This window comes from Glycine soja, chromosome 11 (assembly GCF_004193775.1).
Source record: "Glycine soja cultivar W05 chromosome 11, ASM419377v2, whole genome shotgun sequence".
Taxonomy (NCBI): domain Eukaryota; kingdom Viridiplantae; phylum Streptophyta; class Magnoliopsida; order Fabales; family Fabaceae; genus Glycine; species Glycine soja.
In genome coordinates, this window is record NC_041012.1 from 21,263,263 (window position 1) to 21,335,351 (window position 72,089).

The following is a 72,089-nucleotide window of genomic DNA, read 5'->3' on the forward strand; positions in this document are numbered from 1 at the left end:
AATGCCAATTCCTTCCTCCATTCCCTCTGGATCATTGTTTTCATCAGAGGAACAGCGTATACGGTACACAACCTCTTTTCCTCTCGTTCCATTATAGACCCAAAATTCATAGATATGGATTTGTTCTTAAATGAGAGTTTTGAATGCTCAAGCATTTGAAAACTCCAATCTTATTCCATTCATGTCTCTGAAATTACCTGTTTATTCTTATCTAGTCAAAGCTTTTTATTCTAATTTAGAAATCCATGAAGGTACCCTAATGTCTAAGGTTTATGGGATTAAGATGGTCATTGACCAGTCCTTATTATATAATTTAACCTAATTGCCAAGCGAAGGTGTATCATTTGAAGGTGCACTGATTGACGATTGGAAGTTTGATTTCTCTGTACATGATGCCCGCCGGTTGGTTTGCACCAACCAAGCGGATATGATCGGAAGGCTTCTTGCCGGTTCATTGGCTTTTGAAAGCCGCATCCTCCATTACCTTATTGTTCGCATCTTGCTTCCGAGATCTTCAAACCTTGCTCAGGTTTCTGAAGAAGATCTCATTGTTATGTGGGCCTTTCATAAAGGTTTACAAATTGATTGGGCACATCTTGTTAGATATCGCATGCATAAGGCATTGCGATTGAATGCTCCATTACCTTACCCTCATCTTGTTACCCTTTTTCTTCAACACTTCAACATCCCTCTTGATTCTGAACCCTATGTTCCAATCAAGAGATCTTTCCTTATAGGCGCTTCAATCATAGCATCTTTTGGTTATCAAAAAGAGCATGATGGCTCTTGGGTGAAGAAGGGTGTTCGAAATGTTGGTGAAGAAGGACATGATGGAGAAGATTCATCTCTTCTTTCAAAGATTTTAGACAGGTTTGATGGTCTTCAAACCTTTGTTGGTGAAAGGTTTGACAATTTGGAATTACAAGTGGATATGTGCTTCAATGAAATGGAGTCAAGAATCACAAAGGTTGAAGAAGATGTGTCTTACATTCGTTCAAGCTTTGATCTTCCACCACCGCCGCCACCATCATCTTAGATTTCTATTTTGATATTATTAGTACTTTGATTTTCAGCCTTGTATTTTGGCTATATTATTATGATATTTGAACAATTTACTATTTCTTTATTTGCATGGTGTTTGAACAAATATTAAGTATGTTATTTGACTATGTGAATTTTATAATTAATCTATTTATGAGTGTTGCTTCATGGTTCTTGCTTCATGATTTGGTTGATATTTTTCCATGAATATTGTATGGATGTTTAGTTATATTTGAATACTTCAAATTTGATACGCACTTTGGCTTTTTGTTGATACCAAAGGGGGAGAGAAATAGGGATTAAATCAAGAACTCACATGAGTAATCAACTTAAGTTTAAGATAAGCATAAATTCAAAAACAAAGGAGGAGAATAGAAATTTATGTGAGTGATCGACTAGGAAAAAGTGTGTGTGTGTGTGTGTGTGTGTGTTTCTTGATTTCAGAAGTTGTCATCATCAAAAAGGGGAAGATTGTAGAAGCAAAGCTTCATGATGAATCAAGATTGATTCAAAGATGTTTTGATGATAACAAAGATGATGACAAAGGTGATGACAAAAAGCTCAAAGGTCAATCAAAGAATGAGTTCAAGATGTTCAAGATAGAATCAAGAACACTTCAAGACTCAAGAGGAAAGTTGAAGAACACTTCAAGATTCAAGAGGAAAGTTGAATTCAAGAATCAAGTTTCAAGGATCAAGAATCAAGATTCAAGGATCAAGCTTCCAAGAATCAAGATCAAGATTCAAGACTTAAGATTCAAGAATCAAGAGAAGACTTAATCAAGATAAGTATGAAAAGGTTTTTTCAAAAACTGAGTAGCACATAGATTTTTCTCAAAACATGTTTACCAAAGAGTTTTTACCCTCTGGTAATCGATTACCAAATTGTTGTAATCGATTACCAGTAGCAAAATGGATTTGAAAAAGTTTTCAAATGAATTTACAACGTTCCAATTGATTTCAAAAAGCTGTAATCGATTACAATGTTTTGGTAATCGATTACCAGTGTCTTTCACATAAAAGCTTTGTGTAATCGATTACACTGATTTGGTAATCGATTACCAGTGATTGTTTCTGAATAAATCAAAAGATGTAATTCTTCAAATGATTTTTTACTTTTTCAAATTGGTTTTAAGTTTTTCTAAAAGTCATAACTCTTCTAAATGGTTCTCTTGACCAGACATGAAGAGTCTATAAAAACAAGGCTTTGTTTTGCATTTTCAATCAATCTTTTCTAACAATCCAATCAATTCATTACAATCTTTTACAAGCCTTGAATCTCTTTGAACTTCTTCTTCTTCTTTGTGCCAAAAGCTTTCCAAAGTTTTCTGGTTTTTTAAACCTTGAAAACTTGTGCTATTCATTCTTTTCATCTCTTCTCCCTTTGTCAAAAAGAATTCGCCAAAGACTAACCGCCTGAATTTTTTTTGTGTCTCTCTTCTCCTTTTTCCAAAAGAACAAAGGACTAACCGCCTGAATTCTTTTGTGTCTCCCTTCTCCCTTGTCAAAGAATTCAAAACGACACAGTCTGAGAATTCTTTTGATTCTTCCCTTTCCCTTATACAAAAGTTTTCAAAGGACTAACCGCCTGAGAATTCTTTTGTATCCTCATTCACAAAGTATCAAAGGTTTAACCGCCTGAGATCTTTGTCTTAACACATTGGAGGATGCATCCTTTGTGGTACAAGTAGAGGGTACATCTACTTGGGTTGGTGACTGAGAACAAGAGAAGGTACATCTCTTGTGGATCAGTTCTAGTGGAGGGTACATCCACTAGGTTCAAAGAGAACAAGGGAGGGTACATCCCTTGTGGATTTTTGCTTGTAAAAAAATTTTTACAAGGTTGAAAGAAATCTCAAGGACCGCAGGTCACTTGGGGACTGGATGTAGGCATGGGTTGTTGCCGAACCAGTATAAAAACTCTTGTGTGTTTGTTTCCTTCTTCCCTACTCTTTTACTTTCCGCTGTGCACTTTAATTTCCGCTTTTACTTTTGGTTAAGTTTCTCTTCTACTCCTTATTCTCTTAACAACATAAGTAAAAGCCTTAGAAGAGTAAATTTTTAATTAGTAAAAATTTAGGAATAATTAATTCAACCCCCCTTCTTAATTATTCTGAGACCACTCGATCCAACAAACACAATAACAAACTCTATAACAGAGTAATAAGCATCGAAAATAAATTTTCTCAAACTTGCAAGAACCTGTGAGGAGCACCAATAAAATATAAAGCGCAAAATAGAAATTAAGAAAAACCATAGGCAAGAGACACAATAAGTTTAACGTGGAAAACCCCTCAATGTAATGGTAAAAACCACGGGTCGTCCAAATCAAAGAAATAACTCAACTATAATCAATAAAAATATAAAAGAGTCTCCAACAAATGCACTAAAATGTGCTACAAACAGTCAAATCAAAACAGACCCTCAATTGGTACAATAGAGACAAAAAGATAAAACGTCAAAATATAGAACAAAGAATGCGAAACACTTATCTCTCTTCAGATATCTTTTTGACGATCCAACCAGACAATTTGAATCATCACGTGCGTAGAACCTGCTGTCCAAAAATCAATTCAATCCAACGGTGAACAAATCCGCAGTTGCAATATGAAAAACATTCTCTCGTGGGTGTGCGAAAATCACAATGATTTTCTCTCCTTCTTCTCTTAATGTTTTGTAGTTGGTTTTTCCCTCTCAAATGAGTCTCTCTCTCATCTTAATCTTACCCCTCTCCACTTAAATAAGTAAGACAAAATAGATCTTCTTATTTAAACATTTACTCCACATAGGAAGGAAACCCAAAAAAGCTCAATAAAATCCACGTGGGTATCACCAGCCAAACACGAGTATACTTGTCATAGTGGGGATGGCATATGAAACAAAATTTGAAGAGGAGCTTGCAATCTGCACTATAGGCTTCAACTGGTCACACAAAAAATGTAAGTTTATTAGGTAAAAGAAATTCAGATTTGCAAATTAAATAGCTGCGCTCGGACGGTATATAATCATATAGTACTGCACTATTGCCTTTGTTAACTTGCCAAATATTATATGGCGTAAACAACTTGCTCTTTCAATGTGTAAAAACTAAAAACACCAGAAACTAATAATGAATTAGTTCACTGAAAAGAAGTCACAATTAAATTGATCATTTAACCTCAAATTTGGATATCGTCCATCTAATTCACTGCTGATCTGTTGTTGGAGAGTTTGGTGTTCACGTAACTTTCGCATGTTCTGTCTCTTAATTCCATTTCTGAAAGAAGTGCTTGCTAGACATCGTTTTTCTGTGTAGATTAAGTTCGGTTTTTGCCGCTCTGTAATTTTCCTTTTTAGGTACTCTGCCGTCTGCACCTGAACTGATATGAGGAAACAGCATTAGCAGTAACTAATCACAACTCCGTAAAGCACAAAAATACATTAGTTTCTTAAAAGTATATAAAATCTAGTTTAAATATCAATGTCCGTGCGACTAGCCACTGAGGGAGAATGAATGACAAGTAAAATATCCCCCATATGCCCATCCATAGAAGTGTATAACTTTATACATAGAAGAGGAAGAATAAAAGATAGAAGCACCAATTTCTAATTATCAACAGACTACAAACAGGTAAATAACAACAGAGAAACCAAAAATTAAGTTAAATCATGAACGAGAAAAGTGGAGAAATTTGGGAAAAAGAATAAAACATATCCTACACACCATATCCTACACACGATGGAAACACTCTAGGGACAGTTATATGTAATGTACAAGAGAGAACCTAAATACACATTCCTATCACAAATCGAATCTCGGGCAAAAAGATGCCTAGGCATTTTTCTCTAACCAAATACAACAGCAAAGAACAGCATAAGCTGCACACTTCTACACAATTTTTAGTCAAATCATGATAAACTCTGCCAAAGAGGCAGAGTTGAAAATGAGAGATGGACGCAGCAATAGGACCAAACAATTTTGCTGCTATCACTCTGAATCACAATCTGAAAATGATTCGTAACTCAAATCTGCTTTAAAGATTGACATATTCAGAAGAACATTAATCGCATGAATCTTCAATGCAATTAATGGATGAGTAAAGAGATACCAGATCGTTAAGCAACAGATGCCATTGCACAGTTCCTGAACCTTGTAATCTCAATGATAATAGCCTTCAAGTTTTCAGAAACTGTGTCTCTTCCAGGCTTGAGATCATCATTATTCCCAAGGCACGACAAGGCAATTTCAGACGCCTGATGGCCAAGCAGAAATTAAGCATACAGACACAACTAAACTCTACTAACATTATGTTTAAATAAACCTCTCCATACATACTACTAGAAGAAGAAAATAAAAAGTAAAATAAATCAAGTTTCTTTGATAAACTTATGCACCACAGTGTTTAGAGAAGTTAAATCAGAGAGTTAAAAGAGTTAAAGTGATCGAATAAGTTGATTTTAACTTTTTATAGAAGTTTAATTTAATTATTTTACCTTCTTATTCTCTTCTCTTGTAACTTAAAGTCCTAGTATAGAATTTATACAGAGACAGTTTTATATCATGAATTTAAAACTCTTCTAAGTCTGTTCTTCTAAACAAAATTTGCTAGGTTTCATAACGCAGATTATAATTTGCGCTATATATCGTACCTTTTCGGCAACGCGTGAAAGCCGTTGTGCACAGCGTTCTCCACAAAACTTAACCATACTGCAGGCGAAACTAGCAGCCATTGACAACTAGCGGATTTATGTTCTCTCATTACTAAAGTCTCGTATTTCAACGCCAAACAACTCTTGCAAAAAAGGAATTCGAAAACGCAAAAGAGAAAGAGAAAAAAAAATAGCACAACGGCGTTTCTTAGCAACTAATTATCAAATCAGCACATACACGTCGCTGCTAAGTATGTATATATTGTTTGATATTTTGAGATTTCAATAGGAAAGTTGTTGAGCTAGTAAAATGCACGAGAAATGGAACGAGACAACGTTTTTCTTTTTTTCCGAGAAGAAGATTGTGAAGCTGAGAGGCGGTACAAGTACAAGTACCTGTTGATCTCCGACGAGAGCTAAAACGCGGACGAAGAAATCGAGAACGAGAAGCTTGTCGTGGACGGTTTTTGCGGAGATGGAGAGAATAACGGACTTCAGATCTGAGGAGTTGCGTCAAGCTGGATCGAACTTCGATCAACGATTTCACGTCCTTGGAGACCAAAAGCGATTCGAGAAATCGGAGGGTTGAGTCGCAGAAACTGCAAGAAATGAAATCGAAATGTTATAGAAGGATACAGAGAGAGAGAGAGTTGGCGGTTAAGATAACGTCTTTGAGAACTCCAACTTTGAAATTTTAAAACGGTCTGAGTTTAAATATAAAACAAAAAATAGTGTAAAAATATGAAGAAGAAAAAATAGCTTTTTTTTAAAGGATGACTAATTTACATTAAAGATCATGAAGGCATGTCGAGCTTAGATATTCTCTTTTCAATAAGATTTATTCCATTTTCATCTCTCAAAAAGAAAAAATAGTTTAAAACTATTTTAATTATTGGTGCATAATTATTAAACCTTTAGTTTTGTTTAAAAATATATATTTTTTTTCATTTTTAAAATAATACTAATAATAAGTGACTGGTGAATGCAAAACTAAAAGGAAGAAATGAAATAAATAGACAAAGCGATTCCTTAAAAAAATTTACCAAGTCTAAAAGTGAGACGTACATTATTAATGTATTAATGTACGAGGAGTTGCAACACTCTTTTAACACACTTTTTAAATATATTTTTTTTAATTAAAAATTATTAAAGTAGGACTCGTATATGTTACTGGATTAAAAAAATATTTATGAATATAATTGTTAAAAAATAATATGTATTTTTAAAGGCTTGACAACCGGGAAATTTGAGGTGTCCTTGTGCTCAATGTCTCAAAAATGTCCTCACGAGCCCCGTGGGTTTGAGCAAACAATAAAAATATAAAATCATGCAGCTCTGTCTTGCGCCTATAATTCTTTCGTAAGTTAAATTTATATCAATGGTATAATTACGATCTTAAAAATCAACTATAACCTCGTAATAAAAAAAATATAAGAATACATCCACTTCTTTTCTTCTTCTTCTTTTTTTATATAAGAATACATCCACTTCTTTTCTTCTTTTTTTTATACCAAAATTCATCAACTATTTGTATATTTATAACAATAGAATTGTCATAGTTAATATTGAAAATCAACTATGACAATACTAATTTTGAATTTTTTATGTATATGACGCAGAGCATGCTTAATTTAGACACTTGCGAATAGAGGTTATTTTTCAACCATAAAACGAACAAATTATCAAATTACATGTGCTTTTAACTTCAATACTTTATAGGTATCAAATGAAACAATGTTTAGTAAGTTATAAAGCTAGCAATGATCCTTTCAAAAAAAAAAAAAAAAACCAAGAAGCTAGCGATGATCCTTTCAAAAAAGGTTTCAAATTTCCTTTCATTATTTGACTTCAAAAAATTTATACTTTTTAAAGTTTTCATTTGACTTGAAACTTTTTTAGTATTAGTTGAAAACACCACCTTATTTTAAACTTGCTGTTCTTTTATCATTACCAAGATTAGTGCACTATTGCTTTTTAGAAATGACTACAAAGTTATATGTGAAATTGGATCTAACATTTACATATCAACTAACTGAACATGGAATATCAATTGAACTAATAGGTTAATTATATTATAAAATAAATAATGTTATTATATATAATATTAAAATTTTTAATGTATATTTAATAACATGTAAATTTAAATAACAAATTTTGTGACAATTAATTTTAATATAATTCATACTGATTAGTTCATTTATATTTTTTTAAATAAAAAATATTTATTATTAAAAAAATAATTTATTAATAAATTTAAAAAAAACATATGGATTAACTAATCATGAGTTATTTGATTTTCACAAACTTATTTTCTTTTGGTTAATGTAATTTGTAAATCAACCAAATTTTGGTGCAAATGTAATAAAACTTTTGTTCACTTCTAAAGTTTTATCTTCATAGCTCTTTTAAGCATTTTTAATAAAATTAAGAAGAAAAAACTATAGCATTTATAATGAAATTAAGGGGATATTTAATTAGGATTTGAAAGAATTTCAAAACACTTTTTTTTTAAAAAGTCTTGAAATATTCCGTGAAGATTTTTAAATAATAAAAATAAGTTTTAAGGTATTTAATTTAAATTATTAAAATTTTTTAAGAAATTCTATAAAATTTGTTGATATTTAATTAGAATTGTTTAAAACTTAAAAAAGTCTTCTAATATTTAAAAGTATGCAAATTTTAATAATTTCTTTTTCGAGATGAATTTTAATGGATTTCATGAAACTTTTAAATAGAAAATACACATTAAATCATTTCATTCAAATATTTGAGATTTCAAGAGGTTTTTTTTATCCATTGACATTTTTTTTACCCATTGTATATAATTTTTTATCTCTTCGATAGACATTAATTTTTTTTTTCTCTTTTGACCTATGAACAACATAATCTCCATAATTTTTTGAATTTGAAACATCTTATTACATGTTTATTTCTAATGAACATGAAAAATTGAATCATAATAAATAATTTCTACTTTTATAAATTGAATTTGTTGAACATATATTTTATTTGATGTTATCATTGTTTTGAGAACTACAATTATTCTTGCTACGAATCGACATTGCATTATATAAATTTTATACAATTAACATAATCAATGATTAAAAAAATGAATCTTTTATGCTTATAAATAGGTTAAAAAAATTGATTTATTACATAACATGATAAAAAAAATTAAAATGTTAGATGAGAAAATTCCATGAATCTTTATTAATAATTTCAAATATTTTTAAAAAATTCAAAAAATCCTTTAAAATATTAAAAATCCATAATGTCATTTTAAATATTCTAAATTCATATTTTATAAATCCATTAAAATTCAAACTACAAAAACTCTTAAAGGACATAGGATTTTATATTAAAATAATCTTTCTAAATCCCAATATATTACACCCAAAAAAAACTTAAATTTGATTTCATAATACTTTCAAGTACAATTCAGAAGTATATCTTTCTATTTAAAACTAAGAAATATAATTTAAAAATAAAAAACAACTAAGTGCACTCGTTACCTCACCCTCTTATCCAATACTTGATCACAACACGCTCAATCGAGTTTCTTTTTTTAACTCAGTCGTGTTGAATTTGCTATATTATTGCCGAATATGTTTTAATCCAAGGATTTAACAAAACCCCAAGACATTTTGCACAACAAAGTTGCTGAAATAATTAAATGAATATTACAACGCACGGTAAAGTTCAAACAAAATAGAAAAAATCCAAGAATAAAAGGTCAAAGGCACTAGGGAAATTTTTTTTTTATCTATAGGAATCCAACACAGTATCAAGGAGTTTACAACACATTCTACTCAACCAACCGAATTAGATTCCTTTATAAATTTAGATTCATCCTATTAAACCATCTGGAAGATTGACGATTGACCAGGGGATTAAACAAGACACTAACCTGTAAGGGTGATATAAAGAAATCCTTTAACAGGCTACATAATTAGAATTCGAAAGTACATTTGAATTATATACCCCTCCAAAACACTTCTGTGGACAAGGCCGGTAAGAGGCTACCATATTTTTCACACCTAAAATAGCCAAAGAAAGTTCTGCTCGCAAGTGATACCGAATATGCAAAAGGCACGGGGGACTAGATGTGTGAAGCGTGAAATGAGAACCGTAAAACAAACTGGAAATGCAACTATACTCGTTTGAGAAACAAACTTGCATTGCAGAGAATAAGCACAGGAATGCTACAGTGAAGTGCGAACTCCAATAGCTAGCTAGCTAAAAACAACACATGCGTATAAAAGTTAAAAAGTTACTTAACTTCCCTATTAGCTATATAAATAAGAAAACAAACCAATAGGAAAGCTAAAGAGTGTTAAGACTAAACAAGAATTGTTTCTGCATTACATGCATCAAGTAAAGTTTATGTAATAACAGTAGTTTTCCCATCTAGAAGCTTGTTGGGCATTATGTACTACTTGAACTAATTAATCATGAAATGAAAAACCTGATTGAAGCTTGGTGGGCATTATGTACTACTTGAACTGCAATGATATTTGGAACTACTTTAATTAATCTCCAAAAAAGATAAATAGTAGAATATTGCAATGTTTTCACTTATTCAGCTCTGTCCCTAAGCATCAGCTTTGCTACTCAAAAGTCATGAAACAAAGAAATGTCATCAAAGTATGAAACTTCAATTATGAAGCTAACATATAGCATTCTTGTTGCTATATGCATAATCCTAGGTTCTGCCTCAAAATGAAGTTGGATTTCAAAACTTCAAACAACAATGATAAAGTAAATTGCATTCTTTTCAGTGTTAAATTAGCTCACAAGCTTAGCTCTACCTTGAGCTGCTTAGATTCCAATTTAAACAGTTAAATCAAAACTTATCAAAGTGTAGAGTAAATAAGAAATACAAAAGACTTCATGGGGTCTCACTTTCAAACAGACAACGATAGTATCACTCTTAATATTGATTCTAAAGGCTTTAATTTAAAGCAAATAGCAACTAGCATTACTACTTTCCTGACAAAAATAGATTTCACTTGAAATATTGTAACCAAGATTTATTGATTTATGGAACTATGACTGACATAAAGCATTCTATTAATTAATGTCATCACCCGCTTGAACCAGATGCCACATGGGATGAGCTAGGAATGCAAGCATTTATCCACATAATGACACATGGTTTAATTTCCAAGCAAGTATTAGGCACATTTTCTTGAAAGCAGCACTCACCTGAAATATTCAACACCTACCTTAGCAGCAAGCAATTGGGAGACTATCCACTTGCCTCTAAAAAAACATTCACATGATTAAATTAATCCCTGGTTTCAATTCAAAACCCACCAGCTAGAAACAAAAAGGAGCGGAAGAGGTATTGCTCAAAGTGAGTGAACAACCTACCTCTTTGCTTCCAGTTTAAGAAACCAGCCAACTGAAATAATTAAACCCTCAGCCCACAATTCATAGTACATAAAACGTTCAATGTCCAAGCTCTCAGTATGGACGAGAACGATTTCCATAATGATCACGCCTATCAGGCCCAGAACCACCTCCATCTCTATAATTGTCTCTGCGTCTATCTCCACCATAGCCACCCCTATTGCCCCTATAGAACAAGAAAAATAAAATTTAGACAAGGAAACATTCATACACAACGATCAGTTGTGTAATAAATCATTTCATTGATAAATAATTGCTAAATGCAAAGAACCAACCCCAATGTAATTGATTAACCAAACAACTAAATTTTAAAACCAGCAATTCAGTGTCTTTCATTTTTTACCATAGGTAATAAGTTTAATACTTTCATCTTTGACATATTCTTATGAAGTGAGAAATATAACATAAGTTTTATATCCCAATACACAGGATTAGCAAACAACAGTGCTACAGCTAAATATTTCAATGGCATTGACCTTCAAAGTTTGTTATGAAATAATGAAAACAGTCAATATTAATTGAGTGTGTAATAGATACCCTTGGTTATATGCAGGTGGAGCTCTTGGTGCAGATTTTTCTGCCATTGCAACACTGATTTTGTAACCCCTCAAATCATAATCTGAAATTCAATATTCATTATTAATGTCCCTTTATGAGAAACACTAAATATACAGATAGATAGATAGATAGATAGATAGATAGATAGAAATGAGGAAATTGTTCGATGAAGTACTATTGTAAAAACCGCCAGCAGAATGTGCTGCAGAAGGGTCTTCATAAGCAAGGCATGCATCACCCTTGTTGTTTCCACTCTCATCAGTGTAAATCTTTATGTTCCAAGGCCACTGATCTTTATAGCCCCTCTTCTGTTTTATTCTTCCAACCTAAACAGTTAAAAAATATACAACAAAATCACAAGAATGTTCGGTCTACTTCAAGTAAGAGAAGGGGGGAAAATCATATTTCCCCAGCACAAGAAAGTAAAGTATTTCTTATATTAAACACAACCAGTGATATAACCCATAAAAATGTAGATACTCATAAAAAAAACATGTGAAAATACTCAAGACATTCCATTCATATATATTTAACAAAATTAACAAAATGACCCTCTACTACTTGTGCAAAACTCTAATGTAAAAAGATCAGAGTATTACTTGTCCAATGCCTCCAAAAAGTTCCCTCAATTCTTCAGTAGTCACATCTGGTGGTAGGTTTGAGATGTAGATTCTAGAGTTGTCACATGTATCGTCACAATTCTCATCACACTGCTTCACTGCAGCAGGGGTCTCTGCAGAAGATCCACCAAATCCACCTCGATTACCAGCACCGTAACTACTGTCATATCCAGCAGGAGGCCCAGATCTACCACCACTCCGTCCATCCCCTTGATTATCTCCCCCATAACCACCCACGCTACCCCCATATGATGGAGGATAGGAATTAGGTCCACCAGTATAACTTGCAGGTGGAGGAACTGCTTCTGTTCCATAACTTGCATTCCCACCACTATAAGAACTGTAAGTGGGTGGGTAGTTTCCACCAACACCACCGTAAGATTGGGCAGTAGGAGCAGGAACTTGACCATAACCACCATCTTCTCTCCCCTGACTACCTCTATATGAACCACCTCTACCTTCACTATTACCACCCCTTCCACTATTATATTCATTGCCTCTCCCTCCATCATAACTACCAGATCTACCCCCTCCGCTGCTATAGTCATTACCTCTTCCTCCTCGATTGTTACCATAGCCTCCACCTCCTCTATTATAACCACCGCCACTGCCACTGCCACCACGATCATTAGAACTATTGGGATTAGGACTTGGAGCACCGCATTTGTTGCATTCAACCCTTTTCGCAAAGTTCAGATTCCCACAACTATACAATAGAATTTCAAAATCAAATAGCGAAACACAGAAATCAACAGCAGCAAAATTCTCACTGATTTGGCTAATGAAAAACAGAAAATGTTCTCAAGAACTTTTTTAAAAAAATAATATAAAATAAAAACCTTTGGTTAGGACAACGCCAGTCTCCATCTCTGCCTCCACCACGACCGCCGCCGCGACCACCACCTCGACCACCACGATCTCCGCCTTGAAATCCACCACCACCTCCTGCATAAATTCACATAAAATAAGAACATGATACATATATAAGAATAAATAAATTAACAAAGATAAAACGATAAAAAAAGGTAAACGAAAATCACACCTCGACCACCATATCCACCACCTCCCCGGCCACCTTGACCAGCGCCTCCACCGCCGCCCCTTCCTCCATAGCCTCCGCCGTCGTTTCCACCGTAGCCGCCTCTTCCGCCATAACCTCCACCATCGTTACCGCCATATCCACCGCCGTTTCCGCTGCCTTTGGTTCCATAACCTCCACCGCCATCACTACCACCGTATCCGGCACCGCCTCCTCCTCCTCCATAGCCTCCGCCACCATAACTGCCACCCCCGCCGGCAACACCACCACCAGTAGCACCGTAACCACCGGCGGAACTGTATCCGCCGCTGGATCCATAGGACGGTGGCGCGGAACCGCCGCCGTCTTGACCGTACGCTCCAGACATGATCTGATCTAGGGTTCCTAGAGACCGCGAGAGAAGAAAAATCAGCGAGATTTGTTTGGCGCACGCGAGTTAGTGAAGTACTAGAGTAAAGAAAGCACTGTAAAATGGGCCAAAAAAATGAAGCTCTTAAAGCCCTTACGGCCCACGTTATCAAATCAAAGAGTGTTGCTAGGTGCACCAGCAAAGCTCTTAAATGGCAAAATTTTCCCTACTTGTTTTCCTTTTTACGGATCAAGGTGATTCATACTTGATCCGTAAGTGTCTTACGGATCAACGTATGGATCACCTTGATCCGTAAGAAGAAAAATAATTTATTAATTAGTTTGTTATATATAGAAATCTATTTTTTTAGTTGAGATTCTTGTAATTGAAAATGATTATGCAATACATGAATTCAAACAGTACATTAACTTCAACATAGTCAAACGAAATTAAATTTCCATAAAATACTACAACTAACTAACTCATGCTAATTTTGCGACAAGGACAACTCGTCTTCCATTTGCGGTAAAGGTTTACTGAAAACAGCTAAAATTTCTATTGGCTCAATCTTTTTCCAGTAGTTAGACTCAATGAGCACCTTCATCACGTCCTCGTTGGTTTTGAGTTCAATTATTTCAAATTTTATAACTTTTTTCTGAATACTCATGGTGACTTGGTTTTCGAAAAAACAATCGTGTTACCATTTGTGTTTCATCAACACCATAAGGGGGAATCCCACGAGGCGCAACTTGTTTGATCAAATCCTTCAGTTCATCCATGGTACATCCGGTGGGAATGTCAAAGTTTTTGGGATTTTTTCCTGTAAACGAGTAACCTACAAACTCATTTTGGTGTGACATGTTCCACCTCCCATTGTAATATAGCAGGGCATCATGAGTAGGGGTCATAGTAGTTTCAAGTAAGTTTAAAATACCATTTGGGGTTCTAGCAATGCTACATAATAACTCAATCGGACCAACAAACGAAAATTTATGATTACACATTAACATTGTGTTAACATCAGCATCATCTTTCAGTTGCATACATTGAAACCGAAATTGATTACCTGCATACGTGAAAGGCTGTCGGTAGTAAATTTCATCCAAAAATTGCTTGTCGGTTAGCTTAAGGGTATTGTGTATTCTGGTTTTTAATGTTTGAAAATCACACCCGTTAGGTACTCGAATGGGAACTGGAGTGGAAGCTTGGAAGGAAACACCACTGTCGTTGTGAACAATGGATCCATTTGGGAAAATAAAACCTAATGTGGAGTTCACAACTGTCTGACTGCTTGTCTCTCCCAAGAATGCCATAGTTTTTTGTAAGACTTGGGTTGATACTGAAACTTGTGCTTTCTTACAAGGTTAGGTTGTGCCATATATATAGATGAGTTTTAATATTAGTGCTGCATTTTTTAAAGATTGAAAATACGCATGCACATGCTTTCTGTATGTGTTGTCAACTACACGAATGACATGACATGCTTTAGCTTGCATCAGATCTGCATGTGTAGTCATGTTGTGCACAGTCCTTTCACGTGCTTTATGTTAATGCAGACAACAATTTATCAAACACGGTTTTCCACAATGTGCATTCAAGTCAGACAACGATATATCATACATGCTTTTTTAGAATTAAGTAATAATTTTGTTGTGGACGTAACAAATAAATTACATATTCAAAACGATCAGGCATTTATAAATTACATGTTCAACCATCATTTAAGTCAACATAGTCTCTCTTGAACATCATGAAGCTCTTGTAATGTTGCATTCTGCTAATATATGGACTTGACCATGACTTCGCCTGCGGATGACAATTGCTAGACCATAACAATGATATAGGCGGTAAGGGACAACGTTCTTTTAAATAAACCTGTTGTGTATGCGAAAAAAATGTTAACTCAATCATACAAAAGTCATTGCATAATCATAAAAAAACACTTCATATCTACAATGTACCTCAACAAAATGATTGTCATACATATGACCGATACAAATTATACGATGCAATGAAGAATTTGTCAGCGGTTGACTTCTAAGGGGAAAGAATGTCATGTTTTGTTGTTTAGACAATGATACAACGATTACGTTATACCTTGATGCAATGACATGTCCCATGTCCGTTATATCCATCCACTTATCCGTTGTCACCTGAATAAAACAAATATACACGTCAAACTTAATTTCAAACTAAAGTCTTAAAAATCAAATTCATAAATTACATACCTTGGTTAACCCATCAACAAGTAGTGACATCCTTAATTCCTCAAATCTCTCCGTGCCACCAAAGAGCTTGACATAGTCTTCTGAGAAATTGGCAAGTTCTTTAAGCAGATGGTTGCGGACCACCGACCAAGAGTCTTGACCCATACCTAATAAATCGGCAACCGACCGATATCCACAGTTACCATCACCTTTGACATCAACAATCTTATCAATGAAGTCGTGCATAAATGGCTGAAACTGGTCCAACATGGGCATCATCGTTCTTCGAATCGGTTGCTCAGAGGATGATGCAGTACGTCTCACGGACGAATTGCTATTTTGTTTTGATTCAAAGGCATCTACATACTCCCAGTAAGATGGATCGCGCTTTGTTGACCTTGGGTTCCTACTCGTAGTTTTCTTCGGTGCCCACTTTGTGTTAACCTTTGCTGGAGGAGGACACATCGAATTCTGATCAGGGTATGCAATTTCCCAAAGTTTACTTCTTAAAGTAAACTTGCCACAAACATCAAGTTCTTCGAATTTTTGGTATATTGTTTTCATTACGTCCTTGATGCCCACCTCGGGCTCAGATAACCCTTGGTCTGAAAAACTGAGTCTCCTCCAGAACATATGAATTGAATCAAGTGGGATGCAACCACCAACATATTTGGATAGCTCACAAGCACAAGGAAGACCAAGCGTGGTTCTCACCACACAACCACAACTTGAGGGATTCTTGCCAGCATAGTGAACACGCTCAAATTCAGCAGCAATCTGATTTAAAGCATACCTTGAAACCATTCCAAACAGCCTCCTGTATAAGGTTTTTTGGAACACATGTCCAACGACATGTGTACTTGTTTCAAATGATGCTTTAATTTGTGTGTGCTGCAACGTAATCATGTTGTTCACGGCATCCCACACACTACATAAGTCTCCAATGTTATTTTGTAACAGTCTTTTTAAAGACGAGTGAACAGATTTAACTCTACATTTCAAATACACAAATAAAAATAAACATATACAATAATACAATTCCATAAATTTTTCAACGTTAATAGAAATAGTTGAACAGTTTCATACCTGTTTGTTGTTGTGTTTCCTAAGTGCATCACCTTATTAGTCCAGGCGGAAACAAATTTTTCCTTGTGTGGTATTATCCATGTTTCCTTGACATAGTCAACAAATATTGGCGAAGGTGCGCAAGCTACTTCGAACTTCTTCAGGTATTCATCAAACTGTTGTTCTGAAGGATAATCAGTCAGAGATCCCCAGCAATCCATGACATAATCCCAAGCATTTTTTTGCACAATTAGTGATTTACATTTAGCCTTCACATTCTTGTTTATGTGAAAGATGCACAACAAATTTGTGCATTTAGGGAATACATCTTTCACTGCATTCATCAATGCTTGGTCTCTGTTAGTGACAATAACTCCAGGGAGGGCATCACGCTTTAAAAAAAGGCCTCGAAAGCGTTGTAAAGCCCATACCAAATTATTAACGCGTTCACCCTTCACATATGCAAAACCGGCAGAGAATGTCATCCCAGTCGGTGTCATCCCAACAAAATCGAGCAATGAGAGTCTATACCGGTTTGTTTTGTAGGTGTTGTCTATCAAAAACACCAAATTGCATGCGTTGACTAACTTCACTGAATCAGGGTGACACCAAAAGATATCACGAACCACGTCTTCATCCTTTATTCTGTGCCAATAAATATATTGATCACGTTCAAGAAGCTTCATCAGATGTTGCATTTCAAGATCGCTTCCTCTTATGGAAGAACGAAATGCACTTCTTGCATTGTATATCTGTTTAATAGTCGTACAGCTATTGACATTGTGTTCCTTCAGAGTTAGCAGAATGTTTCTTGGCTTCACCATGGACTTCGTCATATCAGCAATAAGTGTCTTTTCAACTTTAGTCAATCGCCCTGCATATGGATGTCCAACTAATGACTTGGCCAATTCATGATTATGCACTCCACAAATCAACTTCACCATCCAGCCTTCTCCTCCAGCCACTGGCTTGCAACGAAGCTTGAAGGGGCACCCACATTTCCTAGTCTCAGTGTCTCTTCTGATAAATTCTTTTTTCGTACACTTATACTCGCCACTCATTTCACAACCAATTAACACAAACGTACTTCTTCCTCTACTACCTGTGTTTGTGTCCGACCTTAAAATCACCGCCACAAATCCGTTTTCATGAACCACGGATCGAGCCCACCGCAAAACATCCTCTCGGCACTCAAACACCTACAAAAACCACATAATTTAAGTTTTCTACCAATATTCATTTTATTAAATATGTGACAAGCATTAACATTATAACCTGAGAAGTCTTGAACGCTTCCGAACAATCAACATGTGGTTCATTCGCACCACATGATTCTGCATTTTCATAATCCATATCCGCTCGTTCAGACATTATTTCATACATCCACTCATCTTCATCCATCTAACCAAATCAAACAAAAAATGACCATACAAAAAAATTAGTAATTTAAAATAAAAAAGGAAAATTAATGGAAAAACAGATGCAAAAATGCAAAAACAGCAAATACAAAAAATAATACATATACGGATCAAGTTGATCCGGAACTTACGGATCAACTTGATCCAGAAGAAGTTCCCGGATCAACTTGATTCGGAAGCCTCTTACGGATCAACTTGATCCGGAAGAGTATTAACAAGCTTACGGATCAACTTGATCCGTAAAAAGCTTACGAATCAACTTGATCCGGAAGCCATCCGTACATCCACGACGCACAAACGCCATCTGCGTACCTTGTTTGCTGCCACCGACCACCGCAAAGTTTCACGCCGGAAACTTCACCTTCACCGCTGCACTCAATCTTGCTACCCCCACAAACCAAAGACAATGCCGCAGGAAAAAGTGGAAAACGAGAAGAAAGCTCTTTGAAAATGGAATAAGAAGTTGTTCCAGAAAAAAATTTGGCATTTTAAGGAAGAAAGCTGATAGGGGCAATTTTGGCATTTTATATTTTTGCTGGGTGCACCAGCAAAAATGCTGGGTGCACCTAGCAACACTCCAAATCAAATCAATTCAAATTAGTCAGAATTTTAGCTCAGTACGTCCCTTCACGAGTGAAGCTTCATGTAATTTCTATATTCTATCTTGTAAGTTGTAACAGGTTTTTTTTTTTCATTTCTAAGAATTAAAAACAAATATTAAGAATTTACAGTGATGCACTATCCTAATTAATCAACAGACTTCTTAGAATTCCTTGATATCTCGTAACATAGGGTGTTACATATCTCGAATAACTTTGCTTAATTCTATTTTTTATCCTTAAGTTTTTTTTATTGAATTTTATCCCAACAAATTAATTTAACATATTTTACTCTTAATTTTTAAGAAATTTATATATTTTATCTTCCGTTAATTTATTTTTAACATAATTATAGTTTTTGTCTCCAATTTTTTTATTTTTTGACAAATCTTATACCCATTTTATTATTTTAAGGCGAATTTTACTCTTAACTCTTTTTTTATACAAATTTTATCTCCAACTTATGAATTTATCAATGGATAAATAATAAGGGATAAAATTAGAAAGTTTTTTTAAAATTGGAGATAAAATCCGTCAAATTAATTTATTGAGATAAAATTCACTAAAAATGAAAAATTGAAGGTAAAAAGTACAATTAAACCAAGATTGTATACAATAAAAAATAATAAAAATAATTTTTTCAACCAATTAAAATTAAAATTTACTCTTATGTATAACTTTAAAAGTGATTATTATAAAAGTGTCAAATTTTAATTATATAATATTAATAATGCTAAATTAAATAACATTGTAAAAAAATACTAAAAACTTTCTTCATCTAACAAGTAGAAAAAAATAATATGATTCAATAAGAAAATTTAAAATTGTACAAAAAATGAAAGCTTTTATTGTGATATTTAATGTTATCAATACATCATTGTGGCAATCTTTAATAACTTTATTTTATTTAGTGATTTCTTAATTGTCCTTGGAATAAAACATAATAAAACCTTAAATGTAAACAAATTATAAAATTAAAATGTTGACATCAACCTTCAAAACGGATTAAAACTAGCAAGTTTTTATTAGAATCATCAAATGTTTTGATAATGTAAATAAATACTAAATTTCAAAGATTATCTTATAGCGAATAGGATTAGATGAAACTTGTATTGTGTTTGCTTTTGTTTTTACAGAAAATAGTCAATGAACATTTAGAACACTTCAGGAAAAAAAAACATTTAGAACACTTTATTAAATATTAAATGTTCTTTTTATATTTTATATAGAGTAAATACGGACACTTGTTTTAATCATTTTTATCCATTATTATCCTAAACACACTGGTTAACTTAATCTTTCATTATTAAAGCTAGAACACTTTGTTCCTAGTTTTCTTCTAATGATTTCTTAACATAGTGTAGTAAAAATAGAACAAACAATTCCTTCATGTCAGGATTCCTCCATATCAAGAGCATCAACAATAAAGATAATTATAGTCTTCCGAAACATCAATAATAGTTTCCACAAGTAATAAGGGTTTGTATCTTTTAGTCAAGTGGTCTAGAATTCAAATCTTAATTAATCCTTGGATATGAAATAAATCGTATTAGAAAGAGAATATAACTCTTATGTGCACTTAAGGTAACCAAAAGAAAATAAAGCATTCTTTTGTATCAACTTTTGTCAATAAAAAAGCATATGCTGTTATGGCATATACCCTTGCCTCTATATTGTGTGCATTCACTGCAAATGGTATCTCTTCATGCATATTCCAGTCATCATGGACACCCCAGTACCTTATTGCATAAATCATGAATATTTATGATGATACTTTCACTCAATTTCCGTAAATAGTAATCTCACATCAACCACATGCAATTGATTAATCAGAAATTTATGCGATGAGTAAAAATGAGAAGTGACATCCTTCATATCTAACCTGCATGAGTAAATTAAAAAAGAAAAAAAAAAGTGCTAACCATTTCAATTCATCAATATACATCTACAAAAAAATTGCAGCAGGCAAAAATATGATCCCCCCCCCCCCCCCCCCTCATTGTTACCTATGTCAAACTCAAACTCAAACCGTCAAAGATGCCAAGAGGGTTGTTACAAGTAAAATCACCCGCAGGAAATTACACATCCTGTGAAATTCTGCGTGAGAGACGCGAATCTCAATAGGAAACCTGCAACGATCCATGGATGGATCAACAGTAGTGATCAAACCTAGACCTCCAAAGTCACAGCTTTCCGCTCTCTGGTCATGCTGCTGATAGTAACTATTAAAAGCATATGATATGTTACTAGGCCAGCTGATGTTAAAGCAAGATCCACCAGGAGACAATGCAGTACAATCAGCATTTGCACAAGCCTCTAAAGCACTGGCAGTTGCATTTGACAAGTCCTTATTGTTGTTCACAACACACCACTTAGAAGACAGATACTCCACATTTTGAGCATTCACGAGGCTCTTTGAACCTTGGCCAAGATCCACATGGTACTTTGCTTGGCCGTCGAAAGTGAACAAACCCCAATGCCTTTCAAAGTTTCCAGAAGTAATACTCCTTTGGTCCTCATCAAGAAGGCTCAAAATGTATGTTTCAAGTGGTGGCTTGTGTGGCTTAAGTGGTGTCCCCAAGTTACTATGAAGGTGGTTTATAAGGCCTTTAATGAAGGTTTCTGCAAGGTATGAGCTTGCATTGGCAGCTCCATCTGTTGGCCAACCAATCTTCGCCACGACAATGTCCATATTAGGATATCCCGCTGTTGATAATACAGTAGCCACTGTATCATAGCTCAAGTCAAAGCTGTTTTTGTATGTTTTATGGCTAAGATTATGAGGGCGTGCAGTTTCTTTGAAGAGGGAGAAGTCCAGCGAAATGTTTTTGGTTTGAAGGTGGGTTATGAACGGAGAAATGGTCACAAAGAAAGGTGATCCATGCTTATCAAGAAATGCAAGGAGCTCAATCATGGTTTTGTTGAGGTCAGGCCTGAAATTTACTCCCGAGGACAGGTTAAATCCTGACTCAAAACTGTCAAAGCTGCATGGAACTACAACTTTCACTTTGCTGTCCAATTTTGCTTTTTTTAGAGCTGCTTGAATGTTCATAGCAGCTCCAATTAGGAAGGGATGAAATTGTTCACCATAGCTTTTAAGAAATGGCTCATCACCAACAGCAACATATCTGCAAGAGTTATATTTAGAACCATATGTAGAAGGAACCATACTAAACAGATAAATAATTCATTTTATATCAACTTGGAGTTCAATTAAAAACAGAGAGAGAGAGATTCAACAGTGCAGTTCTATGATTCTAGCCATACTGCCAGAGCATACCTCCTAGATGAATTTCTTTAGTAGCTTGTCAAATTCTGTTTGCTGATTAAGTCCTAAGCAAGATAAGAGACAAGATTGTCATTCCAAACATGAATTTCCTAATATACATTGTTCCCTAGAACAAGAATGGGGCTTGCTTTTGAACCATTGCAGTGGTTCGGTTATCAAGTAGGGAGCATTCTATTACGTGATTCTATTCTACATTCTTAAATATTCCCCTGATATTATTGTGACAAAAGGAAGGGAAGATATGCTTGTTCTACAACTACAGGCAAAGAACATAGATAATCGAATATGATCATGAATTGCGTTTTTGGTAACAAAGCACAGCCCTTAAAATTGTTTCACGAAATCTTGAAGGACAATTGGAAAGCACAACCCTTAGAAATGTTTAACAAAAGCTTGGAGGACAATGAGTCTTAAGTCAACTTCTGTGGGGGAACTTACAAAATAGTTGAGGTGCATAAATAAGTTTAACTTATGTGAGAACTTTTCATATTATTTTATTGTCTTACAAGTACTTGTTGAGGAGTTTATTAAAACTCACTCATATTATTAAGGCATAAATGGAACTAGATATCTACAGCATCAGCATTCTCAGGGTACAGAACCAACATTTAGACAAGTTTGCAGACTAGCTTTTCATTCTCCTAGCAAGGAATACTGAGAAAATAGTGTTTTACAAAAACTAACTCTTAAAGTTAAAAGAGCAAACTTAAAGAGGGCCCATCCGAGATCAAACAAGAAGCATTTTATGTATGTCACATTGTCACTAACTGCTGAACTGACTTCTGCAAACTTACAAAGCCGTAGCTTGCAACATATCATAAGTTCTTCACCTGTTATTATTTCCTTATATGGAGTAGCAAGACAGTTCTACTAGAAGTGGCAATATATCTGGAAGTGAAGGGCAAATGTGCAGTGAACCAAGGAAGCTGATTAATAAAGAAAAGAAACACAGACTTACACTTAACAAAAAGAATCAAGTTCAACAAATTTTACATCATCCTTATTTCTTCTTGATATATAGTCTCAATGGTCCAAGTACAGATTCTATCATTCTATAGTTATTTATTTTCATCCCCTTATGGTTATATCATTATATGAAAACCGTGCAGCTTGATACCAATGAGATTGTTCTATAATATAAAAACCAATCTCATGCAGACACTAATGCTTGTTTCACTCTTCAAGATGTTTAATCAAAGAGCAGAATAACAAACAAATAATTGGAAAAAAAAACCTTTTACAATGTCCATGATCATCAGTAAATTACAAAAATAAAAAAAAAATTCAAAGCAAAACAACCATGTATTGAGAATTAAATTACTAATAAAAAAATCGAAAAAATAAAACATTAATACGAATAGTGAAACTCGATTATAAAGAAAAAGGGGCAAAAAAAGAGCCAAGAAATTATAATCTGACTCACTCGATTCGAGTAACAGTGCCCCCATTAGGCATGTAGCGGGTAACATTATCATGGACCCAGCTATCAGCACCCTTCTTAGAAGAGTTCAAGCTTCTGAGCAAAGTGTTGGGAACACCCACAGTAACAGCAATGTTGGAGCCAGAAAGGGCCTGAAGAACATCAGAGTTGGCATCAAAGAGCTTGACTTTGTTGATGCTGTTGGACTTCAAGAGCTTCACCACCTTGTGGGGTGGAAGTGGGTGAGAAGCCATGGTGCCCCAGTTCACCCCCACAGCTCCAACCATAGAAGCCATGGTGGAAGTGGTGATGAGGAAGGTGAAGAGGAAGCAAGAAAAAGTGGTGGTGGTAGTAGGCATTTGAGGTTTGTGTTGTGATGTTTGATGATGCTGGAGAAGGAAGAAGGGGGTAAAAAAATGCAATCTTGGTTACTGTGTCAGTTGCAACTTTGGTTGGGACTTGAGGGTTTCAAGTTTTCAACTTTCAAGTTTCAAGCTTTGATTTTTAGGATGTGTATTTTTTTTAGTCCCAATTTTTGGACACTCCAAAGTTTTATCACCCTGTCAATATTTTTAATTTTTTATTTCTTTTTTCTATCATATTATTTATTATATTTATATGTTTCTATTTTTGTTTACTTTCTAGGTGTAAACTATCATTTGGGGTCTCAACAAATATTTTTTTCCATTTTTTTGTATAGTTTAAAATATTTTTGGAGGCTTGTAACTTGTAAGTAGGTGTCAATGGTGATTGGTGAGAGTAGGTGCTGGGTGAAAGTGGCGAAGGGTGCATTTAATGTGTGGTCTCAGTGAGGCCCATGGCTATTGAAGTACAGGACAGTGGAACATATATGCTGCTCATGATTTTGTTGTTGTTTTTATTAGTTTACTACTATGTTCTCTGGCTTTGTGTCTTTAACCCTTTTGTGTGGGGGCAAATTGCATGCTGATGCGCAACACTGATTCAGGCCCAATATAAATGACTTTAGGATTTTAGCTTTTTAATTTGTAAACTATTGACCAAAATAAATAATAAATAAATAAACTTTATGCCCTCTCATATTACTTATTTTTTGCCTTTTGTGGTCTAACTTTTGGTTGACCAATGAATGGCCAAAAAGGAAAGGAAAAAAACAAATGTTAAGTTAATTTTTTTTCCTTTGGTTTAGTTTGATCTTCTAATTATTATAAAAAAAAATTAGTCTCCTAATTTTTAAAAAAGATTCAATTTGACCCTATCGTCTAAATTAAATTACCAGTGTTAAGAAATATTTTGTAACGATTTAAAATCATCATTAAGTTATTTTAATCGGTCATAAAGCACACATTTTCTAACACCATCAGCTTAATTTAATTGAAATGATCAAATAAAATCAATTTTAAAAATTAAAAGACTAAATTAAACCTGAAAATAATTAGAAATCAAACATAAATAATAAATTAAACGAAAAAAAAGTAATTTAATCAAAAACAAATTGAATATCCAATAGTCAAATGTTGAACTTGATTTTTCTATAAAGAACTGGTAAATAGACATCATCTTTTAATTAATATGTAAAATTAAAGAGTTATGAGCTTCTAGTTCAATTATCTTGGGGCTTAATGTTATGATTGAACTATATGACAATTCGACAATGGTTGTATGTTTATGTTAACTTTCACCTTTGTGGCACATGACATGAGTTTGCGTAGTAGATAGATGATCATGTAGGTAAATAAAATTTTGTTTTTAAATTCAAATTTTAGATATAAGAATTAATTTTTGATAAAAATTAAATTTCTAAAAAAAACTTAATAAATAAAATTAATTCTAGATGCAAAACTCATAATTTTGTTGCAGCATATTATATGTATATTTCAAAAAAAAAATTATTCTATTGTTTAAATAATTAAATTATTCAAAACTCACTACCAAAAATAAACACATATTTGAGGAGGGAACTTATATCAATCACTGATAATTATATAATTATGTTAGTCGTTAACTATTTGCAATTGTAATTTTATATTTGCTTTAGCTAAAGTATACACTACTATAAAATATAGATTTAATATCGCACGATTAACATCGATTTTTTTAAAAAATCGATGTTAAAAAAAGCACAGTGAAATTTTTGTAAATAAGTCGAGTTAATTAACATCGATTTTGACAAAATCGATGTTAACATAATATAGTTAACACCGATTTTTTAAAAACCCATGTTAACATCAACTGGTTAACAGCGGTTTTCTTTATAAAACTGATGTTGTATTATAGATAAATTAAAACCCAATAGGTTCTTTCCCCCACGCGCTCAGTCTCAGAAACAAAAACATTTTTCTCCCTCACCGCGAAGACCTGTCACTGTCGTCTCCTCCTCACCATCATCGTCGCTAGGGTTCGTGACTGCCGTCGGGGTTCGTGACCGTCGTCGGGGTTCGTGATCGTTGGGGTCCGTTGGAGTTCGACTTCAACATTCAACACCAACACCAACACTGCACTTTCAGCATTTTAGGAACAGGAACCCCCCCATAATCCATAGTTTCTCAGTCAGGTAATTCCTTCTCTGCAATTTCTTGAAATGAGCTTTGTTAAGTTAAACCCTATATGGCTGTTTTTCACCACCCCCATACTCCATAGTTAACCCCCATGTTTCAGACTACCTTACTTTAGTTAGGGTTTGTGGTAAGTAAACTTCAAACGGCTGTAACTTTTGATAGGAATGTCCGTTTGAGGCTCATAATATGTGAAAACGCTCGAAATTGAAGGAGGAATCCCTAGGCAAATTCTCAAAGGGGACTTGGTTAATTGATTTTTCCATAAAACACCTCTAACTAGGTGAAAAATAGGATTTAAGATTCAACCACCGATTTTTCCAAAAGTTTCAAGTTTTGTTATTCTATAAATAACCCAGTTTGGTCAATTTGCTCTGTATATCTCCTTAGGTATGTTGATGGCATTATAATTACTGGCAGTACTATTCATTTAATTCAACAAATTACCTCTCAAGCAAGTATATCTCTATGTTGATGCCAAGTTTTAATATTTATTTTCTCTTCTTTGGCTTTTGGTTGCTTTTCTACGGAAAATTTAGTTGCAAGGTGTAGGGAGTACCTCTACCTCTACCTTGGTGGTTTGCTTTCTTCTGGGTTGTTCATTCATCAATTGCACTCTTCAAGTTTGAGGTAACTAGCAATGTTGTTCTATTCTTTTAGTGTGACTGATAAGCTATATTATTAATAGAAACATCATGTATTAGATATATTCTATTCTGGATAATAAGCAAGTAAACCCTAATGTTGAATGATCCCTTGGTCCAAATGACTACATAAATCAATATGAATTAGAGCAATATACTACTGACATAGTACATAAACAAGTCATATCCGCATTAGGCATAATTTATGCACTGCCCCTTTGTTTATGTACTACCAACACAGTATTATCTAAAATTTAGAAATCAAACATAGGATGTTAAGGAACTATGTAACTTTATGTTACTTAATTAGTTTATCGTACTTTGCATTACATTTTTTATAATTGATGTTTCATTTTAACATTGAATAACCTTTGTTGATAGTTATCCATAGTTATTAATTGATTTTTTACAATTAATTGTTTACTAGCTAATTTTCTACTAAAACCTATTTGAAAGCAGAATGCAAATCATATATGTTGTGTGGCCTGATTTTAAATTTACAGGTTAAATTTTGATTTTTTTTTGTAAAAACAGAGAGAGTATTTAAAAAAAAATCCTGAAAACAACATCGATTATTTGTACGATTTTCTACAAATAATCGATGTTAACGTTTTGGGTATTAACATCAATTTTCTGTAAAAAAAAAACCAATGTTAATGTACGTTAACATCAGTTTTTCCAAAAAACCGATGTTAACTGTCAACATTAACACATACGTTAACATCGGTTTTATGTAAAAAAACTAATGTTAAGTTACGTTAACATCGGTTTTTCCCAAAAAAATTGATGTTAACTGTCAACATTAACACATACATTAACATCGGTTTTATGTAAAAAATCGATGTTAAGTTACGTTAACATCGGTTTTTCCAAAAAACCAATGTTAACTATCAACATTAACACATACGTTAACATCGGTTTTCTGTAAAAAAAACCGATGTTAAGTTACATTAACATCGATTTTTCCAAAAAACCAATGTTAACTGTCCACATTAATACATTGTTTTGGGTGTAATTCTTATTATCAACATCAATTATTTAGATAACCGATGTAAAAAACATATTTTCTAATAGTGATAGTTATAATTTTCTATATTTAAAACTTGAAATTGTATATAAAAATCTAATTAGAAGTGGTTTTATGAAGAATTAATCAAATAATTAGTAGAAAATATAAATGCATAACCATTAAATTAAGTCTACTATCATATTATAAATAGTTGGTTTCTTTAAGCGTGTCAAGGAGGATTTACTGGTTAGTAGAAAAAATTCTTAATGTTATAAATATATAATTGAGATTACTAATAACTTTTTTTTTAAGAAAGATTACTAATAACTAATAAGTAATAAAAAAAACACTTAAATCTAGATCCTAAGATGCAATTCTTCCTCAAATCATTCATCAAACTCTGATATGTATCTGAAGTTTCTCTCATAGCTTTTAGGTTGGGCATTGGGCGTGCAATTTGAAGAAAGCACGTCCCTGCCTTTCTGTATCACTTTCTCCAAACATTTGTGTTTAAAGCTAAAGGTTCATATATTTCCCTATTTCAAATTAGATTCCTTTAATTTTTTCTCTCCAGGGTCTGTCTCAGTTTTTTTATATCTATGTAACGATTTCTAGGTTCCAGTTTCAATGTTGTCATTGTCTTCTTTGATCATATATGTGTGGCATACATTTTGTGAACAATATACCATACATAATATTTACTTGATTTTGCCAAAGGAGGAATGGATATCCTTGTTATGCCCCTTAATGAATTTTAATTCTTTACATTTATTAACTTTAGAACATTAAAGTCTCAACCAATTCTTTATATGTCTAATTGTGTCTATTTATGTTCTTTAGGCATTTTATGGAGTTGATATCTGTTTTCCTAGTTGTTTATGTGAAACAAGTTTAAATCAACTAGACTTCTAAAAAAAATTATTATTCCTTTTTTGCTTATTTTCTTCATCATATAGATGATTACATTTTAAAAGTATATTGTACAAATTATGTTTAACAAGTTTCTTCTTTGCTATCCTCTTATTTTAATTAGTCATGTGTTACTCTCCATTTAACTTTGAGCAAAATGCAACATGCTTGTATATACTGCATTTATACAATAGACTAACAGTTGGATTCTTAAAATTGTAATTAGATAAAGAGAAAAGAAGAAAAATATTTTTCTTACCAATGAACAGGAAAAATATGTTTCGTGATGCAATGCTATTCGCACACTGCTTTCGTAGGAATATTATTCAAGTGTAGTAGGCATGAACTTAGCACACAATGATCAAATTAAAATTTGATAAAATATTTTGCATAATTATAAAATAAAGGTTGCCAATGATGGTAATGATCTTCATGAATAAGTTTTAGAGAACCCTTACTCAACAAGAGTTCAAGATCCTGTGCGAACATATCAACTTAGGTGCAGTTCCATTAATTAGTTTTTTTAGTATAGTTCTTGTTAGTCGGTGAAAACGACTAACTTTTGTGTATAAAACTTGTATAAATTGTATCAAACTCTCCCAATTTATGGTTATTTTGTAATGTTATAAGTATTTTCTGTTAAGTATAGGTAATAAATACTTAGTATTTTCATTTTGTGTGTTTAATAATCATTTTCTCTCAATTTTAGGTTAATTAGGCAAGCTTTGGAAAATGTTGTTTTCACCTTCTCGCTAAGCCAATCTGCTGGCCTAGCAAGCGTTCACTAAGCGCAACACTCTTGGGCTAAGCACGAGGAAGAATCCAGAAGAAGATGAGTTGTACAGGTTCGCTAAGCGCACCGCTTCAGTTCATAAGCGCCTCACCAATTTAGCTGACAACAACATCAACTTAGCCTTGGTGAAGGAGTTCTATGCCAATCTCTACAGTCCCGAGGGGCCTTCACCAAAACAAGTTAGAATATGAGGCCACTTGATAAAAATTGATGCAGACAGCCTCAACACCTTCCTGGAGACACCTGTGGTACTGGTCGAGGGAGAATCCTTACCCGCTTACTCCAGATATTGCAGGATGCTCACTGATATCAGAGAGATTGAGGTTGCTTTGTGTATACCCGGCCGAGGGTTTGTTCTAAATGCTAAAGGCCATCCTAGGAAGATCCTTAGGAAAGATCTGACAACTCTTACTCAGGTTTGGAGTGTTCTCTCATACTCCAACCTGGCTCTAACTTCCCACACCTTGGATTTGACTTTAGATAGAGCTAGGTTAATCTTTGGCCTAGTCTCTTAGCTGGACATGAATGTAGGAGCTCTCATCTCTGGCCAAATCACATTTATGGCCCAGTCTAACTCCTCTAGACTTGGGTTCCTTGCTCTTATAACAGCTCTATGTAGGTCCAGAGGGGTTGCTTCTGATAGCCTAGTCTTCAAACACTTGAGCCCGGTCATTGGCCTATATCAGGAAGAACTGTTGGAACCCTGCTGATCTGACAGTTACTATTAGAGGGGCTAGGAGGGCGAGGGCAAGGCCAGCTGAGGCTCCTTCCACATCTGCAACTCCTCCTCCAGCACGTACCTCAGCAACTCCTTCTACCCCATCTTCTACAGAGTTTTAATGTCTTGAAGCCATGCTTCGAAGCATACATCAGGGGCAGGTTGTTTTATTACAAAGTTTACAGTTGGTAGCACCTCCAGACTCTATCCCTTCTGTTGAACAGTTTAATGAATGGGTAGCCTGGCCCGGGACTCAGCCTACCCTTCATAGGGAAGACGAAGGTCTCACCGCTCAGGTACCACAGTAGAGGGAGGATGAGTCATCCGAGACTTCCACTCCAGAGCCCTTGATCAGAAGGAAGAGGGTAGTTGAAACATAAGAAGCTACAGCCACTTCTGAGAAATCTCTTGAGGCCACTTCTGAGCCTTCAAAACCAGTGGCAGATACAACTTCAATTTAGCAGGCAGCAAACCCCTCCACTCCTGAGGATCATACCACACCAGTCCTATCTCCGAACACCTCTCCTCCAGCTACTACTCCTGTGCTTCGCTTAATAGATGAGAAGGATGTTCAGACACCAGATACTCAAGATAGATCATAGGATTTTTAAATTCCTAATGATATTTTTGTGCCATTTAGTTTATTATTATTTTAATTATAGTCTTATTACAGTAATTCCTTTTTGTTAGTTTTATTTATGAATAGTTAGTATGCTTATTCTGAAGCATTTTGAATAGTTCAACTTGGTTTTTAATGATATAGCAGTGAAGCACTTTTATTGACTTATGAAAATGGTTGTATGCTTTTATTTTAAATTGAGTGCATGATTATGATGGAGTTTGTGTTTCTTATCATGAGTTTGAGCAAGTGTGTATGTTAGACAAAGAAAGAACAAGAATGTGAACTTGCAATTAGAATTTTTAGTCAGTAGACAGATTGATTATGAAAGAAAAGCTTGAACCAAAACCGACGAGAGTGTGACCTTAAACTGTGAGTGAACAACTAGCTGTGAGTGATAATCTTTGCATGAATCTCTGAATTTTAGAATGAAATGTATAAATAAGGACATGATGAAGGCCATGATTGTACATACACAAGCTCTTTTGACCAAACAACTTACCTTGAATGATAACTGCATCCTTTGCTCCCTTTTTGAGCTAAATGATATTGTCAAAAATTTGAACCTTGAACTTAAATAATTATCTCCTGATACCTTGTTTAGATTTTAAGAAAGCATATGGTTCAAGACAAATTTACTCTAAATTTGGGGGAGGGAAGTCAATTAGAATGAAAAGAAAAAGGTTAAGCATCAGCACACACAACAAATAAGTTGTATGTTAAAAAAAAAAAAAGAATAAATTGTGCTGTTACAATAAGGTCAAAAGCAACTTGAGAGGAAAAGATAGTGAGAAAGCTACTTGTATGATGCAAGACCATTGGGATAAGTCAAGGATCTATGCTCTCTTAGAATCTAAGCCTTTGAATCCTAGAAAAACCAATGAATTTTTGTAGCCAAGCCTCACTACAAACCTGAGAAAGTCCTTATGATTCTGTTTATACATTTCTGACTTTATGGCAAGAGACAAAATTCAAAGATTGGACCTTTTGCTAGTTGTTATAAATGAGTAGCTTAAACACTTGTGCTTGAGTGAAACAGTAGCCGTGAGACTGTGGTTTAAGCTACTTTCCTTGATATCTGTCTTATGCCTAACTTCATCTATCTGTTCAGGTTACATTTTATTCTTCTCTTTGGATAACTGCATACCTTGTGAAAGACAAGTGATGAGGGCATTTTACTCCATTCTCTTATCATGCAATCAGTCACTTTGTAGCATACACCTTTGTACTTAGTCACTGCATGTCATTGTCACTTAAGGACAAGTGAGTTCTCTTTTTGCTTGAGGACAAACAAAACTGTAAATTTGGGGGAGTTGTTAGTCGGTGAAAATGACAAACTTTTGTATATAAAACTTGTATAAATTGTATCAAACTCTCCCAATTTATGGTTATTTTGTAATGTTATAAGTATTTTCTGTTAAGTATAGGTAATAAATACTTAGTATTTTCATTTTGTGTGTTTAATAATCATTTTCTCTCAATTTCAGGTTAATTAGACAAGCTTTGGAAAAGGTTGTTTTCACCTTCTCGCTAAGCCAATTTGCTGGCTTAGCAAGCGTCCGCTAAGCACAACACTCTTAGGCTAAGCACGAGGAAGAATCCAGAAGAAGATGAGCTGTACAGGTTCGCTAAGCGCACCGCTTCATCTCTCTAAGCGCACCACTTCAGTTCATCTGCTAAGTGAGAAAGGCACGCTTAGCCAAAAATCACTAACGTGTGCTAACCGGCCCATGCGTGCGCTAAGCGCATGAGCATGAACAAGGCCACCTATTTAAGCCTAAAATCAAATTTTGTGAAGGGAGTTTGAACTAGGATTCATAGCTTTGCATGTCCAGGGTTTCTAGAGAGAGAAAGGTCCAAGTTCCAGAGAGTTTTGAGAGATTTTGCTGTGTGAAGATCTGCAAAGACCAGAGCTTGAAGCAGGAGCCGGTTTGAGAGCTTGAGATGAGTTTGTGAGTGATTGTGATATCCTAGAGGTGAAGGAGACATCCTCACCACTTGTATTTTTGCAATATTTCATCTTGTTCTTCTCTTTGTTCTTAAGAAGGCTTCCTGGTATGGAAAGCTAAATCTCTGTTGGATCTTCCCTGTAGGTACCTGATGTAAATATATTTCTATCTATTTAATAATGTTTTGTGTGTTCTCTGTGCTATTTGTTTTTCATTCCAGTATGCCTTTACCTTGATCAAGTAGATGCATGCTTTGTTAGGGTCATTCAACAGTAGAAACTGGTCTAACTCTAAGGTCCTTGATAGTGCAGGGTTGAGTTGTCATGCTTTCACGAGGAATCGGGGTGTGATAAGTTAGTTGAGTATGTGTGTCTTAATGCGGTCCTAGTTGAGTTTAGTCTTACAAGAGGAATCTGCGGACGATGCTTGATCAGGATTAGGCTAAACTATCTTTTCAGCATCAGGCACCTATTAGGAAGACCAACGTGTTCTCTACTTGTTTTTACACATCATTTCTCTCGCGTGATTTTCTTTCTTTTTGCACAGATAGTTTATACACTTGTTCATATTCACACTTACTTTTGCACACTAGACGCCTATTTGCTAAAATAGCCTACCAAATAACACAAGTTCCCCGAGTGTTCGATACTCAGTTCTTACCGTTTTATACTACTTGTGCAATCTGGTGCACTTGCCAGAAGCCGAACAGTTCTCTAGTTATAATTTGAGTTTTATCTCAGTAGCATATGCTAACCTTAATACAAAATTGTATTACACATATTACTAAAGTTAAAATCCATTTGTAAATGGAGAACAAAACTAAAATTACTCAGTGTTTGTTTAGTAGAGTGGAAAGAAAATAAATGAAAGTTGTGAATTAAAGTAGAGAATAAAAGTGTCAGTGTCATGGAATATTTTACTATTCATTTTACTCATTTTTTACCCTCTTTCACTTCTACCAAGTGGAGCATTAAGGAATTATATTTAAGTTTTGTCCTATTTTATATTCCTACAAAGCCTTCAATTTCCAGTTTATTGCCCTACAATGTGTCAAGCCATTCATTACATTGGCATGGTCATTTTGATTTTTGAACATATTAAACATTACAAATAAACCACGAGTGCTATTAAGCCAAAATAAATGACTATAAAGGTGATTGAGCCTTTTTTCTTTTGTAGCCATACTTGGAAAAAAATGGATTTTCAATTTCCAGGAAGCAAGTTGGCACTAAGTCATATGTATGATTGGTTGATTCTTCTACTTCTTGCTGCTATAGACGAAGCCTTGAATATGATAGAACCATTCCATTGCTACGTTGGAAAAGGCATGATGAAAGATCTTATGTTTCCATTCAAAGAAGATACCATACCCATGTGGGTTGTCCCTGTAGGTACCTGCTTCCATCATGCCAATAATCCATGGAGATATACCTCATAATTGCACCTTATAGCATTAAGAATGAAGAACTTAACTTCTTGATCATTCTTGTAACAGATCATCTCTGTTTTCATCCCCATGTTTATCTTTGTTGCATTTTACCTTGCCAAAAGGGATGTCTATGATTTACACCATGCAACATTGGGTATTATATATTCTCTTATGCTCTCTCAGTATGTTATGTTACTATTTTTATGACTATGACTTTTATGCTTTTGGATCATCTCATTGGAATGGATTCTTTAATTTGGAACTTAGGTCTCATGTTTTCAAGTTTAATCATTGGAGTCATAACAGATTCCATTAAAGATGTTGTCGGTAGACCGCGACCAAACTTCTTCCAACGGTGTTTCCTTGACAATATACCTATGTGTTTTCCTTCTTATTCTTAGTATTTTGTAACCTTTAAGGCCTTTTAGACATAACATTATTTGCTTTCATTTCATATTTTATGAATAGTTATAAAGTAATGTCACATTCTTTTGACTTTAAAAAGATTTATTATAATTTAATAGTGACAATAAGATTTTTTTTTGCTTTCAACATATCCTAAACATTGTTCATTTTGTAATTATTTGTGAAATCAAGAAATAAAAGCCAAGAGATGTTCTCTCAAACCAAATTGACCCTTTAGCTCCTCATTCAATCCTTCTTACTTTCTTGTCTCTGGCCTTTTCTATCTAATACTAATTGCTTAGATATGTTATGTGAATTGGTTCATGCAGGTGTTTCATAAAGGCAATGGTGATGTTGTTTGTACCGGGATTAAAGCAGTTATAAAGGAAGGATACAAAAGCTTTCCAAGTGAGCACACTTCATGTAAGTTGTAGAATTAGGTGTTAATGACATGATTGAGTCAATCAGTTCGACTTAAGGATAAAATAACTAAAGTGTACGTTTTAGATCTATTAGCAAAAAACTAAAATTGTTATTATTATTTATAAAGTAAAAAGAGCATCATATGTTGACAAAAAGCCCAGATATATAAATATCCAACAATATTTAAAGTAAAATATATCTTTTAAAATTTGTTTTAAGTCTCTTTATTGTTAGGACGGTCCTAATCCCAGTCTAAAAGGTTGTCTAACCATTGAATATGAAAATTATCAATTGTGGTATGTGTTTTTTTTAATTTGGTAATTAATAAATGCATGGTCCTTTGCTGGCCTTGGTTTCCTTTCATGGTACTTATCAGGGAAAGTTAGAGTGTTTGATCGTAGGGGCAATATTGGGAAACTATGCCTAGTCTTGCTTCCTTTACTTATTGCTGCTCTTGTGGGAATTACTCGAGTTGATGATTACTGGCGTCATTGGACTGATGTGTTTGTTGGAGGCCTTATATGTTTCTTGCTAGTTAATTACAATTGTTATCATAATGCAATACATTATTGGTTTAATTTGAATATTATTTTTGCAAATAATGTCTGATAACTACCTTTGATTTGTTGGTTCAGGACTTACCGTGTCCTCAATCTGCTATTTGCTACTCTTTTCCTTGCCTACCCTTCCACATGGTACAAATTCTTGATTATTTCATCTTAGGAATTTCTATTTAGGCCACTTGCATTGCTTAAGTGTTTTCCTAGAAAATTATGATAGTGTTTATTTCACGGATTAAAAGTGTTTTTCTTTTGAGACCTTACATCACTGTGGTTCCTAGGATGTTGTTTATTCCTGAAATGGAAGTCATTTATTAAACCCCTGAATGTTAATGTTTGGACTTCGTCATTCCAATGAAGAATGATAGGAATTAAGAACAATGAAGAAATTGGTTGGACAAAAGTTGTTTAGAGTATTAGATACCTAAGTAGTGTCATTTAGATCTTTAACCTTCATTGTAGTGTTGCATATTATCTTTCCATTGTAATGATACAATCCTACCTTCTAAGGGCATTGGATAGAAGACTCCAAGAAGATTGGGCCAGAGATGCAAGAGAAGACCCTAGGATTCTCATAAGCCTTATGGTAGATTTTGGGCTCATGGGCTAAGTATGAGCTCACTTATCTTTGTACATATTAGATTAAGGTTTAATTATTTTTGGGTCTTGTATTTAGGGCTCCATAATGTAGGTAGGATACCCTAGAAATGTAGGATTTTCCAGCCCTTGTATTTTAGGGCACCTACACTTGTTTTTGTATTAGGGGTAGTTTTGTAATTTCAAATGAATTAAGTGAATATTTAATGTGTGTGTTGAGAAATAAATTTAATTGAATTGGGAGAAGTCCAATCCAATTAAATTTTAGAGGGGGAGGTGAGCATTTACTTGCTACACCCCATTACCATATCATATAGTCACACTTTGTGCATGTCTTTCATGCTTTACATGCCTCATGACTCCTAAGCACACTTAGTGGAGAATCTTGGACTTGATCTTGGATTAGTGGGCTGAACCATAGCTAAAATTTACTAATCATAATTAGTGAAATTTTGGCTCCACAAATTCAAGTGAAATTCAAATTTCCTTCTAATTTTATGTGACACTTAGGCTATAAATAGAGGTTATGTGTGTGCATTTTTTTGAACTTTGATCATTTGAAAATTACATTTCAAAGTTTAGACCTCATTTGAGGCACAAAATTTCGTGCTCCTTCTCTCCTTCTCCCTCTACTCATCTTCTCCTACCTTCAAGCTCTTATTCATGGCTTCCTATGGTGGTGAGCTTATGCTTGACTCATCTTCTCCTTAAAGTGACGTCTCCAATCATCTTTATTCCTTTTCCATTTCGCTGCCATTGAACTTCAAGAAGCAAAGGACTCCATTGATGAAGAAGATCCAAGGCTTACAAGCTCCACATGGAGCTACATCAGGAGAAACTAGAAAGTGGGCACTGATAAATGAGTAATCTGCTAGTTCAACCAAAGCAATATGAACACATTTATACTTACAGTAGTGTTATTACCTTAATGCTCATATTTCCTTCAGTTATCTATTGGATGGTGCCCAAATGAATGAAGAAAAACTCATTTTTCGGTAATAAGTGAAATATAACTCTTACAATCAGTTTGGATTATCTTCTTAACAACTGTAAAGAAAAAATTAAGTGAATTATAGAGACCTAAAATAAATCAAACCTAACTCAATCGGCCAAGTGGTGAGAGGTTTAAATAATTTGCATGAGATTCTAAATTCAAATTTTATTGTTGTCATTGTGCACATAAAAAAAATAAACTTTTACCATAATTTAAAATCAATTTATAAGAATATTACATTCCTAAAATATCCATAAGATGTTTAAGAATTTAACATTCTTTCCTTAGAAGTCTTAAAAACAATGCTTTACAGAGTAGTATAAGCTAATCTAAATTGGGCATCATCAATCTTTGGTTTCTTACTTTTATTTTTGTTCTCTTCTGTAGGTTGGGCTCCTCATGTTTTATTTCATATGATGGGAGAGAGTGATTCTCCTTCCTAGCGAGGAAGCCAAACTCCACATGCAACAAGACTAGATGAGTTTACCTTGCAAATGACGGAAATGGAAAGTGGTACAAGATATGTGAATGTGTGAGTACTGATTTCTATTATGTTATGCCCTTCTTTGACGAAATGGATGGTCTGTTTAGAAACATTTGGCAGTGTTGTGTCCAGGTATGCATCTAATAGGCACCATTCAAGATTGCAATTTCCTTTGGTCGAACTAAGAATTAATATTCTTCAAAGTAGTAATTTAGAATTAATAGCATGGCCAATTCAACGTTTCAATTCTTACTAGAATCATGCCAATGGAACTCTTTCTCTAATAAATTTATCAGATTTTTATTCAAGTATGAAATTAGAATTGTCCAGATCATATGTTTTTTTTTTAAATCATATCACATTCTAAATATAATGAAATAAGAAGAAAATGTGTACGTATATACTTATCTTGAATAAGTTTTCTATTTTTTTTATCGTATGAAAATAACTAAATGTTTCTTTTGCCTTTTCTTCAATAATTTATGATCTTTAGTAGACCTTTCAATAGATTCAAGCCCACATAAAATTCTAATCAATTATAAAAAAAATAAAAAAAAAATGTGTCTATATCAATAGAACCTCGTCATTTGTACATAATGAATTTCATGTTTTACAAAATTTAGAATTTATCATTATTGATTAAAAATTATTTTTAAATATAATATATAGAGGTGTCAAATTGGGTTGTCTAGGCTAAGATACAAAAGTGATCTAAGTCAAGCCAAATTTCATGAGTGTAGATTTATTAGCCTAGTCTAGTCCATAGGGCTAGGCCAAATTGATTTGATTTTTTTCAAGTTAAATTTATATGAATTTTACCAAAAATAAATAAATAAAATGATAAATAATATCAAGTCAAATTAGTTTTTTTGCCAACATTTTGAGTCTGTCATGGCTCATCGAATCAAGTCAAGTTAGCTCGATTTTTTCAAGCCAAAAATTTAGGTTATAAGTGGATCAACATCAACTCACGAATCCATTCAAATCAACCTAATTCAACCCAACTATATTTACTGAGTTGAGTTGGATCATCAGATTGGTTGGATTCATTTCATATGATCCAATTATAATTAGGTTAGGTGTCAGGTTAATGAGTTCCAACCGGACAAGTCCAACCCAACTCAATATACATATAACATTAATAATAATTCTAAATTTATCAGTATGTTATGTGTGCCTGTAAACCTAGGAAAGAACAAAGATAACAAAGATTGATTCCTAGATGTGTGCACCGAAAAGAAACAAGTACGATGCAATTGACACATAACATAATATCACAGACAGAATGTTAAGTATAACAATATAATTACTTTTATCAACAATTGTCAATTGATATTCAATTGCTTATTCATATTCACTTGACACCATTCAAGCAATCAAAGCGACACTAGTTAATGTGTAATTATGTATGAAGCATTAAAGGTATCTCCAATGGAAGATCTCATTTTGAGATCTTAACCACCTTTTTGGTGGACCTCGTGATGCCACATCACTCTTAATATTTTCTAAATTTTTTACTCCAATAATAAATTTCATTTTGAGATCTTAAGTCATTTTTTTAGGTCCCACAAGGGATCCACCTAATATTTATTTACAATTTATTTTAAAATAATTAATTATACATTTTTTAATTTTAAAAAAATAATTCAAAAATACAAAATTTATTAATAATTAAAATATTTATTTATCAATATAATTTAAAATTACAATAATACATAAAATTGATCGGAAAAAACACAAACGTCGACATTCAGCAACCAAATTAAATTTCAACATTATTGTGACTGAAACGTTTTTAAATATGCTCCACCAAGTTTGCTTGAAGTTGTTGATGAACTCATCTTATATGCATATAATGTCTTGTTTGCAAGTATGCAACAATGTTGGGATGAACATCACGAGATACTCCAATGTTTAAAATCTCTTCGTCAATATGGTCATAATCAACATCAATATTATCATTGTAGGTATCCCGTTCATCTTCAACAATCATGTTATACAATATAAGGCATGCCAAGATTATGTTCTTCATGGTATCCATTTGTCAATTACGCGATGGATCACATATAATTGTCAAACGAGATTTGAGCACACCAAATATTCTCTCCACATCTTTTCTTACCACTTCTTGACATTTTACAAATAACTTTATTTTCTCTCCCTATGGCATTGGGATGGTCTTCACTAAGGCTCAATCCAGATAAATGTCATCTGCAATATAGTATCCCATATTGTGTGTGGTTTCATTAATTGTAAATTGTACTCGAGGAGCTCGACCTTGCATAACGTCATTAAACACAGGAGATTGATTTAACACATTAATGTCATTGTTTGAACCTACAACTCTGAAATAGGCATGTCAAATCCACAAGTCTTGTGATGCAATGACCTCAAGTATTATTGTGGGTTTCCAATGAACACCTCTACAGTATTGCCCTTATCATGCAACTAGACAATTTTTTTCCATTTCCAATGCATGCAATCAATAGAACCCAACATACTTGGAAATCCATGTGCCTCTCTAATTTGTAGTAGGCGATTGATGTTGTTGTTCTTAGGCCTTCTCAAATACTCTCATCTTCAAACATCTCATTCACACCCTTTACAAAAGCTTATAAGCATTCAATGGAAGTGCTTTCGTCAATTCTAACATACATAACCACACTATCGGCAAGTGAAAAGAATATTCGTGTTTCTTTTTTCTTCCTTGTAGAACTCATTTCTCCTTCCTCTATAGTAATATTTTCTAACTCAATTTGAGTAGAAAATTATGGAGATTGTGTATCAACTTCTTCATTTGAAGGAGTTTTTGCATGACTACAACTATTGGGAGGCTTATGGAACACATTGAAGGTGTTTTGTGGCACCAAAGGAAAGGTTTGAGAACTTTGTTGGAATTTTCGATAGAAGGAAATTGCTTATAAATTACTAGTGGTGGTGGTGGTAGTGGCAAGTACAGAATGGAATCAGGATGATTTTGAGAATTTTCACTCATCAATGGAGCTGGTAATGGCATGTAAGGAAACAACGGAGGAGGATGTTGCAGATTTTTGTTCAAAGGAGGTTGTTGGTAATTTTGTAACAAATTCATATTGTAACGACCCGCCTCGTCGCTATGATATCACCACTCTAAAACCGCGAGAATTTCAATTTTTAAATGAAAACTCCGTTAATTTGCTTATGAAAAATTAAAGTAAATTTTTTTTCCATATACATTCACCAAACAATACACCATCACTTAAGTAAATGAATATATATATATATAGGTATAGGTATAGTAACTCAGTACACATCATTCATATAATGGAAAGTAAATTTGTTTATACATATAATTAAATTTGTGATTTACATCCTCAATTCAACAAAAAGAATTATGGAACCAACTATGGAGGAGTTGATTAACAAAACACAACTTTCTCCCAAAATAATCCTAACGTCATCACGTCAACTCAGCGGCTCCACAAAAGAATCTCACTTCTCATACTCTACTGTTGTCATTCTGCTCTCCCGGACAAAGGTTCGCGATCATCACAGGTACCAACCACACGGTACAAAAATTGCGAGGGGTGAGCTTATTATAAAAGAAATTAATACAAAAATCAAATAACCACAATTAGTAAGAAAACATTAACAAATATCATAAGCTTACACAAACATTCATTAGTCCAACACACACTCAACAAATAGTCATCATCCATCCATAGTTCTAATCAATCATGCTTAGTATGATGCATGCACCTGATCTCAACTCTCAAATGCAATGTGGTACCATCCCCAAGGAAATAGCCTAAGCGTGTCCACACGACACTCTCACTTAGGAAAATTAGGCAGTAAATGTCGAGGTCACCCTGTCATGTACAGGCAACTCCCTCTCCTCCCACCCACGGTGATCAGCCTGAGTCTCAAGGGAGTTCTAAACTGAGTGACATGCCCCCAAGTACAAGTATTCCTCCTCACGAGAAACTACAAGTACTTACTGACAAAGTTTATACTATTTTCATGTCATATGAAGTATGAAACATGGGCATCATCAATGCACTGACCGTAGATAATTAAATATTCTAAGTCATCCCCCTCCAGAGATGCTTAAAACTCTTTAACCACTTTATTTCCCCCACCAGGGATATCCAACAAGGTCACTACACCCCTCATGTACATACACAACATACAATATATGAAACATGGGCATCATCAATGCACTGACTGTGGATAATTAAAGATTTTAAGTCATCCCTCTCTAGAGATGCTTAAAACTCTTTAACCACTCTATTTCCTCCACCAGGGATATCCAACAAGGTCACTGCACCCCCCATGTACATACGGAAAATAACATCATCACAGTGCATTTTCAACATCATCAACATTTCATCTCAACATCAACATCATCTCATCTCAATGACATTAACAACAACATAATCTCATATTAACATAATCATCAATAGCAGCATCAACTCATGTTAACATAGTCATCAATAACGACATCAACTCATGTTAACATAGTCATCAATAACAACATAATCTCATATCAATATTATCATAAGCATCAACATCACCTCATATCAATTAATGTCATCAATAGAAATATCATCAGTGAGTCACATTCCGCATATACATATATAGTTCATGCTTGAGATTCACACTTCCTAGGTCTTCAGACAACACAAGTCTAATAGAAACAATAATGTTATTCATCAATAATAGATATATCGTATCCCATTAGTCAAAAACATTGTTTTCTTGAAAACCTACATGCAACAGGGACAGACATACATCCCCATAGTTAGGTTCCCTGACCCCCAACTATGGAATTAAAAACTGTAAATGATAATAAACTCTCCTCACCTATCGTGAGCTCTACGTCAATTTCTCTTTGCGTCACTCAGAGACCTCTCTCATTCACGTTTTTCAGTCCAAAAGCAAGGTTCTATATACCAAATTGAAGGAAATTTAGTATAGATTTCAGAAACAAGGTTAATGAAAACATTCAGAGTCAAATACCCCTATCAAAACGTAAAGGGCTGAAGGGTGTTTCGGATTCTACTAAAAGGAGACATCATTTTAAAACTCCGATCACGCCAATGTGATTGGGGTTCAGTGAAGGTCACGAAAATAACATCAATGTTATAAAAAGATAACTTTTACAATGTCTCATTCTCAATGGTTTTTCGAAGGAAGTGTAAAAAACCCTATTATAGTACCCAAAACACAAGAGACACTAAGAGAAACTCAAACTAACTAAGAGAAAGGCTTAGAATCACGGTTACCTCGAAGAAACCACAAAGGAAGGATTGGAGGCTTCGTTCTCTACCGAATCCTCGAGTTGAGTTTTGAAAATTCCGCTCCGATTAAACTGTTCTTCTCCATGCGGTGATCCAACGGTAAGCAAAGGCGGCTCGTGGCGGTCACCGATGGTCAGTGGTGGTGGAGGAGGAGCTTGGGGGTGTTGGGGGAGGGTTTAGGGGAAGAGAAGGAGGAAGAAGATGGTTGTTTTACGCTGCTGGACATATTTGAGGCCTGCAACACTCGCTGGGTGAACTGATCCAGTTCAAATTTTTCTGCTTTGGTAAAAAGTCATATCTCATACTCAAGATGTTATTTTGCAGATCCCAACGGTCAGAATGTGGAGAGTTGTATTAGAAACCTCCAAAAACAATTTGAAGACAATCCAACGGTTAACGAATCCGAGATTGCGATTTTACTAAGATGGGTTTAGGTAAAATTTGAAATCTCATAATTTCAACTTAGCTCAACAAAACTCCACATAACTCAACATCCACATCAAGAAATTCATACACGACTAATTCAAGTCATACCTCAACTCATTCAAGCCAACCATATAGTCAAATAACACAATAAATACAATTAAACATCAATTTATAATTAATAATATCTTAGGGTGTTACACATATAAGCTTGTCAATTAAATTGATTTGGATTCATATGGCAAGGAACAAATAAAACAAGATTTAAAATTGGAATTAGAGAATCTTAGAATGACAATGGGAATAAGAATGAGAATGTGAAAACTATGTGCAAATTGCTTCCTACAGTGACTAATTTATAGGACTCAATTTTTACAAAAGTTCATTGTAAAAAAATTAAAAAATATATAAAATGTTAGAGTAATGTTTAAATTTTTTTGACAAGCTACAATAACGGTCAAAAAATAACGAGCAAAAATTGCTTATGTGCGTTCTGTCTCTTCAGTTTCTCTTCTTCCCTTCCCTACCCATCTCCTCCACCCCTCTCTTCTTTCTTTCTTTCTCTTCTTTCCTTCCCCACCCACCCTTTTCTCCCCTCTCTTCTTTATTTCTTTCTCTCTGTCCCCCACCCACCTCCGCCTAACCTTTCTTCTCCCACGTGCCCGTGCGAGTAGAGTAGCGCGCGTATATGGCCATGATCTCCATGCCATGGCGGTTCGGGAACCGGAGAACCTCAACACGATCCACATTCTTGCGGTGTAAGAATGGCTCCATCAACAACAACCCCATTGCCTTCTCCTTCACCACCTTGTACAACGTCGAGGACGGAGGGGAGAACGCCAACTCTTCTTCTTCTTCTTCTTCAAAAAAAAAAAACATGTAGATCTTCAAAGTTCTTCTACAAGAATTAAACCTCCAGCATGAAGATCTTAATGATGTCTTTAGTTCTTAGAAAGACAAATCTTCAGCTTAAGATCTCTCTCCATGATCATCTGATAAAAAAATATTAGATGCCACTAGAGTCAAATTGTTTTGCCCCTCTTAAAAAGTGAAAAGATATATATATATATATATATATATATATATATATAGTATTTAATTATACTCAAAATAACTAGATATTTCATATGTATTATTTTGTTTTATTTTTAAAATATATTATTATTTTAATTAGACAATCCAACTAACCAATCAAATCAACACAATTAAGGCACGATTGGTTCAGGTTGAGTTGGTTAACAAAAATCAATAAACTTAACCCAACTATCTTTCATCAAATTTAATCTTAAATTAAATCAAACTCAAATCACTTAGTCATCACCCTTACTAAAATTCAAGAGTTTATTTGACCTTATTTATGACCTATTTAAGTATCATTATTTGTATATACTTAATTTGTCACTTTTGATAATACAAATAGACAAACAATAAGTGAGGCGGAAAAAGTTAAACGTGGTACACAAGTAATGATGCACTAAATATGTTTGGTTTGGCATTTTCAATGACATGTCTGCCCAAAATTTACATCCAATTTACTAGTTTACACGAAAGCAACAAATTGTTGTTTTAAGAATCATGTGAGTCAATTCTTAGGCGATGTGAATCCAAAAACATGATAAATCATCAACTTGACATATTCATTAGGGTCAGTCAAAGTCAAGTGACGAGATTTTATCATTTGTATCAAGTTAATACTATAAAAAAAGATTAGGCTGAGTGACCCATACCATGCACGAATAAATATTGTTTATAAATATTTTCTTAAATTTATATTAGGAATTATTAATAAAATATAATATTTTAAATTATTAATTGTTGTTGTATATATATAATTGATTATATATCTTATACACTATCATTTTTAAAATACAATAAATGAGAGAAAGTAAAATTAGTCACGAATTAAGGTAGTAATTTAGATCGTTATTATAAATAATATTTCAATTTATATAATGTAAGAATTTCTAGTTACAATAAAAATAAAAATAAAATATTTTTATTGAAATAATATTTTAACTATACTTTTAAATTATAACTTAAATTCAAACTACGCATCACATGCACGACATATATACTATAGGATTACAATAAATAAGGTCTAGATAAGTCGGATACTGTAGCACTCGTTCCTATACTTGCACTTTTAGATAGTCGTCGTATTAAACTCATACCCATATGAATTGCGTCCTTATCCTATGAGTACTTAAATGTACATATCCATGCCCATTAAAAACATTAACTAAAAAATGATAGTAATTAAATAAAATCTCATTCAAAGATTTTTTAATTATGTGAATTTATTTGTATAATATATATTTATAGAAAATGAATAATAGATCGTTCTAACTTTATCATCCAAATTTCATTATTATAATTAATTATTATAAAAATGTATTACATGATATAAATAAAATGAATAGCAATTGATATATAAATTATAAGGAAAAATATTTATTATATCAAAAAATACAAATTATACATAAATTTATATTAACATGTACTTTGAAAAGCCGATAGTTTATCTAAACTGAAAAATAATTTCATCAATTGTCTTTTAAACCAATTTGGGTTGAAATTTTTTCCATCCTCGCTTATTTTAGCATCCCTTTTAATTGCTTGTGCGGTAAAAAATATGAATTGATGGGATAAATATATTATTAATAAATTATTTTGTTAAAAATATTTGAATGCACAAATAATTAGAAAATTGTATTAGATATCTTTGTTAAAAAAAATACTAAAAAGAAAAGTTTGATCACACTATAATAATTGTGAGGTGTAATAGTTACCTTTGTTTGAAAATCAAATTACACATAATAAAAGATAACCGTTTAAAATCCATTAATTACAAATAAAGGTTTTCCTTTATACTATTCTTATATTAAAAACATATTAGATTTTATTAAATTTTATTTTGATACAAATATTTATTTTAATATAAATTTAATCTGTTTTTAATATAAAATAATATATTATATTTTTTAATAAACAATATAATTTAGGGTATAATAAAATAAATTCTGGTTTTAATATAAAATATACCCATTTTTACTTTATTTATATGACGTTTATTATTTGATTTAGAAAATTTAAACATAATAATAGTATATTATTGTTATTATTATCATCAATATTTTATTTTGAAAGAATTCTTAAAAATTCATTAGTTGTTGTTAAAAATTTAATGTTTGCTTCAGTTATTATTAAATCAAATTTAATGTTATTCTTAAATTTGCAAAAATAAATAGAATTAATTAATTTTTTCTAAAATACATTTTTCATCTTCCTATTTTCTTAAATCCGCATTTTTAATCTCCTTATTTTTTAAATGAGACATTTTATCCTTTACATTTAAAAAATTTGCAATTTTAATCTCTCATTTTTAATTAAAAAATTTCGTCCTCCACTTTAAAAAAAAGGCTAAATTGCAGAGTTTTTATAAGCGGGTGAAGAAATGCCTCAATTAAAAAAATCGGAGGATTAAAATCATATATTTTTTAAATACGGAGAAAAAGATGTCTAAATTAAAAATTAGGGGGACTGAAATCGCAAATTTAGAAAAATAGGTGACAAAAATTATATTTTAGCCTATATTTTTTAACCATCTTATTGATACGTCTGAAACCTGACTGATCACTTTTAATGACGTTGTCCTCCTTAATCACGTCTTTTTCATTTATAAGGCTGAAATCCAAGACCTTGCTTAAGAGAAAAAGGTTCAATATCACTAAGGCCAACAACTTGTAATTTATGTAAAAATATTAATTTTATATATTGCATTTAATTTATGTAAAAATATTATTTTTTTAAAAATATTTATTGCTTAAGGTTTCTGTACAACAATTAAAAATGTCATTAAATAATATCAATTATAGAAAATATATGTTAATTATATTATTTTATTGAGTTATTTTATGCTAGTATTTTAGTATGTACATTTCATAATAAATGTTTATTTTATATAACTGATATTTATAATAAATAAATACCTTTAAAACTAGGAGAGTCTAACTATGTTAATTTAGCATGCGTACGAGTGTTGTAAATTCTCTAGTATCGTGTTCAATTTCTATGGATAAAAAAACCTTTAAATATAAAATTATATTATAACTATAATTTATAATAAAAATATTTTTAAACATATAAATTATATTTTAGATTTATGATAAAAAAATTTATATTATGATACAATTTATTTTTAATTAGTGCTAATTTATTTTTAAAAAATATTAAAATTCAAGTTAAAAATAAAGATATTAAAAATAATAGATTAAAAGAGATGAGACTTCAGTAAAAAAAAAAGATTAAAAGAGATGAGATGTTAAGAAAAATCCTAAACATGCCCTCCTTGAAGAATTGTTTCTAAATACGTTCTCATTCAAGATAATAATTTTAATCTATATACTATCTAATAAAAAAGAAGTACTTGGAAAAATAAAAAATGTTTTTATTTAAGGTTGTGACACGTGGCACTTTTGTTGATTTTTTTATTATTTCCGCATCACACTTCCACCTCAGGTGGTTGCTCCACGTGCCTTCTTTTTCAACCTTCACCCGTCGTGTGCTCACCGACTCCTGTTACCTCCATTTGCGTGATCTCCTCACCAACTTCAATTTGCTCCTTTTGTTTGCTTTCTTTCTTCTTCCAGCTTCATTTCCAGTTTTTGCTTTTGTTTCCTGTTGAGTTTTCCATTTGCTGAGATTTTCCATTTTTGGTTTGCTACACGAGGTTTCCTCCGTGCTTTCTTTCTTCTTCATTTTTGTGGTCCGTCTCTTCCATCTTCACTTCCAATTTTTGCTTTGGTTTTCTATTGAGTTTTTGTTGTTATGCATGTTTTCTTCTTAACTGATAGTTATTTTTTCTTACTAATTTTTCCACTTTGTTTTTGGTTCCTTTTTTATTTTCCCGCTTACCAGGCTATCGACGAAGAAGCATCCAGCAGGGGCTATTGACGAAGAAGCATCCAGCAGGCAAGTTTTTTTTCCCTTTTGCTATTGTGCATGTTTGTTTCGTTACTATTTGTCTCTATTTGTAAGGTTTTAATTTTGTTTATTGTTATGCATGTTTTCTTCTTAACTAATAGTTATTTTTTCTTACTGATTTTTCCACTTTGTTTTTTATTCCTTTTTTATTTTCCCGCTTATAAGGCTATCAACGAAGAAGCATCCAACAGACAAGTTTTTTTCTCTTTTGCTGTTATACATGTTTGTTTCGTTACTATTTGTCTCTATTTGCAAGGTTTTCTTTTTGTTTGTTGTTATGCATGTTTTCTTCTTAACTAATAGTTATTTTTTCTGGTGGTGACATTGATCTTGGTTGCCTGATATGGTATTTAAGAATGGAACTATGCATGCTTTACTTTTTCAATAACATCTTTTCTTTTTCTTTTTCTTGGCTGATATTTTCACCCTTATTGTTGGTGGTGGTGTTTATGCTAGTCTAAGATAGTGACTGCTATAATTGACAAATGTATTTGCCAACAACCTGAGCTTTTGTTAATTATTCATTACATATGCCCTGCTTTTATGTATGCCATGCTTTTATGTTCATATATTTTTGTGATGTTTGATTGGATAATTCTTAATGTGCAGCATTCTGGTGACAATCTAGATAGTGTTCCTATGCCAATAGTTATGTTGGTCTAAGATAGTGACTGCTATAATTGACAAATGTATTTGGCAACAATCTGAACTTTTGTTAATTATTCATTACATATGCCCTGCTTTTATGTATGCCATGCTTTTATGTACATATATTTTTGTGATGTTTGATTGGATAATTCTTACTGTGCAACAATCTGATGATAATCCTGATAGTGTTCCTATGCCAATAATTCTAATAGATCAAGAATCAGATTGTGAAGCAACAATTGTGCAGCTTAGCTTTGGGGATCGCCTTGGAGCTCTTCTTGACACGATGATTTGGCTACTGGAAACTAAATTATGCAATCTCCAAAATTTCCAAACCAGTTGAATATCTTTGATGGGATGTCCTTTAACTACAATTTTGTTATTTAAGTGATGCTCTTACTATGTGATTGTTAGATAAGATTTATTCAATTTATGAAGGTCCTAAGATTTGCTTTGTTTAATTATGTTTCCTCATTATACATCTTCTTTTCTATTAACAAAACACATCTGATAGAACAAATAAAATTTGATGATAGTTTTATGTTGTCTACTGAGTGGCTTTCTTTTTCTTCAGAAAGTCTTCTTCGGAGGTTTCATTTTGTATTTCATTTTCACTGCAGCTTGGTGTCTAATGTTTTTTATTTTATTTTTTGCTACGGCAGGTATTATGTTCCAAGACATTACTACTTTATTGCTTTCTGTTGTTCCAGGTAAAAGAAAAACAATAAGGAAAAAAATGTTACTGTTGCTAGTTTTTTTTCGAGCATACCAATAAAAAGGATATGAACATTTTCACTACAACTTGGTAGCTAATGTTTTTTATTTTATTTTTTGCTACAGCAGGTATTATGTTCCAAGACATTACTACTCTAAAGTGTGGCTAAGTAATTTCTTTTTAAAAAAATTACGGAGGTTTCATTTTTTATTTCATTTACACTACAGCTTGGTATCTAATGTTTTTTATTTTATTTTTTGCTACAACAGGTATTATGTTCCAAGACATTACTACTCTATTGCTTGATCCTAAGCATTTAAGGACACAATAGATTTTTTCATTGAGCGGTACAAGGGAAAAAACATTTTTGTTGTCGTTACTGTTGCTTTTTTTTTTCTAGCATGACAATAAGAAGGATATGAACATTTTCAATGCAGCTTGGTAGCTAATGTTTTTAATTTTATTTTTTGCTACTTCAGGTATTATGTTCCAAGACATTACTATGTTCTCATCTCATACACTTTGTAGTGGCCCATGATTGCTCTATAGTGTGCTATTGATAATGTTTAAGTTTCTCAAATGCCATTATTGGTTTATGCAATTGATTTAATCTAAATCTGTAGCTATTCTACAGTGGCCAAACTCTTCTTTTTAAATTATTTGATAACCATGTTTTAAGTGTACATTTATATTGTCTTTATAATCTTCTACAACAACCTCCTTCTCCTTGGATGAACCAAAGGCCTCCACTTGATGTCAATGTTGGTGAGTTTTATTTAAAATCAGGATAAAGTGTTTAATCAAATCGCTTTGCAGTAATGTAATGATGGTGTGGAACTGTAGCTTATGTGGAAGGGAGGGATGAGGAGGAACTTCTAATACGCAGGTAAACAAGTCAATTAGGTCTGATAGAAGAATGCTTCCTTTGTTGTCAAAATTTGAAGCGACCTCATCATGGTAGAGTTATTTTATAAAGCTAGCAAACATTGTTACTGTTGTTGCAAAACATTTTATAGGTATTTTGGTCTAGAATGTCAAACTTGAGCTTAAATCCATTACATTTAGATGTTATTGATGCTTTAAAAAGATCCAGGACTTCTTCACGATGCCATGGAAGTTAAAACGCAATGATTTGACTTCTCAATATAATGTTGGTGGATATATACCTCAACAAGATGGAGCTGGGGATGCTGCACATGGAGTTTTTGAAATTGAGGTATTTTTTTATCCCTTATTGGTCAGCATAATATATATCTCCAGGATGTCTGCATATCTTTTAGTCAATTGTTAAATTAAATTTTATAGTATACATAATTATATAATAGATATTATATACTTTGATATCCGACACAGTAACACGTCTTATTTTATTCGTTAAAGTTTTGTCATGATCAGTCGATTATATAATAGGTATTATGTGCTAACTTTTTGACGGTGTGGTTGCTAGATTGTAACTATGAACTATATCAATTTTAAGCCAAAACCTGTAACATAGGAAAACATTCTGTTTTGTGCTACTAAGATCTTTTGAATTTATCTAAATTTTGTATTTTAAATTGTGATAAAGTTTAAACTAATTGTGGGAATATATGGGATGCTCATTGCTTATATCTTCTTTCGTTTGGTGTGTTGAAGATTATTTTGATGCAATGATTAATGGCACCGGTCTTGCTTTGTAATTTGTAAAAGCGTGCTATCATAGTAATTCAATTTAGCTAATTTGTTGATTGTAATTTATGTCTGAGTAATATGGTTGGTAGAACCTGTGGTCTTAGAGAGTCAGATTTTTTTGCCTAATTCAATATTTCATTTTAATTTTGTTGTACGGTGATTTTTAAGGCATGGGTTTTTTTTTCCTAATTCAATATTCCATTTTAATTTTGTTGTGCAATGATTTTTGTGTTTTCTTTTTGTTTGATTATTGTTATTATTATTATTATGTAGGCGCTAGCGGAAGGTCCTTTTGTATGTTGTGATGACACATGTCTTCTTTCTTTTCTCTCTTAATTTGTGTAGGTAAAAATAACATGCTAATTTGTTATAGAACCCACAGTTACTTTTAAAATTAGAGAATTTACCTGGATAATTGCTTTTTAATTTTGCAGTTTAACTTAGAATACCTTGATAGAGTTGTGTTCAACACAAATGACAGGAACTGATTCACACACAACTATGATTTATGGCCTGGGTGTTGCTGGATGGGGAGTTGGTGGAATAGAAGCAGAAGTTGCAATGCTTGGCCAGGTAAAACTAACATGCTAATTTATTATAGAACCCTCTCAGTTACTTTTAAAATTAGAGAATGAAATTAAATTATTCTCTGAGTATCTCTGAATTCCTTTTAACAATATGCATGTTGTTTGTAATGATGTATAGACCTGTGTGGTTTTGACCATTGGAGGAGTTATTGTAAGAAATATTTATTTCTCATATTTTTGCAGCCCATGAGCATGGTCCAACCAGGTGTTGTTGGGCTCAAATTATTAGGAAAACTACGAGATGGTGTCACAGCTACTGACTTGGTGTTGATTGTTACACAAATGCTAAGAAAGCATGGGGTTGTTGGCAAGTTTGTACGGTTTTTTTCCTACTCTCTCTTAGTTTGTGTTGTTTATTTGTTTACTTTAATTATTATTATTATTGTTGTTGTTGTTGTTATTATTATTATTATGTATGCTCTAGCTGAAGGCCTTTTTTTTTGTTGTAATGCTGGGAGTGAACATTTAGATTTTTCTTTGAGGTTCCTGGTGTGTGTAGGTGGTGATAACAAAGAAAACCATTTTCCTTTTAGGAAGCATTAACGGTCATGCGGTTACATTGTTGGTGATATGGGTTGAAAGTTATGTGTTTGGTGAGATGCCTAAATGAAGTTTTGGTTTTTAATCTTGAAAGTCCATGTGTGTCCTGATTTTGGGATACCTCCCTATTTATGATTTCTGAATTATCTATTACAGGAACGAGTTTATTTTATTTTAGAGTATGCACCCAAAGGTGATGTTTACAAGGAATTGCAAAAATGCAAATATTTCATCTAAAATGCACGTAAGTGTGTAACTATTGTAAGTATATGTCATACAACAACATTCCTTCTTTTCCTCTGCCCATATGTTGTTGTTGGTGGCTTACAAAATTCCATAGTGACTGACAAATTAATGTTTCTTTTGTGATTGAGGCAGTATGTTGCATCATTGGCCCGACCCCTTATATATTGCCATGGAAAGCATGTAATCCATAGGGATTTCTTATTGACAAAAAAAGTTTATACTGAGATCTGCTTATTACCAAAAAAAAAGCTTATGATTTCTTATTTTTGAATTACTTTCTTCATGAAGGGTCTCAATGTACAATGAAGCTAAGTTGACATTTTTCATATTTCTGTGGTACCCTAAAACTAAGGTATAAAATTACTTGTTGTGTTAGAAAATTTGATATCATTTTCTTATTTGCTTCTCTTCAATATGACAGTGAATTCTAAAATTTGTGTTAGGGAACAACATATGTGTGTGACTCCTTCAGACCAGGCAATTTTGATGTAAATTCAAAAAGGGATATTATTGTTGAAACTCAGCATGGACAATTACAAAGGATCCATGAATTACATTCTAGTTATCTAGTTCTACAATATCCTCTCCTATTTTCTTATGGGGAAGATGGCAAGATAATCAATTTTGGTTCGGGATATGCATGAAAATGTTTGAGATTTGGGACACAGCAGGACAAGAGAGGTACCATAGTAGATTTGGGACACAAATGTGACTAACTTATATTTTTTGCCTCAGTTGAAAGTAGCAGATTTCTCATTTAGTTTTTAAGCTACTAGCATACCCAAATACTTCAGGTATATTCCAAGGTACTTCTGATATCCTTGGATATGTTGACATTCTACTCCTACACTATATATAGTGAACATATACTATGTCTTCTATACAATATGGTATGTATTGGCCTTACTATGTCTTCTATAATAAATCTTTGCTTCTCTTCATTTTCAGGTCTTACATTTCAAATAGGTGTTTTTTTATATACAAACTTTCTATGTTAATTCCTATAATAACAATTACTAGATTTGGATTTAATTATTGTTACCCTTCTATTTGACCAACTAATTCCAATCTGTGTGAACTCCTATATAGATTGTATTAATCGACCTGAATCTGAATTACCCTATGACAAAGGTTGTTTTAGAAATGTTGGCTTAGGAGAAAAAGATGATGACATGCAAATGTTTTACTACTTTGTTAAGTCAGAAAATAATCCTATATTAGTTAGCAATTCTTTCAAGTCAATTATTGTCAAATGATGTATTTCTTTCAAGAGATGAGTCCAAGACCATTTCTGAGATTAACTACATTTCTGAGCTAAACCTGTTATTTATGTTTCCTATTTATTTTGTGCAATAGAAAGTCCAATCCAAAGTAGTGGCAACCAAACTCTATTAACACTAATCAAAGTGATGTTGTTTATTGAATTCCTCCACCAGTTGGCCCAAAATCAGATCCCTATGTTTTTGGCCATAAAATAGTTTGTCTTACTATCAACATCATTAATAGAATTGTTATGGATAATCATTCATTGTGTTATCCAGGTTGCATTCAATGTCACAAAAAAACTGATGTTAACCTTGGCAGCAGTTATTGCACTCCTGCTCAATTGGTGTGCCTTTCATTTATCACTCTTTCTTACACTCTTATATACATTGTCAGGTATAGCCTTGAGATGATGGTCAACCACGATGAGGAAAACACAGAATTTTTGCCCCTGCGACTGTGAATCTACTGAGTACATTGGACAATCAGCTGATGGAGTCAATGGAAGCAACATCACAACGTGATCTCCTCCCCAACAAAATTACTTCAAATGGAATCTTGATGCTGCTACTTTTCGGATAACAAATCATTCAGTGTTGGTGTTTGTTTACGTGACAGCAAAGGAAATTTCATGAAAGCAATAACCTTCTACGCATCAGGTATGCCATCCCCGGAGGAAGCTGAAGTTTGGGCACTCTCCAGGGCCATTAGCTGGATCCATCATCTCAACATATTGTATAAGTGTTGTGGATTCATTCAACAGCTGCTCTAAAGGAATTACAAAATTCAATCTTATTTTGAATAGATGCAGAGTGGAGTTTCAATTTATTTCTAACTCTAGGGTGAATTTTGTGAAAAGGCTTCAAAATTTTATGCTAACTCTCATAGTTTTAATTATATCTCATCATGTATTGTTTTTTAACTTTAAAATGAAATAATATAACTATCTTTCCTTTTAAAAAAAGCTAGGTTAGCATCAAATTAAGTCATCAATGGCATAAGATAAACTCTTTTTTTCTCCCTCTCTATATAATATACTATATTAGATATTATAATAATTATTGCATATATATATATATATATATATATATATATATATATATATATATATATATATAAATTGATATGTTAGAATGCATTACACGTACTATATAATATATTGATTTATATAATATATATTATTTTTTAATCAGCATATTATACTGTATGTATATAATAATTTTGACACGTGATTTAAATTATATTATTAATTAAAATATTAAAAATATTTAAATATTCTAAATAAAATATTTAAATAGTAATTATAATTTATAAAAAATACAATTTATTTATCACTTTAAGAAAATTAATCGCATAAATAAGATATAATTTTTATATTTTAATTATAGAATTATAATATTTATAATTTTCGGAATTGGTAATATTGTGAGTAATTTTGTTATTTGAGCATAATTTATATTATATCTTATTCTCATCTAATTTAGTATTTGGTGTAGATTTAGTTTTGTTCTTTTCACCATTATTTAGTTATTAATATTCAGTTTTTTTATGCTTCAACACTGAATTGCATTTTGGAACACCAATTCAGGAGCTGCCCGAGATGATACTCTGCACAATACACATAATAATAATGATAATAATAATAATAATAATAATAATAATAATAAAATTAAATAGAATTCTAATCCGGCTTCTTACAACAAACGATCTAATAAAAGAGATGTACCTGGAAATTGTGCCCATACCTGAAATACTTTTATTATTATTATTATTATTATTATTAACAATTATTTGAGCCTCCAAAAGTATGCTGCTATTTATACGGTTTATATCATACTGCAATTTTACATTTTAAATCATAAAGTTTATTGTTGTTGCAGGAAGTTGGATTAGGATTCTATTTAATTTTGTTGTTGTTGTTGTTGTTGTTGTTATTATTATTATTATTATTATTATGTATGTTCTAGCTGAAGGCCCCTTTTTATGTTGTAATGTCAGGAGTGAACATTGAGATTTTTCTTTTGAGGTTCCTGGTGTGTGTCATTCTCTAATTGGCGGATTTCAACTTCTCATTTAATTCTGCTTAATAATTTGGCTCAAATCCTGAATCTTTTCTTCCTCCGTTTATCTCTTTCTCTTCCTCATTACTCTCTCTCTTTGTTCATCTTTTCTTTCTCCAGCTTTCATCCATCTCCTGTTTTCATTATTTGATATTGTAATTCTGTTTTTGTAAATAAATAGGCGCAGTTGTTGTTCCCAACAAGTGTGTTGCATCTTCGGCAGGTGCAATGAAGCAAGAGAATCACAATATCAAAGAAGTGAGTTTGCTTCGAAAATTGGAATGTACTGTGTGTGTTGCATTTTCTGTTTTTGATACGGTTCTCTTCTCATCTTCATTCTATTTTTTGCAATTTTGATTATAGTTCTTTTTCTTTTTTTGGTCTGCTTTTTTGTGGTTTGATTTTTGGGGCAGACTACAGTAACAACGACGGTGCTGAAGGTGATGGCGCTTTGTCCATGCAAGGGTTGCAACAATAGGATTCACAGGGTGGTGTTGAAGAATAAAGTCCCAAAGTGCATCATTTTTTTAAGGAACCCAAAGAAACCAAACATACAATACCAAAGTAGAATCTTGAAATATTTTCTCGGCTTCTGATTAGAAAACAAACGAAGAAACTATAGAAGAACAAAGCCTACATAATAATAATAATAATAATAATAATAATAATAATAATAATAATAATAATAATAATAATAATAATAATAATAATAATAATAATCCCATGACCCTACCATTTTTCCAAATAATCAAAAGAATTAGGACTGTTGATTGACAAGTGAGATTTTCTATGGTAAAATACCTCATCACTTTAGTTGGAAAGGGGACCTCAGCCTCAACTCATCACCTTCCCTTTTTGTTCTTTAGTATTTTGCATTAAACATTGGATTTGTGTCATAAGAGGATAACTGGATAAGTAATTATAAATACATGTGTGATATTAATATGGAAGTACGTTTAAGAAAGAAAAAATTAAGCTTTCTTTAAGGAAGATACTATAAGAAAAATGACATAATATAGGGTCTCATATATACTTTTTTTAGGCAATGTAACGACTCGTGCATACATACAAGCTTCTGAAACCCTCTGATTGGCGGATTCCAACTCCCCATTTAATCCCACTTAATACTCAGAACTGTCTTCTCCGTTACTCTCTCTCTCCCTCAATCTTCTCTTTCTCCATCTTTCTCTTCCTGAATCTTCTCCTCTTTTCCTTTTATTCTTTCTGTTTCTTCCTTCATGCAGGCGATTACTAGCGATTTTGACTTCATGTAGGCAAGTTGCAGCCTACAATTCAAACTGAGTACGAGTCTTTACCGCAACACACTCACTTTCATGTATTTCCTTCTTTCTTTTTCCTTTTTTTTTTCTTTCATTGTAGCTTACACAAGGTTTTGAAACCCTCAACATAAAGAGAGAGGAAAATCTAAGGTTGCGACAAGTGGGACATTTTCAGTTTTTTGGTCATTTTACCCCTCCCTTTTTTGCACCGTTTTGTTTTGTTGCCACCGCTAAGTGTCGCATTGCATATCAAGTTTCGAACATATGTCACTCCCTGATTGGCGGATTTCAACTCCCCATTTAATTTCACTTAATAATCGAAATTGTCCTCTCTCTCCTCGTTTCTCCGCCATGTTTATTATTATTATTGTTGTTGTTATTATTATTATTATAGTTATTATTATTATTATTATTAATATTATTATTATGTATGCTCTAGCTGAAAGCTCTTTTTTATGTTGTAATGCTGACAATGAACATTGAGATTTTTCTTTGAGATTCTTGGTATGTGTAGGTGGTAATAACAAAGAAAACTATTTTCCTTTTAGGAAACATCAACTTTCATGCCGTTACATTGGTGAAATTCATGCAAGTATCAGTTTGCCTATGCAGTAATCCCTTTGTTTACCAGTTTACCTATGCAATAATGCTTTATATTACATAAATTTCTTACCATTTTTTTCTTTTCATTTTAACTGTAAATCCTATTGTTGCAACCCTTGCACGGGAAAAGCGTCGTCACCTTCAGCACCGTCGTTGTTACTATAGTCTGTCCCAAAAATTAAACCACAAAAAATCATACAAAAAAAAACATAAACACCATTTTAATTAAATCAAAATAGAATAACCTCTATCTTCCTCTTAACTTCTCCGACAACTTCTTTGCCAAAGTTGCCACGTCCATTGTGCCCTCCACCATCACCATCCCCCTCCCTCTATCTATACCCATGTCATTAACTCCTACGCCACACCATTTCAACTCACATCAATAAAAAAACACAAACAAAAAATAAATGTCAAATCAATAAATAGATAAAAATGACACCTTTATTCTTCAACATCGGCCTGTGAATCCTATTATTGCAACCCTTGCTTAGGCAAAGCGCCATCACCTTCAGCACCGTCGTTGTTACTACAACCTGCATGAAGGAAGAAACAGAAAGAATAAAAGGAAAAGAGGAGAAGATTGAGGAAGAGAAAGATGGAGAAAGAGAAGATTGAGGCAAAGACAGAATAACACAGAAAATGCAGGATAGAGAAGATAGTTTTGATTATCAAATGAAATTAAATTGGGATTTGAAATTCGCCAATCAAGAAGCGACACGTGGCAAGTGCAGCTCTGATTGCTAAGTGAAATTAAATGAGGAATTGGAATCCGCCAATCAGATAGTGACACATGGCAAAGTCAACAAAAAATGGTGGAAAAAAAGCCCCTGGAAAACCCTGTTTTGCCCCTACCTAGTAGTTTGACACGTGGCATATTTGTTGGTTTTTTGGTCATTTTGGCCTTTGCGTAATTTGCTAACGTGTGGCAGAGTTGTTGACATGTGGTAGCGACAGAGTAAGATTTTTCCTCTTTCTTCATCTCTGTAGAAGGGTTCCAAAAACGTTGTGGTGGGCATTATGTTGTGCGTGTTGCATTTTCTATTCTTGATATGGCTCTCTTCTCATCTTCATTCTATTTTTTACAATTTTGGTTAGGGTTTGAGGATGGGTTAGGTAGCCATGGTTTATCTCACCGTCGTTCCTATAGGATATAGCTCAGCTCCACCGCCACATTTACCTTTTCTCCTTTCGGATTCACATTTCTCTTTCTCCACCGCAACACACTCACCTTCAGGTATTTCCTTCTTCCTTTTTGCATTTCTCTTTCCCAATGCAACACACTCACCTTTAGGTATTTCCTTCTTTTTTTTTGTTTTTCTTTTTCTTTCACTGCTTTGTTTTTGGGTAAGTTCCCTTTGTTTACCAGTTTGCCTATGCAGTAATCCTCTATATTACTCTATTTTTTTTACTATACCTTTCTTTTAATTCATTCATTGAAAATCAATTGGTGAACGACCCATGCATATGCACGGATTACCGACTAGTTTATATATAAAGAGAAAGGAAAGATAAATTATATTTTAAAGGTTTAATTATTCATTTAATCCCTATAGTTTCTAAACTTATTCCTTTTAGTCTCTATAGTTAATAGGTGAATGTTTTAGTCCTGAAGTTTATATTTTAATTCCCAACAGATCCTTACTGTTAAAATTCTTTAACAATTTAGAATTAAAATAAATTTAACGGCAAGAACCTTTTAATAATTAAAATATAAATTTTAGAGACTAAAAAATTCACTTATTAAACTTAAGGGATTAAAAAATTTACTTATTAATTATAGGAACTAAAATGAATAAATTTAAAAATTATAGGAATTAAATGGGTAATTAAATATATTTTAAATTTATGATAAAGGGTTTATTGAGCAATATAAATATACAATGCTATTTTAATCATTGGTAGTTTCTTTTAAAAAATATTAAAAATAAAGATGAGAAGGATAAATTAAAATATCTGATAGGTTAAATCTTAAAAAATGCTATTGTTGAAAAGAAAGCCCTAAAAATTCCCGTGAATAAGTTTTTAGAACTCTATTATTTGGATCTGTGTACCAAAGACTCAAACTTGAGATTATTGATTAAATTGAAACTACATGCAAATTGAATCACCTTGTCAGCTATAAAATAGGTAGTCTGATTGTTTGTTTTCTTGTAAAATTCAAATTTTAATAAAGTTAAAAAAAGGAAAGGTATAATATTTTTATTTTTTACTTTTTATATATTACGCAATTTTCGTAAGTCGATCTCTTTTCCACTTAATAAGATATTACTATCATAAAAAATAAAAAAATTAATTATATATCTTGATAAGTTGTTATTATGACCAGAAAATAAATAAATTAATCATTCAAATCAATTTGGAGAACCAATATTTGGAGATTAAGCTATGATACCAAGAAGGCACCGTGGCTCAAAGAAACCACAGAATACCAACAATGGCACCCTATTACAAACTTTGGCTATGTTATCTCCAAAGAAGATAGCAAAAAAGCCTTGGACCAAGATCAAGACTAAGACAAGACAAATTATTAGACGACACTTTTCTCATCTTGAAGATTTCAATGCTTCAAGAACTGCAAGTGAAGGGGAAAAGAAAGAAAATTGGGAAAGCCTTGCCAAGAACAATAAATGGGGTAATTCAACTCTAAGTATAACTGATTTCGTGATTCCTAGAAATATTTTAGACCTTGATTCCTCGGTGGCTTGCAATAGTGAGTTGTTGTTTTCAGAATTTTGTATGAATGTACCGGATTTTTAGTCCATCTTTTTGTGTCAGTGTATTTTATTATACAAAGAAAATACATCATGATAAAATAATTGTGTTAATCTTCCACCCTAAGGGGGTTCGGTATAAAGAAAAAATTTTGATTCACATTTTTTTATTATGTTTGGTTTATTATTTAAAAAATAATAAACATTGTTTTCTTGGAATGTAATCACTTATGTTTCTCAAGAAATTGTTCCAATGAGAGGGGTGAGAATTTAACTTTTGTCGTGTTGGAAAAAAAGTTTTACTACGATAAAAAAATATCACATATTGGATAATTTAATGAAGCAAATAATTAAAGCTTATAAGAAAATTTTATTAAAACTAAAAGTGAAAATCTTTAATTATCAGAAAATATATGTAAATAGTTTTTGAGAATATTTATAACCAACCAAACAAATTTTAATCATATCATTCCTAAAAATTATGATTTTCAGCCAAAAAAAAAGTTTTCCTTCAATCAAATACACCCTATATCATAGGATTGCATAATGGTGTAAGTCACATTGCATTCATACATTGAGAAATGATTTATTTAGTAAAATAATTTTTATTTGATTTATAAAATGAGAAATGATTTATTTAGTAAAATAATTTTTATTTGATTTATAAAATTTTGTTGGAATGACAATCATGCATCATAAACGAGATTGGATTAAGAAAAAAGTATACCCTAATTTTTTTCTCACGTGTTCGAGTTACCCTAATTTTTCCCCTCACGTATGTCATGTTTAATATTTAGTTAATATTTATTTGATTAGTAGACTGTGCGAGGGTTGATATTCTTTTAATTTATCTTGTTTCTTGTTTGATTTTTTATAATGACACGTGAAAAAAAGTCCTTGATGCATTTTGTTCACTGTATTTATATTGTAATCGAAAATTTCCTACAAAATGTATTTTTCACATATCTTAAATTTTATATTTATGATAAATAATTTGTATTATAATATAATGTTACTTTTGAATATTGATTATTTTTTAAAACAATATTGAAATTTAATTTAAACATATAATTGAAAATGCTAATTGAAAAAGATAAGAGGTTAAAAAATATCTAAAAATATTTTCGTTGAAAATAATTTTCAAAGGCACTTCCATTAAATTTATTTCTATATTATAAATCTGAACCTTCATTTTTAAACTGAAGCATTTCTAAGATTTAGAATTATTCTTGATAAAAGTATTTTTAAGAATTATTTTCACTCTTTTGTTTTTTGCTGAATTATCTTTTTCACTCTTTTTTAGCTGCATATTTTATATAATGTTCATTTTTACTACACAAATTTGTTAAAAAATTTAATAGAAAGGATTAAGATCCTTAATTTGAAGTGGCCTTTCAAAAACAATCCTTTGAAGTGGGCCTTATCTCTTTAGAGAGTAAAGAGATATTATTCCCACCATTTAATCATTTAATGGCTTAGATTAATTCATGTTGAAAATTTTCAATTTCTTAAAGAAAAAAGGTAAACAAAAATACTCGCAAACAATATTGATATTATTTTGCCGAATGAGAAAAAGATATCAGATATTTAAAAACAGAGGAAATCGTGGCAATTTTGTAATCGCAAGAGAAGTATGAAATAACGACTTTAGCTTAGCTGCTTAGGTGTTGGACTGATGTTGGCAAGTGGCAAACATGCAACTAAATGAAAATGAAAGAGGTTGGATCTTCTTACTAATTTTATTAGTACTTTATAAGATAAATATTAAATAAAAGTAAATATACATTTAATATTTTAGAAGTATAAAATCATATAATTTAATAATTTTTGTAAAGATATTATAGAAAGATTTCAGAATTTTAAAACGAATGTTTTTGTTATTTATTTAAAAATGAAAATCTAACTAAAGATTAGCTCACTCAAAAATAGACAATGGATATGAATTCACTTATTCTGGGCAACTATACAATGTTCACTTTTGGATTCAGGAACCTTTGTAGTTTGTGTGTGTTGTCTTAATTAAAATCAATTTTTTTTTTGGTGAATTCTTAAAATCAAATCTAAACGCGTATTGTTAAATTTGCAAAGATGAATAGAATTAGTTTTAAGTCAATAAATTAATGAATTTTATATATTGCATTTAATTTATTTAAAAATATTATTTTTACTTTAAAATATTTATTGCTAAAGGTTTAGGTAAAATAATTTTAAAAATGCCTTTATGTAATTTCAATTAAAGAAAAGATATATTAGTTAAATTATTTTATACTAGTATTTTAGCATGTGCATTACACATAATAAATATTTACTATATATAAATAATATTTATAATAAATAAATACTTTGTTATAATTAAAATTTATAATAAAAATAATTTTGACCATATAAAATATATTTTATATTTTATGATAAATAATTTATGTTGTGATGGATATTATTTTTAATTTTTGACAATTTCTTTTAAAATATAAAAATTCAAGTTAAAAAATAAAAAATAGTTGAATTGATAAATTGAAAGAGATAAGATGTTAAAAAAAAATCCACAAATACACCCTCATTAGGTCAACTTGTTTAAACAAATAAATTAAAATAAGAATTTTCTATAAATGTGTTTTTTAATAAGCATATAGAATTTTTTTTATTTTTTTACAACATAGGATTTGCTTCTTCAAAAAAACAAAAAAATATATTTTTTAAGTAAAGGTTGTCTAAACAAACACACTAAGGAAATATTATTCATTATAGTGTTAAATTAATTTTTTATTCTTTGGGTTATGTCATGTCTCAACCCAAAATTATTTCCTTCAATATTATTCATTATAGTGTTAAATTGATTTTTTTTTAAATTATCAATCCACATATGATTTTCTCTTTATTTGTAGCTAATATTTATTTTGGATAAAATATATTTCAAATTATTTAAGATTTGATGAAAATTCACTTTCTTTTTTACATTTTAAAATAATAGTTTTTAGATAAAATATACTTTAATTTACTATTATAATTATTTTCATTGTCAAATATATAAACTATCAATATAAACTATGTAAAAAAAAGCATCAATATAAATCTAAAACTAATATTTTTAATTGATTATTCAAAAATATATAATTGATCGACTAATCAACCTTTTCAAGCGATTAGTCAAAAATATAATTGATTGATTTTATATATATATAAGAGTGTTTCATTCTTTGGGTTACAACATGTCACAACCCAAAAATCATTCTCTCCGATATTGTTTATTATATTATTAAATTATTTAAAAAAAAATATCAATCAATAGAAGATAAACTTAATTATTTTCCTCAATTATAAATTAAGTTTATTTTATTTTATATTATCAATCCATATATAATTTTCTCTTTATTTGTAGCTGACATTTATTTTTAATAAAATATATTTATGATTTTTTAAGATTTGATGAAAATTCACTTTCGTTCTTACATTTTAAAACAATAGTTTTGGATAAAATATATTTTAATTTATTGATTACCATTATAATTATTTTCATGCTTAAATATACAATTGTAAATTATTATTATTATTTTCACTTTTAAATACATAAATTATCAGTATAAGTTCTGTAAAAAAAAACTATCAATTTAAATCTAAAATTGACCTTTTTGATTGATTATTCAAAAATATATAATTGATTGGTTAATCATCCTTTTTAATTGATTAGTCAAAATATTTAATTGATTGATTACCTCTAATATTGTTATTATTTTCATTTTTAAAGATATAAGTTATCAATTATATATTAAGGACATGCATGTACTCTATACCAATTGTGCATTCAATACCAATTGATCACTAAGTTTGTCCCTATACCATGTCTCTCAATTTTCAACTGTAAATGTGAAAAACATTAGCAAAATATGGAAATTTCAAATTCAAATTCTTCGTTTTTGGATACTCCTTAATTTTAGGCAACCACATTTGAAAGATTTTAACAAAATGGTCATCATGGATGAAAAGGTATGTCTTAAACCAATTTTTCATGTAATTTTATGAATTCAAAGCATTCATACCTACTAATTTCCTTTTATGTAGCTAAGAAATATTCAATGTACGATTTGGAGTAATCTAGTTAAAAAATTTGAATCACTCTTAAGGGAAAGAACCTGTTACGAGGTGAGAAATCTAATAGTGGCATTGAACAGATATAAATATAAGGCCACCAATATAATGATATCATTATACGATACATGATACCGAAAATATTATGATTGATGGTTAGCTTGCTCTTTAAACTTCCAAACTACTTTTTTGTTATCAACACAGTCCCTACATGAAACTAAGGCTTGCTAATCATAATAAATATGTTTGATGTCCATTGTGAGAGATGATAATATTATCTTATTTTTAAGTGTGTTTTGGGTGGTTTTGTGCTTTTGTTTAGCTACTACTAGAAGAAGAAGAAGCAAAGCTAGCAAAGCACCAGAAACATTTGCTTAAAAAATGCATTACAAATATTGTCCTTTGTTTGACACACAAGAATAATAGCGTGTTGCAAATGGTTTAAGGTTTTTTATTAACAATTTATGTAAAATTACTCATTCAAAACCAACCCTTTGAACTGGGTGTCAAATAAAATATATCCTAGGTGTTGTTAAGTCAAAAGTTAAATTATAAGTTAAGACAAATTAGAATTTCTAATTATTTTGATTAGATGCGAATAAATACAAATGATAAAAACAACGTTTAATGCATCATTTGATTGTAGCCTACTATTACGCGTCTTATACTCGAGACGATAGTAGACATAAACTATGATCGGATAAGACATTTAAGAGAAATATTTAAGAAGATCATTTATTTTTCTATGTCTGAGATTCTATTTACATAAATATTTTCTTAAGATCTGACAAAGTCTTATGAAAAATAAATGAAGTTTAAGATCTTAATGTGTTGATCGTCATAAAAAAATACACTTTGTTGTGTAGACCTGCTTTGACAAATGTGAAGTGACTTTTCGCTGAAGTAATCAATATGATAACTCATAAGAATGGACTCTCTGCATGAAGAAGGGAGGTGCATTTAATGCAAGTGTTAAATGCTCCTCAATGACCACATTCGCTAGACAAAGATCAAGTGAAAAATCCAACCGTTGAGAGACAACAAACACTTAAAAATGAAGGTTACAAATACTCGAGCTTTGAAGAAGAAGATATGAATCTTATGGACTCTTATTATTTCATTCTTTATGCAAAAAGTTTTTTGTTTATTGTTATAATGTTTAAAAAGCTCTCAAAACACCTTGAATATACTAAGAGAAAAGACTAAAAGCTAATTGTATATCCTTTTGTAAGATGTTCATTGTTTAGTCAGTGAGCAACCTTTATCAATAAATCCTTTGATTTGTTTAGAGCCAGCACTAACTTGATAGAATAAAGAATATTTGATTTTTGTCAAGCTTGGTATAAAGCTTGATTGTGTAAGAGTTGGAGCCAAAAGTGACAATGAATAATACTTGCAACTTGTATGAAGTTAGTGAAATTTTGTGGTTTGCTAAGAACAAAACATAGCTTCAATGGTACTATGGTAGAGACAAACTAGTATGAAATTTTATGTGTCTAATCTTTCTTGCTTTCCTTATAAAATTTTAAACTAACCAAGGTGTGAATTCATTTTTTAGTTTTTGTGTTTTCTAAAAATCATTCTAAAAAGTTTTAAAAAATATATCCTATTTGCCTTCTACAAAGTATTATCAAGATGAAAACTTAGTTTAAGCAAAAAAGGTTTTAAAATTTTTAAAATCACACTTCAAGCTCCTTTCTTATGATATTTACCCTTACATGTGTTTTTTTTATTTGTGTTCACTAAAATAAACATCTTAAACTTTAAGTAAATTAATATGTTGACTAAAACAATATTAAATCAAATTATAATTAAAATAATTCGTATCCAAAATATTACAGTATCCAAGTAACAAGAATAATAGCAAATCATTTCCATATAAATTATCCAAATTTTTTAATTAATATTTTTACATTTTTAATTTAATTACAAAACTAGCTTGAATTATAGAAAAAATTTAAGTGTATATGTAAAAGAATGACATATTTAATTCATTTAATATCAAAAACCAATTTTATAAAATGAAGACAATAAGAATATTTAATTCATTTAATATCAAAAGCCAATTTTATAAAATGAAGACAATAAGAGTATATAGAAAACTAATATAAAAATGGACGCAAAAAATTGTGAATCAAAATTATCCACCACCTCTATTGCAACTTCGTTGTCATTGTATAAATATGTATTAAGTAAAACCATAATTAAAACTGATGTTAAGGCAACTTAATCACATCCTCAAATTAAAAAGGTATTTCTTTTGTTCCAAATTTTAGTTCCCAGCCCTGTATCATTGCCTTAAAAAGCAAAAACAAAACATATATAAATGTGCAATCTAAAATACATGATTTCTTTATTAATAGTAATTATTTAAACTTTTTAAAAAATTATTATCAATTTTACACAATATGAGAAATATTTTTTTTGTTAATAGTATCCTATTACTTTATTTTTATATACTTTATACAAATAAATAAATTAAAAATTTTACAATAATAAATAATCATATTTAAATTATCAAAATTTTCTTTTGAAGGAATAAACTATCATAACTTAAATAATATAGTTATAATTTTTAATTAAATATAGAAAATGATAGCTTTAAAACTATAATGATATAAATATAAAATTATACATTATGAAATTTAAACTTAATACTCGTGCAAGATATGGGATTTTACACTAGTTTTATTAAAATAAACGTATTTTTTCAATGAATAAGTTTAAACAAATTCACTCATAGTTTGTAAAAATAATCATTATAATCTATACATAGAGGAGATAAATTATATTTTAAATCTATGATAAATGATTTATGTTATGATAAACAATTTTTTAGTTTTTGATGTTTTTATTAAAACTTAGTAATAAAGATGTAAAGGATATGTTGAAATATGTAAGATGTTAAAAAGAATTCCTCTAAAAATTTTGTTAAAGAAAAATTCCTAAAATTACTCGTACAAAATAGGTCCTAAAAATATTATTTTTCAAAATAGTTATTCTAATTTGTGACTATGGAGATATCGTGGGTTAAAAAAAAATTATATATACAAGGAAATTATTTATCTCGCCGTAAGATTCAAGTTTTAATGAATTTAAATAAGGAAAGCAAGAATAGTGTTTTTTTTATTTATTTTTTACTTTGTAATACTACATAATTTTGGCAAGTCAATATCTTCTCCAACTTATAATCTTTTATCTCAAGGGAATATATGATATAAAACAACATTTTTATGAGCATAATATATTTTTACTTTAAGTTAATTGATTATCTTAATTTTAAGATACCTATCGTGTTAGAAATTTTTTAGCATTTGATATAAAAACTAACTCTTATACTAAGATTATGATAAATGAGACATTTTAGTTAATTTTTAATTTTTTTATTAATTGAAAAATTTGTTTGATTGTCCAGTAAATCAGTTTTTTTAGTAGTTTCTTAATAAATTTTAATGTTTTTATAAAAGTTAGTTTTTAACTTTTAATTTTTTAAATATTTTTTTATCCTTAATATATTTATCTAATTTTCTAATTATTATTTTAAAATAAATTATAATTTTATTTTATTTTTTTATCATTTTACATTTTTCAACTTCTTCAACAATTAATTTACATTTATAATTTAATAAATTAACTTTTTAATTACCAACTATCGTTCAACTGTCATAATTTTGTGGAAGTAAGTGTTTAACTTGTTTTTTTTAACTAAAAATATTATTTATTGATATGAGCCAATTAAATCATGTTGCTTATTTAAGCAATTGACTTAAACAACGTACTTAAACAAAAATCAATTTTAAAATTCAAATACCTTCTATGTGTATTTTTTGAGACATGATTTTTTTTAGAAGATTGAGACATGATCTTATGTTTTAATATCAATCGAATAATTTATTTATTTTTATATCTTTTTACATCTATTATTTCAAAAAAATTAATTCTAACAATTTTTTAATTCTTGAAATGATGGAAAATAAAAAAATTTCATGATAAAGGATAACGATATTTTTACAGGAAAAAGATGGTAGATATTTAAACAGACGAAATCGTGGCAATTTTGTAATCGTAAGAAAAGTATGAAAAAACAATTGTAGCTTAGGTGTTGAACTGATTTTGACAGGTGGCAAACATGCAAGTAAATTAAATGAATGAAAATCTACTGAAGAAAATTAGTTCACTACAAGATGTAACTCATTTTGCAACACATCAAATTTATAGAAAAGGATCTAGCTTTAATTTCTACATAATACATTAACAAGGAGGAACAAAGAAGTCAAATGTTATAATTATGAGTTCATGACTGTTAAAAAAAATTAGTTCACACCCAAATCACAATAATAGACCATTTGGATTCACTAATTCTGGGCAAGTATATAATGTTTAAATCCAGGAATCTTTCATCGGTAGTTTGTGTATGTTGTCTTAAAATACTCTAGTACAAAACTTATCTCTACGAGTAGTTTGTGATCTAGCCTAAGATGAATTTAATCTAACTTAACTCTAATATAACAGTTTCACCTTGTTACGTTTAAACTTGACTAAATGATGGTCTAAATAATAATCAAATTAAAATCGAGTTGACTTAATATTAAATAAAACGTATATTTTTAAACACTATACATATATAAATATAAAAACAAAAATAATCAGTTTTTTTTTTCACATACATCTTTGGTTAGATTAATGTACAAAAAAATATAAATAAAAAAAATAAAATTAATGCTTATAATTCCAGACACTAATTTATAACACATTTAAAAAAGATCAAATTCCGAAAACAATTACTTAACTTTCAAAAACCCCTTTAACAAAAATAAATTATTATTCAATTAAAACGAACACACAATTTTAATTGAGAGAGAAGACTAAGGTATCTACTGCAAGATAATTTTAAGTTATTATTCAATTATAAATAATTTATTAATTTTATAATAATTATTTTAAATTTATAATAATTTTTATTGAAAGATAATTTTATGTTATTATTCAATCATAAAAATAATTTATGATTGGTTAATATTATAAAATTATTCTTGCCGGCATTATTAAACTCATTTTGTTTTGTTTAACCAAAGATTTATGAGATTTTTTATTTCACATATAATTAATCATTTCTTATCAGATCCGTCCACTTTGAAAATGATATTATACCTTTAATTGTAATTTCTATATTTAAGTCGAAAATGGAATCAGTCCAAAAGATTAAAGTAATAAAAAAAATGTGATATTAAACTGATTTTAAGTTGAGTATTATATTGTGGTAGCTGTTACGAGTCAGCAAGAGAGAAATATCTTGTTGAGTTGATTTCTGATCCCAAATTGAGTTTGAGTTTCAGCCATGGTATCTGTTTCTCTGCTCTTATTCCTATCTTTCTTTGCCTTCTTTGCACCCTCTGAATCTCACGACAAAGTCTCGTTGGAATTGTACTACGAAAGCTTATGCCCCTACAGCGCCAACTTCATCGTGAATCACCTCCCAAAAATCTTCACCCCAGATCTTGCCCCAATCGTTCACCTCAAACTCGTTCCTTGGGGCAATGCCAAACTCCGTGCCAACGCCACCTTTGACTGCCAGGTACTCTCTTCTCCAATCTTATACACACTCTTCACCTATTTTTATTTAATTCTGATGACAATTGCAGCATGGGCCATATGAGTGCTTGCTGAACACAGTTGAAGCCTGTGCAATTCACATCTGGCCTCAACTCGTAAGTAACAATTGCTGTGCCTTTGCCCCTTTCTTTCTTTCTTTCTTTTTTCTTTTTTCTTTGATTTGGGATCAGAACTTAATAATGCTTTTTTTATTATTATAATATTATGTTATTATTACGGATTATTCAGCATCGATTTTTTCAGATGATTAATTTTTATTGGATTTTGATTAGGTTATTTTCTACCAATTATTTTTTTTATCCAAAAAGGAGATGAAGTTGTTGGTGAACTTAGGAGTGCCTTTATTATTATTATTATGTTATTGTTACTGAGTATTCATTGATTTTATAGATGATTAATTTTCATTGGATCACCTTTGATTAGGTTATTTCCTTTCAATTATTTTATTTTTTATGAAAAAGGAGATGAAGTCTGGTGCCACCTGGACGAATGAGTTGTTGGTGAACTTAAGAGTACTATTATAATTATGATAAATTTTGAAAAATAAAAATAAAAAAGGAGTACTTTTGGTTCAGTGTAACAGTGCTTTAGCAAGATGCTCTAGCTTGAGCACTGTGCTTAAGTTGCTATAAATTCCTGTTATCCGAGTTTGATTCCTACGGATAAAGTTGTTATTATAAATTCTTGGCACCTGAGTTCGAGTTCAATTTGTACGGATAAAAAAGTTTAGCAGTGCTTTGCATGTGTACCTCGGTATCTCTGTTATGAGTGTTTTATGTAAATCACACTCTTTTGCAGAGCAAACATTTTCCTTTCATCTACTGTGTTGAGGATCTGGTGTTTCAGAGTAAGCGTGAGGAATGGGAATCTTGTTTTGAGAAACTGGATCTTGATTCGGAACCTATTAATCAGTGTTATAATAGTGAACATGGAAAACAGGTTGGTGTTTTTCTCTGATTTCGCTCTTGTCCTTGCTTGAGCTACCATGTTGTGATTGAGATAGTATTATGTACATGAGTTTAGTTTTCATGCCCTCCGAGTGTAAGTATGACTTGTAAACTAGTTACTATAAAGTATTCTAAGATCCTATTTGGATAAAATTTGTTACAAATACTTGCAGGTGAAGAAAATAAGAAGATAAAATAAATTGAGTTTTTCTTCCGTGAGTTAAAATCAAATCAACTTCGGCACCTCGGATTTTGGAAGAGTTAAATGAGACTGAGAACTTTTATGGAAGTTTAGTGTTAAGTTGATTTTAGCTTGTGAGAGAAGCTCAATTTATTTTACTTTCTTATTTTCTCATCTTATAAGTGCTTATGAAAAAGTTGATCTAAACAGGACTTAAAATGTTTTTAACTAACCTTTCTCTTCTAAGGTTGTTTTTTATGAACCTTAAAGTTATACTAACATTGCTAAATGATACAAGCTAGTGGAAAGTTGGGAATTAGAAAATTTGAACAGTTATACAGTTACAGGGTTGGTGGTGACTTCTCAATTCCTTATTTAAACTAATCTTAAGTGTCATAGATAATTGAATCTCTCTTCGAGGTGAGATAATAATCCATGTCAACTAGCCGTAACTGGGCTCTGTTATGTGAAACTTGGATGGTAAGGTCTGGTATTTGTTATGTGCCGGTCTACTACTTTGCTTTTATTCTTCAAGACAACA

General features: G+C 31.6%; 4 protein-coding genes, 1 long non-coding RNA gene and 2 pseudogenes across 9 annotated transcripts in view; 3 read left to right on the plus strand and 4 right to left on the minus strand.

The window, feature by feature from the left end:
* Positions 1-5,611: 5,611 nt before the first annotated feature.
* LOC114373055 lies at positions 5,612-6,288 on the minus strand (annotated as a pseudogene).
* Positions 6,289-9,362: 3,074 nt separating this feature from the next.
* On the minus strand, positions 9,363-13,748 carry LOC114374593 (transcription initiation factor TFIID subunit 15b-like). Of its 5 annotated transcripts, XR_003658588.1 has the most exons (8): positions 13,302-13,748; positions 13,099-13,204; positions 12,239-12,965; positions 11,815-11,965; positions 11,619-11,700; positions 11,043-11,247; positions 10,875-10,931; positions 9,363-9,905 (listed from the first exon to the last, which is right to left on the minus strand). XR_003658588.1 is itself a non-coding variant. In XM_028332254.1 (6 exons), exons 1-6 carry the CDS (start codon positions 13,663-13,665, stop codon positions 11,136-11,138), a joined length of 1,539 nt encoding a protein of 512 aa, XP_028188055.1. In that variant the 5' UTR covers positions 13,666-13,748; the 3' UTR covers positions 9,396-11,135. The 5 variants fall into 5 exon arrangements, 2 of the variants coding, with proteins under 2 accessions (XP_028188055.1, XP_028188053.1); XR_003658586.1 differs by having other exon boundaries at positions 9,368-9,905; positions 10,875-11,247; XR_003658587.1 differs by having other exon boundaries at positions 9,396-10,931.
* A 2,038-nt stretch (positions 13,749-15,786) lies between these two features.
* On the minus strand, positions 15,787-36,240 carry LOC114373056 (protein FAR1-RELATED SEQUENCE 6-like). Its single transcript, XM_028330603.1, has 5 exons — positions 36,140-36,240; positions 30,726-30,735; positions 17,246-18,118; positions 16,022-16,631; positions 15,787-15,800 (listed from the first exon to the last, which is right to left on the minus strand). Exons 1-5 carry the CDS (start codon positions 36,238-36,240, stop codon positions 15,787-15,789), a joined length of 1,608 nt encoding a protein of 535 aa, XP_028186404.1.
* Positions 20,931-24,155, minus strand: LOC114374823 (glucan endo-1,3-beta-glucosidase 9-like). The gene is made up of 2 exons (XM_028332521.1): positions 23,649-24,155; positions 20,931-22,064 (listed from the first exon to the last, which is right to left on the minus strand). The coding sequence occupies exons 1-2, from the start codon at positions 24,002-24,004 to the stop codon at positions 20,960-20,962; spliced, it is 1,461 nt and encodes a 486-aa protein (XP_028188322.1). The 5' UTR covers positions 24,005-24,155; the 3' UTR covers positions 20,931-20,959.
* LOC114376323 lies at positions 34,016-35,786 on the plus strand (annotated as a pseudogene).
* A 13,795-nt stretch (positions 36,241-50,035) lies between the features above and the next one.
* LOC114374256 lies at positions 50,036-52,411 on the plus strand. Its single transcript, XR_003658534.1, has 3 exons — positions 50,036-50,976; positions 51,913-52,004; positions 52,202-52,411. It is a non-coding gene; the product is annotated as an uncharacterized LOC114374256 (long non-coding RNA).
* A 17,635-nt stretch (positions 52,412-70,046) lies between these two features.
* Positions 70,047-72,089, plus strand: part of LOC114376810 (gamma-interferon-responsive lysosomal thiol protein) — a 3,164-nt gene continuing 1,121 nt past the window's right edge. Inside the window, exons 1-3 of the mRNA XM_028335091.1 lie at positions 70,047-70,382; positions 70,450-70,515; positions 71,219-71,359. Of these exons, the coding sequence (XP_028190892.1) occupies positions 70,146-70,382; positions 70,450-70,515; positions 71,219-71,359 (444 nt within the window). The 5' untranslated portion in view covers positions 70,047-70,145. The remainder of the gene's footprint in view (positions 70,383-70,449; positions 70,516-71,218; positions 71,360-72,089) is intronic.

Bases quoted from the DNA above. Each gene is read 5' to 3' on its own strand.
- LOC114374593 (XM_028332252.1), bottom strand. From the start codon at position 13,665: ATGTCTGGAGCGTACGGTCAAGACGGCGGCGGTTCCGCGCCACCGTCC. The intron at 11,966-12,238 runs GTAATACTCTGA...TTAACTGTTTAG, and splicing joins TTTTTGGAGGCATTGGACAA to GTTGGAAGAATAAAACAGAA. The intron at 11,701-11,814 runs GTACTTCATCGA...ATTGAATTTCAG, and splicing joins TGCTGGCGGTTTTTACAATA to ATTATGATTTGAGGGGTTAC.
- LOC114374823 (XM_028332521.1), bottom strand. From the start codon at position 24,004: ATGCCTACTACCACCACCACTTTTTCTTGCTTCCTCTTCACCTTCCTC. The intron at 22,065-23,648 runs GTGAGTCAGATT...TAACTCTTGCAG, and splicing joins GGCACTGTTACTCGAATCGA to ATATGTTGCTGTTGGTGATG.
- LOC114373056 (XM_028330603.1), bottom strand. From the start codon at position 36,240: ATGAGCCCAAAATCTACCATAAGGCTTATGAGAATCCTAGGGTCTTCT. The intron at 16,632-17,245 runs GTATTCCCTAAA...GCTTTAAATCAG, and splicing joins TGATGAATGCAGTGAAAGAT to ATTGCTGCTGAATTTGAGCG.